Genomic DNA, 68708 nt, shown 5'->3' on the forward strand with positions numbered 1-68708 from the left:
AAACTGCATGACACGGTATGTACAGTCACTGAGCCAAAAGGAGTAACAAATTTGTACAAGAACAGTCATACCAAAAAAAAGTGTGAATAAGAACTATTATACAAACCAAAGCATAGAAGCAAAAATAATAAGGGGGTTGTCCCCACCACCTAACCTGCCGGGGATTTCAATCCTCTTCCACCCCGAGACTATAAGTGTTGGAGATCTCTTTACAGAGGCCTCACTCCAAAAACAAAACAGACAAGCTAGTAAAAAATTATTGAGGCTGCACCCTGCTCTTCCCTGGTGCTCAAACATAAAATTGGCAAAAACTCCAGCTTGCTCACGGTGACTATAACTCACTGTGCGAACACAATATGCGTATGGGCTGTATACAGGGGTGGACAGTAATGAAGTACATTTACTTGAGTACTGTACTTAAGGACACTTTTTGAGTATCTGTACTTCACTTGAGTAATTTTTTTTTGAAAACTTATGACTTTTACTCCACTACATTTGAAATACAAATATTGTACTTTTACCCCACTACATTTCTATGAAGGTTCTTGTTACTCATTACTTTGAAGCATAGATTTGAAGTCAGCAGATGAATTTTCTTATCTAAAATGTGATAGGCCATATTGTGTTCGTCACAGGAGAAAAAACAATCAAATCCTCGACATGTCATTCAGAAACAGTACCTTCACGTTCCTGTTCCAATGAACGGACCAACAAAACGGCTTCTTTCGGAGTGTCAAATCTTCTCTGCTTTCCATCCACCGTCATCTTTAAAGTTGCCGGGTATAGTAGTGCATAGTTGTGACGTCCTCCGCTCTGTATTTGTGTTGGGTGCAGTTGGGTGTCAGAGTGGGAGGGCCGTCCTGGTTGATATTGGGCACCTGGGTGTTCTGATCTCCAGGTGTATAAAGCCTAAAGGGAACTGACAGTTCTTCCCCTCTCTTGCCCTCCCCCCTTCCTTCTAACTCTTTTCTGTTTCTCCTTTCCTCAGGCCTCCACCATTTGTTTCCTGAGGATTTTGGTTGCTGCATTTCAACACCCCCACAGTTCTCTAACACACATCCATACCTTGCCTACACTACTGATACTACTACTTACCAGTCTAATTGTTAAATTATGGGTGTATAATAAATTTGCTTTGTCCTTAATGTGATCTGTGCGTGTTCTGCCCTTCTTTTTTTGTCACCTCTTTTGAGCCGAGTCGTGACAATAGTCCATTTTCATTTTCCTCAGCCATGTCTTTATGTCATCAAAAGCCTTGCGCCTCCGGACCACCTCAGCCGAATAGACATCAAAGAAGGAGATCCTGGGCCCTCTGTGTGTGGGATCGTCCTGATTAGATTGATGAGGTCCGAGCCAACGAGCTGCCTCCATTATGCACTGCTTGTCTGTGAAGTTATGAAACTTCATTATCAGCGGTCTAGAACGCTGGTTGGGGTCAGGTTTTGGTACTAAAGACCGGTGAGCCCAGTCAAGCTTGAGCTGCCCTGCTATTGTATTAATTTGGAGGTAATCAGGGATCCACTTTTCAAAGAACTTCACCGGATCAGAGACTTCTGAGCCCTCGGGTAAGCCTAGTACACGTATGTTGCACCTGTGACTTCAGTTATCGAGATCATCGATGTGCTCCAGTATGTCGCGCACTTGTTTCTCAAGAAATGCTATCCTAGCCTCCGAGGACATAGCCACAGCCTCAACATCAGCAATTCATTTCTCTGCTTCTCCCACTCGGATGGTGACCACTTGCAATTGTGAAGTCTGCTCTTTAATGGCTTCCAGAACAATGGCAATCTTGGTGTTGATGACTTTAGTGAAGTTATCAGTTATCCTGTCCTGAGCTTGAGCAATACTTGGCTCCACAGAACTGGAGTTAAGGCTGATTTATACTTCTGCGTAGGGTCTACGCGGAGCCTACGTCGTTGTTAGCATTTATACTTCTGCGTCGTGTGTCTGGGTCGCTCTGTAATTACACCGCCAAAACGCTAGTTGGCGCTGCGGTTTATCTGCCACTGTGTTGAGATTTCTTCGACATCCTTCCTACCACTGTGTTGTTTCTTCTTCTACTTTAAGCAATGGCGACTGAAACGGAATGGATCATGTTGGAGTTGGAGCTGTTAAATGTTGAACACGAGTTACTTTTGCTAAAAGTTCAGCAACGCAGAAAAGAGAGAAGACGTTGCAGGAGATGGTGTGCACGTCCACTGAACCGGTTGAGGCAGAAGGAAGGTGAATGTTCTGTGCTTGTCCGGCCACTGAGAGACATGGACGACGAAATGCATTTCAAGTATTTTCGGATGTCTGCAGGTATATTTGACGATTTGGTTCGTCTTCTGTAACCATTTTTGTTGCATCGGTGTACGCACAGTATGCCTATAGACATCACTCAGAGACCGGCAATCACTATTCGAGTTTTGGTTTCAGGTGGAAGCCAACAGGCAGTAGCAGCCAGCTACAAACTGGCATCGAGCACAGTGTCCTCTACGTAATGTCGGAGGTCTGTAAAGCCTTATGGAATGCACTGCAACCAGAGTTCCTTCCCTGCCCTTCAGTTGCCGAATGGGAAGCAACTGCATCAGACTTTTGGCGACTGTGGAACTTCCCAAACTGTGTTGGCAGCATAGATGGAAAACATGTGACTATCAAGGCACTGCCGCACGCCGGGAGCCACTAGTCTAACTACAAGGGCTCGCTCTCCATCGTCCTGATGGCTACCTGTGACGCTAGATACTGGTTCACCAACGTGGATGTAGGGGGATCTGGACGGGAAAGTGATGGTGGCATCTTCAAGGAGAGCACATTGGGTTCAATGCTGCTTGAACACAAACTAAACCTGCCCCCACCAGCCAATCTGCCTGGAACAGGAGTCAAAATCCCACATGTAATCGTTGGTGATGCTGCGTTCCCCCTTCACAAAAACTACATGCGTCCCTTTCCAGGTATGTCACAGGCACTGAACCCTATGAAAAGCACTTTCATGTATACATACATAGACACATATACTTATATATACACACACACACACACACATACATATATATACAAACATAACCTAAATGTGTGTTATGATCACAGCTACCATGCCACTTAAACATTTCTTATTCATTAATACTCTGCATGTTTCATATTTTGCTAAATAGGGGTTAATATGACCTTGGAGAGACAGATCTATAACCATCAACACTGAAGAGCCAGGAGGGTAATTGAAAACACATTCAGCATTTTGGCGGCACGGTGGAGAATCCTAGGTCGGCCACTGAAATTCCTGCCTGAGAAAGCGGTGGACATTGTCAAGGCTTGTATTGTGCTACACAATTTCCTGGCATACACAGACAAGTCCAATGCACCGGTGAGCAGATACATCCCTGCTAATTTTGCTGATTCAGACGCTACAGGCTTGCCTCAGCCAGGCGAGTGGCAAAGAGTGGTGGCAGGGGACTCAAATCTATTAGAACCTCTGGATCCTCGCTATCTGTCAAGGTGCCATTCTACCAAGGCTGCTATTGGAGTATGGAACGACCTGATGGCATTCTTTCAATCATCCCACGGGAGTGTACCATGGCAGAACAACATAGTGTGTCGTGGCCAGCTTGACCAGTCAATTGTAAGAATATAAAATTGAGTGACCTGTACATGACATTGCACCATTCAAATAAAGACCTGTTATAAAATCAAGTTGCTGGTTTTTATTTGCTGTAAAGTGCACAACACAAATACAATACAAGGTGCAAAGTGTTTTACATTAACATAAAAACCCACACAAAAGGTGCAAAGTGTTGTTATATGGACAAGAAACAACAACAAAAAAAAACATACAAAGGTGCAAAGTTGTTAAGCACTGAAAATCACACACAGTTCAGCACCCACACCTGAAGTGTTTCAAATGTTTGCACAGGAACTTAAAAAAATATAAAATTGTGAAGGCATTCAATTCAACTGCTGCTGCCTCTCAAATAGTAATTTGTGGATGTCAAACATCGCATGTGCCCTGTGCTCCTCAGGCAGCCTCCGTAGCATGTCTGCAACAGTCTGTGGAAACCATGAGAACTCATCGCCCCCTGCAATAGTCTCTGTTACAAGTCCGCCCTATTTTCTTCAAAGTGGGCAACCTGCCTCTGAAACCAGTCATCATGGTCCTTCCTCTTCCTCTTCTGTGCCTTCCTTGGGCTGGGGAACAGAGGAGATGACTGGGGGGACAGAGGAGATGGCTGAGGGGTTTGGTCACGGGAGTCCTCGCTTCTATATGTCAATGCTGTGGAATCTGCTGAGCGTGAAGGTGGATGTGGAGATGGGATGTCTGGCGGTGGTCTGTGTTCCTCAGAAATTGTGTCTGTGGGTGTTTCTTCACCTGTTGGAGTGGTGGACATACCCGAGTTCGATTCATTTCCATCCTGTTGTTATGAAAGAAATTGCAAATATTTGGCAAGTTAGCCTTTGTACTTTTACACAACGTTAATATATGAATTCAATATCTACACACGGGTAAGCAGAGCTAAGAAACGAGAACACGACACTGCGTGAAAAGCGGTGTATTCGGAAATATCCGGACAAAGTAAACTTCCGCTTAACCTGCTGTTTGCCGGAGGTATTCGGATGCCCGCAGAACTTTGTTATGCAGACCTGAAAACTCCCGCAAATGTCCGAATACAGCTGTTAGACGGAGGTTTTCGGGCATCCGCATGACCACAGTTGTTAGCTGATGGCTTGGCCTTTCAAATGCTAATAACAGTCAGTGGTCTAGGTAGGACTGGGTATAGGAGCCTGCCCCCCTTCCTCACTGTAAATTTCAATCAGTTAGCCTATATGTAATATTTAGGCTATATTTTGACAACCACACAAACTTGCATGGTGTATAATACAGTAGTGGTAGGCCCATGTAGCCTTTAATGTCATTGCTCTGTCATGCAGCTAAATTGCAATGGACTCTTCAAATGGAGCATACAAGCACACTGGAAACATAATTTTAAAAAAAGTCTAAATGAGAGGTTCATTAATTGCATATTTGATGGTTATGCAACTGTCCTTTACTTGGGGTCAAAGGTATAGGGTGACCAGATGCAAACATACCAAATGGGGGACAAGTAGTGAGTTTGTGTGGGACAATGTGGGACATATTACCAACGCTGAGAGATAACGTAAAACTTAAATATAATGTCAGTCTAACTGAATAAGAAACACTTGTATACACTTGTATCGATAGACATCCAACATGCATTGACCATTACAGGCCCATCAAAGGCAACTGTACTTAAACAAAGCAGCAGGCATCATACAGCTCAAGTCTTTCAAGTTAAACCCCTGACCAAATCCAACTATAAGAATAAATAAGGCTCAAAATAAAATATTACATAAAATAAAACAATTTCAATGCAAATCTTTATATCAAGCCAAAATCTCTATCGGATGAGTAGTATGGTCATAAGGGATAAAAGAACTTTTTCCGTTCTTTTTGACCATGATGTCAGCTGACAGTTTTACTAAGTTTTGTTTTTGTGACGTAGCAAAGAAATTCGTTGGCCTCACAGCTGCACAGTTTGATTGACGGCCGCCACAGCCTCTTGATGACCGCTCTCAATGCTCTCCTCTCAGCCATTGGGTGAAAGCAAGGCTTTTAAAAAAACTCGGCTATGTTGCATTTTTACTGCTTTTGACATAGCGCTATTAAATAAAGTAGAAACTATGCCGCAATGGCATAAGCAGCTCATGTGCTGGGCGGGTAAAAGAATGGATCCATATATTTTTTATTTCTGACAGTTAAAAACCAAAGGATCAGTGAAAATGCAGGACATTATCTCAGTATGAGGGATGCGGGACAAGGGATACAGGAGGTTTTTTTTAAAAGTTTTCAGGGCACAGGAGTTTTTGTTGTTGTTGTTCCTCACTTGTTTGTTTGGAATGTTTCTCCTCAGTACGAGGACATGCCCCATTTTCAAACCATCCACTTAGAATCTAAGGTTGAGTCCTGTCCAACCAGTTTTCTGTGCGTGCATGGTGTAGAGTGACAGTAACCAACAGCATTGTGTGCAACTGCAGCGCGAAATTTGCTTTGGGGAAGGGGTTACCTGTACGTAGGAGAAGCAAGTCACTGAAGGATTACAGAAGTTGTACTCTGTATTCTGTCGATAGTGTGCATTTTGAAGATGGCCTGCAAAAGAACACTTGAGTTTTCGAACGGACAGCAGTGTGGAGAGGCTACTTGTGTGCTGGGAATATCCAATTTTTCCAACGCTGAGTCAGAACGAAAACAAACAACTGGTGTCCCCGTTAAATGCATTTTTAAGAAGATGTCTGAACAGCAGTAAATGTTCATGGAGAATGTTATTCGGCGGTTGGACAGGATGGAGTCCCATCAAAGAGGCGCAAGAGGAGTCTGCCCAAAAAAAGAAGACGAGCGGGAAATAACTCTGTTTCGGTACGTTTATTTCTGTAGCCTTCTGGCTTTTGTCTTTGACTGCCGTGCATTCTGATACGTTCACATTTCTTTATCTGCTTTATCCCTTAATGTGGTTGAATTTAACTCCTGTACTAATTTTGCTTCTACAGGAAGCTGTGCGGAGAATGCATAATGCTAAAAACAACACGCACACAGACAAGGTAAGACAACGTGTTTTGTTGGTAGACTATATCGTTGCGATTGTTTCATAACAGTACCTGGAATTCTAAATTAACTTTTAATCAATCGTCCTTTCTTCTCCACTTTTTTTCTCTCTCTAGCATCCTGCAAGACCTATTGAGACTATTTGAAAGAGTTACAGGATGAACCAAGAAGGGAATCTAGAGAACAAAGAGGGGGGCAGGATTGCCACTCAAACGAGGCAAAGGAGGAGAAGAGTAAGTCAAAACATCATTTCCCCAGTAGTTCTTAGACATTTTCTCCATTTGCTGTTTTCAATGATCTAATTTCTGTTTTCACTGTGTTTTGCAGCAGCACAAGGCCAGAGCTAGTGTTCTTTAAACTGAGGAGGAGGCTGCTATATGGAGGACTGCATCAGTAGATATAATTTCTGAAGAGGAGGACGCCATCTTGGATGGAAGGCCAGCATGGGTCCTCCTGCCTAGCACAGAGTTGTCTGCACTGTGTGGGGTGCTACAGAATAGACTGGACAAAGACCAAAAATATGTTGTGAATCACCATGCACAAGCTGGTGCGGATAGATTCACAATGGAGACCACGGAAGTTGGGTTGTTCTTGGGAATGCTCAACATTTTCATTTATGCTCCCAAAAAGCATTTATATTATATACTATGATATTACAGTATATTCTGTTCTAATGTATTCTATTCTGTTATATGTTGTACATTGAGATATATATAATTGTCAATTTATATGCCTTATAATTTATATTATACTGTATTTTCTTTATTCATAATAAAATTTGTGTAAATCATTTTTGTTTGCCAGACTATCAATACAATCTACCTATGAACATAAAACAACACCACCAATAATAATAATAATAATAACAATAATAATATTAATAATATAAACCATATGAAATCATGTCTGGGGACCCACAATGGACCAACGGGGAAGGGTTTTAGAGGAGGGGCAAGACATTGCTCTACCAATCCAAAGTAAGACTTTTGACCAATTGCAGGATACCTGGTGGCCCAAGGTGTGAAGTGCAAATGTTCCCTTGCAAGCCCCCCAAGAGATTATTCACCATGGTAACTAAGGGCTCTAGGCAGACCCCCAAACCCGGTGCATATTCAGGAGTATTCCATGCCGAGTAACAGAGCTGCAAACTGCTGGATACAGCCGATTATCTGTGGAGTATCCGGGAAAATACAGGAGTATTCCAGTCCGGATACACCTCTTTTCATGCAGTGCAGCATATGGCTACATTGACAGAATATCTGAACTTGCGTTTGCATTTTGCGCAAACCAGACACAGCTATAGTCCATTACATATTACATTTCTGTTTCATAGAAGCATTATCTTTGCACAAATCATTACTGCCGTGGTTACAACTTGAGGGTATTGCTAGCTCACTTGCTAGCCTAAACACTAAGGTTCATGAGGTTAATGATACAAACAACATGCAATTTTTACCTTGTTCGCAACTAATTTGAGTCTGTGTCCCGGTACTTTACATGTTGTGCCAACCAGGAAAGAAACAAATAAAATGTGGGCACTTTTCCCGCCTGTGTCCTCGCTCCCCGTAGCAACTCTTTTACGGAGGCGGATGTACTTGTCCCTGACATTTTTCCACCTCTTCATACACTCCCCACGATGTCCAAACCGATGTTGGTTGATATCTCTCACCATGAATTTGCTGCCATTTGGCAGTCTTTGTAGTGTGGCGAAGAGGTGTCGAACAAATGTACATATTTATGGATTTCTTCTTTCAAGTGGATTTTAAAATTTGATGTCACTGCAACAGACCCACATATAATGACCTTTTTGTTTGTGCACAGCTAACACTCAGCCTCTATCTTTCCACTTGGAATCTGAGTCACTATTCTCAAGTATTTGCCATCCAAAATCGTACACTTGAGTACCGGTCTAGCTTCCTCTGTACGTGCGGAAGCCTGGCAACACTCTGATGCTTCATTCTCATTCATCCCTTGAAAATGATAATTAGATTACCAGTTGCAATTTAATACCCACAGCATTCAAAAAGCACTAACAACTCACATAAGTAAACACTAAAGAATTAATGATATATAAGCATTAGCCAGGATGGAATGGAGTCAATTCACTTTCAACCTTATGAATTAGCCTGTTCTTCATAATTCATATTGTTAAACTTTTCATTTGAAAAGACACACAAAATATAGCTTCTCAGAACAAAAATTAACTGATTGATTTTTAAAAATCTATGTACTTCTTTAATTGAATGTCAATTAAACTGACTCTCCACAGACATAGAAAACTCAGTAATTAAAAGTGTTATCCTTATCCTTAAGAGGATGGTGCAAGCTATTTTGCTGACAACAATGAAGATTAACCTCGATAAAAAACACCTAAATTTAGCTGTTAGAAATTAATTTTGTCCTTAGGAACAAAAGTAGCTAGCCTGATTTATCGCTAATGAAGTCATAGCCTGTATGACTAACCACAAGATGCCACTGTCCCAGGCTGTCTGAGTGTGCCTGTGACGTTAGCTAGAATGCCAATAGCAAGATAGCAAGTAAATTCACAAGTTCTGGAGCACAACTATTTGCTAATTGCTCTATTCTTCTGTCCTATAATGACATTCAGTGAGCAATATCTGATAGTACATTTTACTACATATTTTATCTTTTGCGATTTGCACCAAGCACCAAAGCAGCTTCTTTCCTTGGGTTACTAGTCACAAAACAAAACAAACAGTTGACAACGAACACGCTGGACCCAGCAGGGTGTGACACGTGATTTACTTGCATCTAGCCTGTGACTGCGATAGGCCATACAGTAGTGATGAGTTGTTTGTGAATGATTTGTTCATTTTGAACATTTCAACATTTCATTTTGTATGACTCAGAAGTAACAAGTCGTCTAAGTGAGTGATCCCTTCAATTAACAACGTACAAAGTGCACTAAAGAGAATACATTGTTTTTTGAAAATGTCAAGTCATTTGTAAAACATTTTAACTGTTAGTGTTTCTTTTAAAAATAAGTGTTTTTAAATTGAACATGAATTCATATTCCATTTAAAAACACTAATTTTTAAAGTTGTATATTGCTTAAAGAAAGTTTTCTGCCCTCTTATTGGTCAATTTTTATTAATTATATTTTGCTGGCTATAAACTGACCAAAGAAGTGCACACACTGTTTATTTGGACATGATCAATACTTACTGAAACAGTTATATTACATCAGAGCAAGCATTTTGATTACACAGTCAGCTTGTCCTCCATCTCGCCTGAAGAGATACCTGGGAAGGGGCGTGGCTTCTAGCCTTTCTTGAGTAATCTGATTGGTGTAATCAAAAATCCTTGCTGTAACGTCGCACGAAGGCAAGCAATCAAAACCCGCGAATTTTACTTCGGTTAAAACGCAGCTCTACAGTTACAGCCTACAGTTAGCCTTAGTTCACAGTAAAAAAAGTTTTCTCTGGTAAGGTACTTGGAAGATAATTATTGGGCTGTTGTTCCCATTTCTCGTATAAAATATTTCGATTTCGACAAAACTACCAAGTACAAGGCCAGGTTTTGCTACTGGTAAGCAAGCTACTCATTAAGTGTTTAACACTAGAAGCGCCGAGTACCGGTCATTTGACCGCTGGGACGTCTTACTAGAAGGGCCGTGCTGGTTTGACCTACTTATACCTAGAAGCGTCATCTGACTGCAGTGACCCCCCCCCCCCCCCCCAAAAAAAAAAAAATCTTTGCACTCGGTCAAATTTCAGGACCGTCCTTTCATGACTTTTCCTAGATTTGTGCGTTTTATCACCCAGCATCCTTAAATTTTCAAAATCACCCCGGTACAAGCCAATTTAAAGCTATTTTGCTTCTAATTCTGTGAAACTGCTGTCAGCCTTGCGTTTGGCCATTTTGTTTCCTGCCTTTCAAGGCTGCGATTCTCTTTTCTCACAGCAGATGGCGCAAGGGTTCGCTTGTACTAGTTTTCTGTCTTTTTATATATATATATATATATATCGAGAGTTATAAGAGTCATAAATTAATATTACGTAATGTGCAAAAATTACGACAATTTAATAACTATGAAGAACATTTTTGTTTCATGTAGGCCTACATAGGCGTATCAATTGTCACTGATTTTTGCACTAGCCTACTTGAACCGTGCGTAATTAGTCATCATATGACTGATAGTTCGTGTGTAGACTATGGTAAGCTTCATTTTCATGTTCTGACATTACATTATTTTAGAGCTGCAAAAATAATTTAGAGTATTAAAATGCAAATGTTTTGTAAAGCGGATAAACGTATAATAAACGCATTTTTGTTTCACGCACAGGGGCGTAACTAATTATTATATGACTTAGATAGTGAGCAGGAATTTTGCAAATGCTAATTCATTCAATATAATAACACCCTACGCAAGAGACGACACAGTATGGGTTGAACAAACTGCTGGCAACCCTCGGGGTAGAGCGCGAGAGTGCAATATCATGAGAGAAACCCCAGGGCCCACATGTTATGCCAAGGACAATATTACAAGTCCATTGAGCAGTTTAGTGTGTTTGACTGACACAGAAATGTGGTGAAAGATTCAGAAATGCTCTGAAGCAGAAACTGATTGAAATGATGCTGATAAGTTCAAACTGCGGGTCTCCTTTATTTGGGAGGTATTAGCATGAACCCGGACAACTACTGGTCTGCTAACGTGGGAAATCCCATTTTCAGAGACAGATGTCTCGACAGAGATTCCACGATATCATGCGCTATCTGCGCTTTGATGACAAGAATGCAAGGGCTGCCCACCTTGTGACAGATAAATTAGATTTTCGATAAAGTATTGCTTCTTACACACCTAGTGAGAACATAACTGTAGATGAACAACTGTTCTCTATCAAGTTGTTACTGTGTTGTTTCACACAGAACATGGCCATTAAACAAATTTGCTATTAAATTCTGGGTGGCCGCTGATGTTGAAACAAAATACATGTTGAACGCAATTCTCTATCTAGGGAAAGATGACAGTAGGCCGGCAGTAGGCCGAAAATTTCTTCACCTTGTTGGCACTGGCAAACAATCTTTTGGTCTACGTTGAAGGGAACTTCTGAGTTGCTTGACCAAGTGATTCATGACGCGGTCGTTAGGAGGGGGTTGGGATCATACCTAGGCTATTGTTCTAGGCTGTTGGTCAAATATCTCTCCACTTGAATTGGGAACACAAAAAAGCGAGGTACAACATTCCCTACTTGGACAGGCTGTGTAAAAGTGGTTACAGCATCCCGACACACAGGATACTAAATAGCTCAAAAAGTACTTTATCTATTTATTTACTTAGTACATTTCACTGTACACACTATCTCGTGTATCTATCGTGTGTAATGTATATTTCATTCTTTCTTAAGTATTTACTGTAAATAAACTACACAGCTGTCGATTTACCAAAAAGAAGGGCTTTTTTTCGTGCTGTAATTTAGTTTCAATAAATGGTAAAAATTCGGCCATCTTATGCTACGTTATTTACTCTAAAAGCTTACACACCTGACACAGCTTTGTTTACGAAAATCCATTGCGACATACATATTTTGTAAAAACAACATCCATGCATATTTATTCATTTCCAAGCGGTGCCTACGTTTTCTATTACATGTGTGGAATTAGATTTAGCTGAGACTCATGATAGACGGTGGTAGGCTACTCGTGGTATGAACTAGTTTTGGCCAAATCATTGTAGTGCAGGAGACTAACAATAGACTATGGCACTTTATTGGGAGGTGTTACTTGTAGGTTACTTGGCAGGCTAGGTGTTAGGCTTCTCATAGCCCACTGAATGCCTTGGAAAGTCGTAGTGTTTGCTTCTATCATGGCATAGAATAATCTGTTGGTTGTGGTAGATAATTAATTTGTTAAAATGCAAGTGCAAAGCTTGGTATGCTTGGCTGGGCTTATTATGTGATATAAGCGATAATTTCATGGAGACAGACGAGTTCGGAACTGAAACGCTTTAGTCTATTCCTCCAGCGCCACCCAAAGCAGTCTCACACTCTAAACTTCCACAAGCTTTGATTTACACGCATTGTAAATCTAGGTTGTTCTATTGAGTAAGCATAGAGTCCAGTTTATAGCTTACTCCGTCACCCGACATGTCGCCCAACAATTAGAATGTTCAAATCTGTAATCGCTCCCTACAGTAGTTAATTTAGTAGTTAATCTCTGATTTTTGCACTACCTGGACCGTGCCCTTACAATAAATTAATCACTAGGGGCAACGACGTGATCATTGTCAGTCGACAACTGAATGTTGATAAAGTCGGGCTACCGCAGTCTAACTCGCAACGTGTGTGACATCCCGTATAATAAACTAATTCTCCAAGGTAGAAGATTAAATGTTAAAAAAACAAATACTATGAAAAAGTTGCCTGAACTAGTCTTGTTCAGATGGTTTTCTCAGTTGAATTTGATCAAGACTTCTTCCAGAATTTATGCCTTTGAAAACACGGTTGTGTTGGAGAAATATTACTCTCCTTTAAGATAACCACTGTAGTAACCATGATAAACAATGTAACAATAATGTATTCATTATTATAGGGGTGAATCAATGTAATCGTTTATATTAACAGCTATAACTATACAATCCTTTGTATTGTAAGAAACATCAAGTTCTCTTTGTTCAGAAAGAAGAGACCTGTGTGGCCATTTAGGGGACAGCATGTGAGATAAGGTCGGCGCCTCTGCCAGAGTGTTGTGGTCAGTCATAATATATGGGGAAAGAACAGCGCCTCTGCCAGAGTGTTGTGGTCAGTCATAATATATGAAGAAGGTGAAATATTCCAGGTTTGTGATATATGTTACTCCACCACTTAGCAGGGCAGTAAATATTGGTGAGGACGTATGGTAAACGTAAAGGAACTAAACAATAATAAAGTAACATAAACCAGTGATGAGAGGGGTCCGTGAAAATGGGCTGGCAGAGGCGCCCCACATACAAAGAGACAAAGTAATGTGTATCTTTTTTGAGAAAACGTGTATAAAAACCGGTGCTTTGTGAGAAGGCGTCAGTCACTCCCCGGGACCTGACTCAGTTTCTTGTATGCCTTTTGAACTATACAATAAACTTACACTGCATCTGCCTCAATGTAAGACTCAGTCTCATTTGGCCCAGGCTGAGAATTTCACCCACGGTTGCCACAAATAAATAATCAAAACATCATGTTGAATGATGGAAGGGCTGGACAACAAACGTTTTAATGAAATAATAACCGACTGTTAACACTGAAATGAATGATACATTGGCTGAACACGAGTTGATCTTGTAAGCAAACTATTTGCTTCGTGCAAGAAGCGCCATCTAGCGATCATTATGTGTCAGTAACAGTGTCCTTGTCTAATGACTCGGCGGTCTTTTGACCGCCTAGCCGCGCTATAAGTAGGTAAAACCAGCACAGCGCTCCTAGTAGGTAGTCACAGCGGTCAAATGACCGGCACTCGGCGCTTCTAGGTATAAGTAGGTCAAACCGGCGCGGCGCTTCTAGTGTTAACATATCTTTAACTTACATTAGCTTTTACATATGCTTGTATGTTAGTAGAGTTATATTGATAGTTATAACTACAGTTAAAGACAGATGATAACGCTACCGAATCAGTTCCTGTGTGTGTCACGGTCCTGTAAACTGTTACAATATAAATTAAATGCAGTGATGCTTTCACTATAATTCCAGGTTCCACTAATTGAAATTAGTTTAATCCATTTAAATGTCAACTGTAACATTTCACACATCATTGTGAACTCAATAACCCAGTTGTCTCCAGCTAAAACCAATACAGACCATTTGAGATCAGTTCAACCAATACAGAGCATCTGAGACCAGTTCAACCAATACAGACCATTTGAGACCAGTTCAACCAATACAGACCATTTAAGACCAGCAGCTTCTATCAGTTTTTTTTTTCAACTGGAACCAGACCAATACATTCCAGTCGAAATTTCTATTGGTTTTTAAATGGTTTTCTACTGGTGTTCTACTGAATATCTACTGGATTTCAACAGGATATCTACTGGGATTGTCTACTGGATTTGAACTGGAATTTCCACTAGGGATCAATTTGCTAATGCTAAGGATTGATGATGATAGCGTACAAAAAAAGAGGCTTTCAAAAAAGTATCAACGTAACTGACGGTTAGACAAGTTAACCACTTGAATTATTGTAAGAAGATTAAATAAAGTCGAACACTTACGCATATTTTCTGGAATAACTCCCATCTGGGCACACATCTCCCATAGTAGCCTACAGCATGTTTGTTAGCCAAGAACTACCTCAGACCATTTGTGTGTGTTTGCACACATTTGCAGTGAACTCTAAGCAAACGAAAAACTGCTTGAAAATGTTTGCAAACTTCTGCCTTTGTTTGCCAGTTTGGACGCACCTCATGTCACTTCAACAGGGACATTGGTTCTGTTCCGCAGTTGAATTTTCTGTGCATGTGTCTCCCTCTACAGAGCGAATGAAGTATTGTCACAGAGACTGAAAAAAATGTAAATTTTGCTCAACCAAGTGCATATCAGCCAGCTGTTCGCAGAACAATAATGTATTTACACAAAGGAAGGAATACAGCAATCAGAGTTTGCAAAAATAGATAACTGAAAAAATAAATAAGCTTTTAGGACTGCAACCTGAAAGTCAACGAGTCGAATCATCTGTCGGAGACCCGTCAGTCGACTGAGATTCTTCAAGTCGAGCAGATGTTTTTGTGTGTGTGTGTGTGTGAGTCAGTGTGTATTACAATAACAGGATAAAACAGATAGAAGCTTACAAAAATTCACAGGGGTAACATTTCAGTGAGGAATTATAAATAAGGGGAATCATAAATATATTTTTCTGCTCTAGCATAGCCAGTTGGCGCGCTTGCTAAAAAAAAAAAAAAAAAGAAAAAAATCCACACAACAACATTGCCTGGTGGTTAACTGATGAGAGAAGCTGAAACCTGAGGTGGAGTGGTGGGTAAACTAGGCTAGCTTTAACCGTGTCTCAGAAGAAGTCTAAGGTATGGTGGCATTTCGAACCGTTGAAGGACAACCCTAACAAAGTTAAGTGCAAACTCTGTATGCAAGAATTCGCTTATGATTCAACAACATAGAACATAGCATACCACTTGAAACAGATAAGTTTCATAGCTGGCAATGCCGTGAATTTATTTTAAACTGTTTCATGTGCTTATTCATTTACACATTGCTTTTTAATGTTTAAAGTGAAACTGAAGAGCTTGATTTAAACAGAAATACATGTGTGCTGCCTGCCTCATTATTCTGACAAATCCATATGGTTGCCCACATTATATGTTAGCAATTCACATAGGCCACAATTCAAATCATATGCAAGTGTCTTTTATTGATTTTTAAATGCTCAAAATATGTTCGCTTGACTGTGCTGCATTTGACTGTGTTAATGTGGTCGAAATCATCACTGAAACACATGGCAATGGATTTTATGATTGCCAGATAGTCTGAAAAAAAAAGGAACGAGTCGAATCTTCTTATTGAACAGCCAAATCCGATTTGACTGAGAAAATTCTGTGTCAGGTACAGCCCTATGAGCTTTACAGTTGTTCTCAGTCAGCCACAAAGGCAAGACGGTATATCTGAAAATGCATAAAAAATATTTAGAGGGATGGTTTGAATTTAAGATGTTATAATCTTGTGTGTTTATTTACAAGTACAGGAAAACACTCAAGTAATACAATAGGTGAACAATAATTCGAAGGAATAATAATTCTAAATCAGTTGTTCAGTTTTAAGTGAATCACACACGACTCACTGTATTCCAGGAAGTGAGCCTGCATGTGTGTAGGGCAGGTTTTGACACCTTTTGGTACACCTGTGGGATGACCTCAGTATCATCTTAAATGAAAATGTTGTAACTCAGGTTCTCACTACCTCCCTCTGGTGGCCACTTTGCACTTTGGTTCAGTCAATTAATCATTCAGTCACAGGGTTAATCAAGCCTGGTTTTTTGTCTGTGTACGTATCTCTGCTTTGCCTTGGTTCCTTTTGTGACATCTTGATAGGCCTTACCGTGATGTGCCTGAGTGCCAAAAGCAAGAGTGTTTTTTTTTTATATATACGACCTTGTTCCTGCCCCTATTTCCTGACCTACCCTGTGTTAAATAAAAGCTGTACAACTGCACATGCATCCAGTTGCTCAACCAATTTGTGGCAAATACTCAAACATGTTCTCCATGTTTTTAAATTAAACTTTGTTTTTAAATTAAATTAAAGTCTTTGAATTAAAGAGGGTTCAAACTGACTGACAAGCTTGTAGTAAGTTGACCGTGAGTAGGCATGTGAAAGCCAAAAAAAATAAATACCACTTAGTTGTCTGTTTTACCCTGTGATGGACTGGCAGCCTGTCCAGGGTATATCCACACCTTTTGCCCAGTGAATGCTGGGATAGGTTCCAGCACCCCCCTGTGACCCTAATTAGGACCCTAACAACTTTAAGCACAAAACTTTTGCCTATTTCAGCATACCATCTGAGAGGAGTCCAGAGCAGAAAATAATCTCCTTGGCTTTTTGCATGAGCTGTTTAAATCTATTTATGAAGTTTTCCTCTAAGCATTTGATGTTCTCTACTACAAGCTGAAATTATGAGGTGAGATATCTGGATGGTTTTGGCACAAGAATGTGAAAAATACAGCTTGCTATGACCTACAAAATCAATAATCTGGCTTCTTGTTCCTTTCAGTCTTTCAAGTAAAAAAAACGACAATATTAACCTTGTTAAAGCAGTTTGGACAGTTATGATAGATCTGATACACTTGGGCTATGCTGACCTCTGCAAATTCCCCAAATGTGGAGGCTCAGCTGAAGTAGGCCAGAGATGGTGCCAGGTGGCCACAGGGAAGCTGTCAGTTTGTATCCGTCCTTTTGCTTTTGTGCAGAGAGTTGGCTGGGCTTTCAATATCCTGCAAAGAAAAGAGGTGTCTGGACTGTTCCATTCCACTCCTGCATCCCTGTCATGATTTCAAGCAGGACGAGATGGGAAGAAGTTTCACCCCTGGAATGTGCCGTTGACTCTTTTGCAGCTTGGTTACACTTGCTTTCGATAGCTTGACACGAAGTGAGTGATTTTCCAAAGGGATTCTGACTGCCTTGCCTTCGCGTGGCGGCCTTGAGTTCCCGGCGCGTTGTGGGGGTCTGAGACGAAGCAGAAGCGGAGCTTTTTGCCTCTCCTGTGCTGCGCTCTTGAGAGAGCAACGCCCCGAGACGGCAGAGCCTTCTTCCCTTAGGCCTGGATTCTGGCTTGCCATCTCAAGCGCAGCAGTCATTGCACTCGGGCTGTGCTGAGTCCCCAAACGCAGGACTGTCCAGCGCGTAATTTGGGCCAGAGGGGGACTGTCCTGGCCATCTGCCACGGTCCTCCAATGAGCAACGCGTGCCTCTGACTTTGCCAGCAACTCTCAGACTTCCCTGGCAGGGGAAAGAGCATGATCATCAAGGTGCATGAGCCAGGTTCCTGAAATGCAGGAGTACCGAGCGCCTGACAAGTTTCCAAAGAGCATGTTCTTACCTCCCAGTCATGAGGGTCCTGAGCGCTGCCAGTGCATTGTGGGACAGGAGGCGAGGGGCGCATTCTCCTCTTTGCTCCTCTTCTCTAACCATTTGGAGAAGTCAAAGCCCCAAGACTACAGAGCCTTGCTAAAGCCTGGCTTGAGCTGGCAAGCACGCTGATCATGGCGCCCTGGCGCTTTGCCGGCATTGCCACCGGAGCAGAGGCTTGGCGCCGGGGAAGGAGTCGCCGTCTTTGCGAAGTCTGCCGTGGGCAAAGGGTGCCTGCGACCTTACCAGCTAGTTTCATACTTACCTGGCAGGGGAGACACCATGATCACGAAGGTGGTTCACCCAGGGTGAGGCTTGGCCATTGCACTTGGGCTATGCTGACCTCTGCGAATTCCCCACATGCGGGAATCTCGACTGCATAATTTGTGGTAGTGGGGGACTGCGTTCGCGCTCTCCCCTGAACTCTCAGCGTCAAAGACAGCCTGTAAGGGGCGCTGCGCCTGGGCCCATAGGCAAGCCTTGGCTCGCTCCCGCGTGTTGCGGTTTGCTTGTTGTTTGAGCGTCTTGCGTGCAAAACTGTCGCTCTGGGACGAGCGGCGAGATGAGGAGAGCTAAGCCCGCAGCCGCTGTCCATCTGCGTCCTCTTGCTGTCACGTGGTGTGTTTCTTCTTTTGTGCCGCCTAATTCAGCTGAGCTCGGAGGCCACCGGAGGTGTGCAGAGATGGTACCGGGCGGCCCCAGGGAAGCTGTCAGTTTGTATCCGTCCTTTTGCTTTTGTGCAGAGAGTTGGCTGGGCTTTCAATATCCTGCAAAGAAAAGAGGTGTCTGGACTGTTCTATTCCACTCCCGCATCCCTGTCATGATTTCAAGCAGGACGAGATGGGAAGAGCTTTTTGCCTCTCCTGTGCTGCGCTCTTGAGAGAGCAAAGCCCCGAGACGGCAGAGCCTTCTTCCCTTAGGCCTGGATTCTGGCTTGCCATCTCAAGCGCAGCAGTCGTTGCACTCGGGCTGTGCTGAGTCCCCAAACGCAGGACTGTCCAGCGCGTAATTTGGGCCAGAGGGGGACTGCCCTGGCCATCTGCCACGGTCCTCCAATGAGCAACGCGTGCCTCTGACTTTGCCAGCAACTCTCAGACTTCCCTGGCAGGGGAAAGAGCATGATCATCAAGGTGCATGAGCCAGGTTCCTGAAATGCAGGAGTACCGAGCGCCTGACAAGTTTCCAAAGAGCATGTTCTTACCTCCCAGTCATGAGGGTCCTGAGCGCTGCCAGTGCATTGTGGGACAGGAGGCGAGGGGCGCATTCTCCTCTTTGCTCCTCTTCTCTAACCATTTGGAGAAGTCAAAGCCCCAAGACTACAGAGCCTTGCTAAAGCCTGGCTTGAGCTGGCAAGCACGCTGATCATGGCGCTCTGGCGCTTTGCCGGCATTGCCACCGGAGCAGAGGCTTGGCGCCGGGGAAGGAGTCGCCGTCTTTGCGAAGTCTGCCGTGGGCAAAGGGTGCCTGCGACCTTACCAGCTAGTTTCATACTTACCTGGCAGGGGAGACACCATGATCACGAAGGTGGTTCACCCAGGGTGAGGCTTGGCCATTGCACATGGGCTATGCTGACCTCTGCGAATTCCCCACATGCGGGAATCTCGACTGCATAATTTGTGGTAGTGGGGGACTGCGTTCGCGCTCTCCCCTGAACTCTCAGCGTCAAAGACAGCCTGTAAGGGGCGCTGCGCCTGGGCCCATAGGCAAGCCTTGGCTCGCTCCCGCGTGTTGCGGTTTGCTTGTTGTTTGAGCGTCTTGCGTGCAAAACTGTCGCTCTGGGACGAGCGGCGAGATGAGGAGAGCTAAGCCCGCAGCCGCAGTCCATCTGCGTCCTCTTGCTGTCACGTGGTGTGTTTCTTCTTTTGTGCCGCCTAATTCAGCTGAGCTCGGAGGCCACCGGAGGTGTGCAGAGATGGTACCGGGCGGCCCCAGGGAAGCTGTCAGTTTGTATCCGTCCTTTTGCTTTTGTGCAGAGAGTTGGCTGGGCTTTCAATATCCTGCAAAGAAAAGAGGTGTCTGGACTGTTCCATTCCACTCCCGCATCCCTGTCATGATTTCAAGCAGAGAGTTGGCTGGGCTTTCAATATCCTGCAAAGAAAAGAGGTGTCTGGACTGTTCTATTCCACTCCCGCATCCCTGTCATGATCTCAAGCAGGACGAGATGGGAAGAGCTTTTTGCCTCTCCTGTGCTGCGCTCTTGAGAGAGCAAAGCCCCGAGACGGCAGAGCCTTCTTCCCTTAGGCCTGGATTCTGGCTTGCCATCTCAAGCGCAGCAGTCGTTGCACTCGGGCTGTGCTGAGTCCCCAAACGCAGGACTGCGCTGCCAGTGCATTGTGGGACAGGAGGCGAGGGGCGCATTCTCCTCTTTGCTCCTCTTCTCTAACCATTTGGAGAAGTCAAAGCCCCAAGACTACAGAGCCTTGCTAAAGCCTGGCTTGAGCTGGCAAGCACGCTGATCATGGCGCCCTGGCGCTTTGCCGGCATTGCCACCGGAGCAGAGGCTTGGCGCCGGGGAAGGAGTCGCCGTCTTTGCGAAGTCTGCCGTGGGCAAAGGGTGCCTGCGACCTTACCAGCTAGTTTCATACTTACCTGGCAGGGGAGACACCATGATCACGAAGGTGGTTCACCCAGGGTGAGGCTTGGCCATTGCACATGGGCTATGCTGACCTCTGCGAATTCCCCACATGCGGGAATCTCGACTGCATAATTTGTGGTAGTGGGGGACTGCGTTCGCGCTCTCCCCTGAACTCTCAGCGTCAAAGACAGCCTGTAAGGGGCGCTGCGCCTGGGCCCATAGGCAAGCCTTGGCTCGCTCCCGCGTGTTGCGGTTTGCTTGTTGTTTGAGCGTCTTGCGTGCAAAACTGTCGCTCTGGGACGAGCGGCGAGATGAGGAGAGCTAAGCCCGCAGCCGCAGTCCATCTGCGTCCTCTTGCTGTCACGTGGTGTGTTTCTTCTTTTGTGCCGCCTAATTCAGCTGAGCTCGGAGGCCACCGGAGGTGTGCAGAGATGGTACCGGGCGGCCCCAGGGAAGCTGTCAGTTTGTATCCGTCCTTTTGCTTTTGTGCAGAGAGTTGGCTGGGCTTTCAATATCCTGCAAAGAAAAGAGGTGTCTGGACTGTTCCATTCCACTCCCGCATCCCTGTCATGATTTCAAGCAGAGAGTTGGCTGGGCTTTCAATATCCTGCAAAGAAAAGAGGTGTCTGGACTGTTCTATTCCACTCCCGCATCCCTGTCATGATCTCAAGCAGGACGAGATGGGAAGAGCTTTTTGCCTCTCCTGTGCTGCGCTCTTGAGAGAGCAAAGCCCCGAGACGGCAGAGCCTTCTTCCCTTAGGCCTGGATTCTGGCTTGCCATCTCAAGCGCAGCAGTCGTTGCACTCGGGCTGTGCTGAGTCCCCAAACGCAGGACTGCGCTGCCAGTGCATTGTGGGACAGGAGGCGAGGGGCGCATTCTCCTCTTTGCTCCTCTTCTCTAACCATTTGGAGAAGTCAAAGCCCCAAGACTACAGAGCCTTGCTAAAGCCTGGCTTGAGCTGGCAAGCACGCTGATCATGGCGCCCTGGCGCTTTGCCGGCATTGCCACCGGAGCAGAGGCTTGGCGCCGGGGAAGGAGTCGCCGTCTTTGCGAAGTCTGCCGTGGGCAAAGGGTGCCTGCGACCTTACCAGCTAGTTTCATACTTACCTGGCAGGGGAGACACCATGATCACGAAGGTGGTTCACCCAGGGTGAGGCTTGGCCATTGCACTTGGGCTATGCTGACCTCTGCGAATTCCCCACATGCGGGAATCTCGACTGCATAATTTGTGGTAGTGGGGGACTGCGTTCGCGCTCTCCCCTGAACTCTCAGCGTCAAAGACAGCCTGTAAGGGGCGCTGCGCCTGGGCCCATAGGCAAGCCTTGGCTCGCTCCCGCGTGTTGCGGTTTGCTTGTTGTTTGAGCGTCTTGCGTGCAAAACTGTCGCTCTGGGACGAGCGGCGAGATGAGGAGAGCTAAGCCCGCAGCCGCATGTCCATCTGCGTCCTCTTGCTGTCACGTGGTGTGTTTCTTCTTTTGTGCCGCCTAATTCAGCTGAGCTCGGAGGCCACCGGAGGTGTGCAGAGATGGTACCGGGCGGCCCCAGGGAAGCTGTCAGTTTGTATCCGTCCTTTTGCTTTTGTGCAGAGAGTTGGCTGGGCTTTCAATATCCTGCAAAGAAAAGAGGTGTCTGGACTGTTCCATTCCACTCCCGCATCCCTGTCATGATTTCAAGCAGGACGAGATGGGAAGAGCTTTTTGCCTCTCCTGTGCTGCGCTCTTGAGAGAGCAACGCCCCGAGACGGCAGAGCCTTCTTCCCTTAGGCCTGGATTCTGGCTTGCCATCTCAAGCGCAGCAGTCGTTGCACTCGGGCTGTGCTGAGTCCCCAAACGCAGGACTGTCCAGCGCGTAATTTGGGCCAGAGGGGGACTGTCCTGGCCATCTGCCACGGTCCTCCAATGAGCAACGCGTGCCTCTGACTTTGCCAGCAACTCTCAGACTTCCCTGGCAGGGGAAAGAGCATGATCATCAAGGTGCATGAGCCAGGTTCCTGAAATGCAGGAGTACCGAGCGCCTGACAAGTTTCCAAAGAGCATGTTCTTACCTCCCAGTCATGAGGGTCCTGAGCGCTGCCAGTGCATTGTGGGACAGGAGGCGAGGGGCGCATTCTCCTCTTTGCTCCTCTTCTCTAACCATTTGGAGAAGTCAAAGCCCCAAGACTACAGAGCCTTGCTAAAGCCTGGCTTGAGCTGGCAAGCACGCTGATCATGGCGCCCTGGCGCTTTGCCGGCATTGCCACCGGAGCAGAGGCTTGGCGCCGGGGAAGGAGTCGCCGTCTTTGCGAAGTCTGCCGTGGGCAAAGGGTGCCTGCGACCTTACCAGCTAGTTTCATACTTACCTGGCAGGGGAGACACCATGATCACGAAGGTGGTTCACCCAGGGTGAGGCTTGGCCATTGCACATTGGGCTATGCTGACCTCTGCGAATTCCCCACATGCGGGAATCTCGACTGCATAATTTGTGGTAGTGGGGGACTGCGTTCGCGCTCTCCCCTGAACTCTCAGCGTCAAAGACAGCCTGTAAGGGGCGCTGCGCCTGGGCCCATAGGCAAGCCTTGGCTCGCTCCCGCGTGTTGCGGTTTGCTTGTTGTTTGAGCGTCTTGCGTGCAAAACTGTCGCTCTGGGACGAGCGGCGAGATGAGGAGAGCTAAGCCCGCAGCCGCAGTCCATCTGCGTCCTCTTGCTGTCACGTGGTGTGTTTCTTCTTTTGTGCCGCCTAATTCAGCTGAGCTCGGAGGCCACCGGAGGTGTGCAGAGATGGTACCGGGCGGCCCCAGGGAAGCTGTCAGTTTGTATCCGTCCTTTTGCTTTTGTGCAGAGAGTTGGCTGGGCTTTCAATATCCTGCAAAGAAAAGAGGTGTCTGGACTGTTCCATTCCACTCCCGCATCCCTGTCATGATTTCAAGCAGAGAGTTGGCTGGGCTTTCAATATCCTGCAAAGAAAAGAGGTGTCTGGACTGTTCTATTCCACTCCCGCATCCCTGTCATGATCTCAAGCAGGACGAGATGGGAAGAGCTTTTTGCCTCTCCTGTGCTGCGCTCTTGAGAGAGCAAAGCCCCGAGACGGCAGAGCCTTCTTCCCTTAGGCCTGGATTCTGGCTTGCCATCTCAAGCGCAGCAGTCGTTGCACTCGGGCTGTGCTGAGTCCCCAAACGCAGGACTGCGCTGCCAGTGCATTGTGGGACAGGAGGCGAGGGGCGCATTCTCCTCTTTGCTCCTCTTCTCTAACCATTTGGAGAAGTCAAAGCCCCAAGACTACAGAGCCTTGCTAAAGCCTGGCTTGAGCTGGCAAGCACGCTGATCATGGCGCCCTGGCGCTTTGCCGGCATTGCCACCGGAGCAGAGGCTTGGCGCCGGGGAAGGAGTCGCCGTCTTTGCGAAGTCTGCCGTGGGCAAAGGGTGCCTGCGACCTTACCAGCTAGTTTCATACTTACCTGGCAGGGGAGACACCATGATCACGAAGGTGGTTCACCCAGGGTGAGGCTTGGCCATTGCACATGGGCTATGCTGACCTCTGCGAATTCCCCACATGCGGGAATCTCGACTGCATAATTTGTGGTAGTGGGGGACTGCGTTCGCGCTCTCCCCTGAACTCTCAGCGTCAAAGACAGCCTGTAAGGGGCGCTGCGCCTGGGCCCATAGGCAAGCCTTGGCTCGCTCCCGCGTGTTGCGGTTTGCTTGTTGTTTGAGCGTCTTGCGTGCAAAACTGTCGCTCTGGGACGAGCGGCGAGATGAGGAGAGCTAAGCCCGCAGCCGCAGTCCATCTGCGTCCTCTTGCTGTCACGTGGTGTGTTTCTTCTTTTGTGCCGCCTAATTCAGCTGAGCTCGGAGGCCACCGGAGGTGTGCAGAGATGGTACCGGGCGGCCCCAGGGAAGCTGTCAGTTTGTATCCGTCCTTTTGCTTTTGTGCAGAGAGTTGGCTGGGCTTTCAATATCCTGCAAAGAAAAGAGGTGTCTGGACTGTTCCATTCCACTCCCGCATCCCTGTCATGATTTCAAGCAGGACGAGATGGGAAGAGCTTTTTGCCTCTCCTGTGCTGCGCTCTTGAGAGAGCAACGCCCCGAGACGGCAGAGCCTTCTTCCCTTAGGCCTGGATTCTGGCTTGCCATCTCAAGCGCAGCAGTCGTTGCACTCGGGCTGTGCTGAGTCCCCAAACGCAGGACTGTCCAGCGCGTAATTTGGGCCAGAGGGGGACTGTCCTGGCCATCTGCCACGGTCCTCCAATGAGCAACGCGTGCCTCTGACTTTGCCAGCAACTCTCAGACTTCCCTGGCAGGGGAAAGAGCATGATCATCAAGGTGCATGAGCCAGGTTCCTGAAATGCAGGAGTACCGAGCGCCTGACAAGTTTCCAAAGAGCATGTTCTTACCTCCCAGTCATGAGGGTCCTGAGCGCTGCCAGTGCATTGTGGGACAGGAGGCGAGGGGCGCATTCTCCTCTTTGCTCCTCTTCTCTAACCATTTGGAGAAGTCAAAGCCCCAAGACTACAGAGCCTTGCTAAAGCCTGGCTTGAGCTGGCAAGCACGCTGATCATGGCGCTCTGGCGCTTTGCCGGCATTGCCACCGGAGCAGAGGCTTGGCGCCGGGGAAGGAGTCGCCGTCTTTGCGAAGTCTGCCGTGGGCAAAGGGTGCCTGCGACCTTACCAGCTAGTTTCATACTTACCTGGCAGGGGAGACACCATGATCACGAAGGTGGTTCACCCAGGGTGAGGCTTGGCCATTGCACATTGGGCTATGCTGACCTCTGCGAATTCCCCACATGCGGGAATCTCGACTGCATAATTTGTGGTAGTGGGGGACTGCGTTCGCGCTCTCCCCTGAACTCTCAGCGTCAAAGACAGCCTGTAAGGGGCGCTGCGCCTGGGCCCATAGGCAAGCCTTGGCTCGCTCCCGCGTGTTGCGGTTTGCTTGTTGTTTGAGCGTCTTGCGTGCAAAACTGTCGCTCTGGGACGAGCGGCGAGATGAGGAGAGCTAAGCCCGCAGCCGCAGTCCATCTGCGTCCTCTTGCTGTCACGTGGTGTGTTTCTTCTTTTGTGCCGCCTAATTCAGCTGAGCTCGGAGGCCACCGGAGGTGTGCAGAGATGGTACCGGGCGGCCCCAGGGAAGCTGTCAGTTTGTATCCGTCCTTTTGCTTTTGTGCAGAGAGTTGGCTGGGCTTTCAATATCCTGCAAAGAAAAGAGGTGTCTGGACTGTTCCATTCCACTCCCGCATCCCTGTCATGATTTCAAGCAGGACGAGATGGGAAGAGCTTTTTGCCTCTCCTGTGCTGCGCTCTTGAGAGAGCAACGCCCCGAGACGGCAGAGCCTTCTTCCCTTAGGCCTGGATTCTGGCTGCTGAGTCCCCAAACGCAGGACTGTCCAGCGCGTAATTTGGGCCAGAGGGGGACTGCCCTGGCCATCTGCCACGGTCCTCCAATGAGCAACGCGTGCCTCTGACTTTGCCAGCAACTCTCAGACTTCCCTGGCAGGGGAAAGAGCATGATCATCAAGGTGCATGAGCCAGGTTCCTGAAATGCAGGAGTACCGAGCGCCTGACAAGTTTCCAAAGAGCATGTTCTTACCTCCCAGTCATGAGGGTCCTGAGCGCTGCCAGTGCATTGTGGGACAGGAGGCGAGGGGCGCATTCTCCTCTTTGCTCCTCTTCTCTAACCATTTGGAGAAGTCAAAGCCCCAAGACTACAGAGCCTTGCTAAAGCCTGGCTTGAGCTGGCAAGCACGCTGATCATGGCGCCCTGGCGCTTTGCCGGCATTGCCACCGGAGCAGAGGCTTGGCGCCGGGGAAGGAGTCGCCGTCTTTGCGAAGTCTGCCGTGGGCAAAGGGTGCCTGCGACCTTACCAGCTAGTTTCATACTTACCTGGCAGGGGAGACACCATGATCACGAAGGTGGTTCACCCAGGGTGAGGCTTGGCCATTGCACATGGGCTATGCTGACCTCTGCGAATTCCCCACATGCGGGAATCTCGACTGCATAATTTGTGGTAGTGGGGGACTGCGTTCGCGCTCTCCCCTGAACTCTCAGCGTCAAAGACAGCCTGTAAGGGGCGCTGCGCCTGGGCCCATAGGCAAGCCTTGGCTCGCTCCCGCGTGTTGCGGTTTGCTTGTTGTTTGAGCGTCTTGCGTGCAAAACTGTCGCTCTGGGACGAGCGGCGAGATGAGGAGAGCTAAGCCCGCAGCCGCTGTCCATCTGCGTCCTCTTGCTGTCACGTGGTGTGTTTCTTCTTTTGTGCCGCCTAATTCAGCTGAGCTCGGAGGCCACCGGAGGTGTGCAGAGATGGTACCGGGCGGCCCCAGGGAAGCTGTCAGTTTGTATCCGTCCTTTTGCTTTTGTGCAGAGAGTTGGCTGGGCTTTCAATATCCTGCAAAGAAAAGAGGTGTCTGGACTGTTCCATTCCACTCCCGCATCCCTGTCATGATTTCAAGCAGGACGAGATGGGAAGGGCTTTTTGCCTCTCCTGTGCTGCGCTCTTGAGAGAGCAACGCCCCGAGACGGCAGAGCCTTCTTCCCTTAGGCCTGGATTCTGGCTTGCCATCTCAAGCGCAGCAGTCGTTGCACTCGGGCTGTGCTGAGTCCCCAAACGCAGGACTGTCCAGCGCGTAATTTGGGCCAGAGGGGGACTGTCCTGGCCATCTGCCACGGTCCTCCAATGAGCAACGCGTGCCTCTGACTTTGCCAGCAACTCTCAGACTTCCCTGGCAGGGGAAAGAGCATGATCATCAAGGTGCATGAGCCAGGTTCCTGAAATGCAGGAGTACCGAGCGCCTGACAAGTTTCCAAAGAGCATGTTCTTACCTCCCAGTCATGAGGGTCCTGAGCGCTGCCAGTGCATTGTGGGACAGGAGGCGAGGGGCGCATTCTCCTCTTTGCTCCTCTTCTCTAACCATTTGGAGAAGTCAAAGCCCCAAGACTACAGAGCCTTGCTAAAGCCTGGCTTGAGCTGGCAAGCACGCTGATCATGGCGCTCTGGCGCTTTGCCGGCATTGCCACCGGAGCAGAGGCTTGGCGCCGGGGAAGGAGTCGCCGTCTTTGCGAAGTCTGCCGTGGGCAAAGGGTGCCTGCGACCTTACCAGCTAGTTTCATACTTACCTGGCAGGGGAGACACCATGATCACGAAGGTGGTTCACCCAGGGTGAGGCTTGGCCATTGCACTTGGGCTATGCTGACCTCTGCGAATTCCCCACATGCGGGAATCTCGACTGCATAATTTGTGGTAGTGGGGGACTGCGTTCGCGCTCTCCCCTGAACTCTCAGCGTCAAAGACAGCCTGTAAGGGGCGCTGCGCCTGGGCCCATAGGCAAGCCTTGGCTCGCTCCCGCGTGTTGCGGTTTGCTTGTTGTTTGAGCGTCTTGCGTGCAAAACTGTCGCTCTGGGACGAGCGGCGAGATGAGGAGAGCTAAGCCCGCAGCCGCAGTCCATCTGCGTCCTCTTGCTGTCACGTGGTGTGTTTCTTCTTTTGTGCCGCCTAATTCAGCTGAGCTCGGAGGCCACCGGAGGTGTGCAGAGATGGTACCGGGCGGCCCCAGGGAAGCTGTCAGTTTGTATCCGTCCTTTTGCTTTTGTGCAGAGAGTTGGCTGGGCTTTCAATATCCTGCAAAGAAAAGAGGTGTCTGGACTGTTCCATTCCACTCCCGCATCCCTGTCATGATTTCAAGCAGGACGAGATGGGAAGAGCTTTTTGCCTCTCCTGTGCTGCGCTCTTGAGAGAGCAACGCCCCGAGACGGCAGAGCCTTCTTCCCTTAGGCCTGGATTCTGGCTTGCCATCTCAAGCGCAGCAGTCGTTGCACTCGGGCTGTGCTGAGTCCCCAAACGCAGGACTGTCCAGCGCGTAATTTGGGCCAGAGGGGGACTGTCCTGGCCATCTGCCACGGTCCTCCAATGAGCAACGCGTGCCTCTGACTTTGCCAGCAACTCTCAGACTTCCCTGGCAGGGGAAAGAGCATGATCATCAAGGTGCATGAGCCAGGTTCCTGAAATGCAGGAGTACCGAGCGCCTGACAAGTTTCCAAAGAGCATGTTCTTACCTCCCAGTCATGAGGGTCCTGAGCGCTGCCAGTGCATTGTGGGACAGGAGGCGAGGGGCGCATTCTCCTCTTTGCTCCTCTTCTCTAACCATTTGGAGAAGTCAAAGCCCCAAGACTACAGAGCCTTGCTAAAGCCTGGCTTGAGCTGGCAAGCACGCTGATCATGGCGCCCTGGCGCTTTGCCGGCATTGCCACCGGAGCAGAGGCTTGGCGCCGGGGAAGGAGTCGCCGTCTTTGCGAAGTCTGCCGTGGGCAAAGGGTGCCTGCGACCTTACCAGCTAGTTTCATACTTACCTGGCAGGGGAGACACCATGATCACGAAGGTGGTTCACCCAGGGTGAGGCTTGGCCATTGCACATGGGCTATGCTGACCTCTGCGAATTCCCCACATGCGGGAATCTCGACTGCATAATTTGTGGTAGTGGGGGACTGCGTTCGCGCTCTCCCCTGAACTCTCAGCGTCAAAGACAGCCTGTAAGGGGCGCTGCGCCTGGGCCCATAGGCAAGCCTTGGCTCGCTCCCGCGTGTTGCGGTTTGCTTGTTGTTTGAGCGTCTTGCGTGCAAAACTGTCGCTCTGGGACGAGCGGCGAGATGAGGAGAGCTAAGCCCGCAGCCGCTGTCCATCTGCGTCCTCTTGCTGTCACGTGGTGTGTTTCTTCTTTTGTGCCGCCTAATTCAGCTGAGCTCGGAGGTCACCGGAGGTGTGCAGAGATGGTACCGGGCGGCCCCAGGGAAGCTGTCAGTTTGTATCCGTCCTTTTGCTTTTGTGCAGAGAACTGGCTGGGCTTTCAATATCCTGCAAAGAAAAGAGGTGTCTGGACTGTTCCATTCCACTCCCGCATCCCTGTCATGATTTCAAGCAGAGAGTTGGCTGGGCTTTCAATATCCTGCAAAGAAAAGAGGTGTCTGGACTGTTCTATTCCACTCCCGCATCCCTGTCATGATCTCAAGCAGGACGAGATGGGAAGAGCTTTTTGCCTCTCCTGTGCTGCGCTCTTGAGAGAGCAAAGCCCCGAGACGGCAGAGCCTTCTTCCCTTAGGCCTGGATTCTGGCTTGCCATCTCAAGCGCAGCAGTCGTTGCACTCGGGCTGTGCTGAGTCCCCAAACGCAGGACTGCGCTGCCAGTGCATTGTGGGACAGGAGGCGAGGGGCGCATTCTCCTCTTTGCTCCTCTTCTCTAACCATTTGGAGAAGTCAAAGCCCCAAGACTACAGAGCCTTGCTAAAGCCTGGCTTGAGCTGGCAAGCACGCTGATCATGGCGCTCTGGCGCTTTGCCGGCATTGCCACCGGAGCAGAGGCTTGGCGCCGGGGAAGGAGTCGCCGTCTTTGCGAAGTCTGCCGTGGGCAAAGGGTGCCTGCGACCTTACCAGCTAGTTTCATACTTACCTGGCAGGGGAGACACCATGATCACGAAGGTGGTTCACCCAGGGTGAGGCTTGGCCATTGCACTTGGGCTATGCTGACCTCTGCGAATTCCCCACATGCGGGAATCTCGACTGCATAATTTGTGGTAGTGGGGGACTGCGTTCGCGCTCTCCCCTGAACTCTCAGCGTCAAAGACAGCCTGTAAGGGGCGCTGCGCCTGGGCCCATAGGCAAGCCTTGGCTCGCTCCCGCGTGTTGCGGTTTGCTTGTTGTTTGAGCGTCTTGCGTGCAAAACTGTCGCTCTGGGACGAGCGGCGAGATGAGGAGAGCTAAGCCCGCAGCCGCTGTCCATCTGCGTCCTCTTGCTGTCACGTCGTGTGTTTCTTCTTTTGTGCCGCCTAATTCAGCTGAGCTCGGAGGCCACCGGAGGTGTGCAGAGATGGTACCGGGCGGCCCCAGGGAAGCTGTCAGTTTGTATCCGTCCTTTTGCTTTTGTGCAGAGAACTGGCTGGGCTTTCAATATCCTGCAAAGAAAAGAGGTGTCTGGACTGTTCCATTCCACTCCCGCATCCCTGTCATGATGATTTCAAGCAGGACGAGATGGGAAGAGCTTTTTGCCTCTCCTGTGCTGCGCTCTTGAGAGAGCAACGCCCCGAGACGGCAGAGCCTTCTTCCCTTAGGCCTGGATTCTGGCTTGCCATCTCAAGCGCAGCAGTCGTTGCACTCGGGCTGTGCTGAGTCCCCAAACGCAGGACTGTCCAGCGCGTAATTTGGGCCAGAGGGGGACTGTCCTGGCCATCTGCCACGGTCCTCCAATGAGCAACGCGTGCCTCTGACTTTGCCAGCAACTCTCAGACTTCCCTGGCAGGGGAAAGAGCATGATCATCAAGGTGCATGAGCCAGGTTCCTGAAATGCAGGAGTACCGAGCGCCTGACAAGTTTCCAAAGAGCATGTTCTTACCTCCCAGTCATGAGGGTCCTGAGCGCTGCCAGTGCATTGTGGGACAGGAGGCGAGGGGCGCATTCTCCTCTTTGCTCCTCTTCTCTAACCATTTGGAGAAGTCAAAGCCCCAAGACTACAGAGCCTTGCTAAAGCCTGGCTTGAGCTGGCAAGCACGCTGATCATGGCGCTCTGGCGCTTTGCCGGCATTGCCACCGGAGCAGAGGCTTGGCGCCGGGGAAGGAGTCGCCGTCTTTGCGAAGTCTGCCGTGGGCAAAGGGTGCCTGCGACCTTACCAGCTAGTTTCATACTTACCTGGCAGGGGAGACACCATGATCACGAAGGTGGTTCACCCAGGGTGAGGCTTGGCCATTGCACTTGGGCTATGCTGACCTCTGCGAATTCCCCACATGCGGGAATCTCGACTGCATAATTTGTGGTAGTGGGGGACTGCGTTCGCGCTCTCCCCTGAACTCTCAGCGTCAAAGACAGCCTGTAAGGGGCGCTGCGCCTGGGCCCATAGGCAAGCCTTGGCTCGCTCCCGCGTGTTGCGGTTTGCTTGTTGTTTGAGCGTCTTGCGTGCAAAACTGTCGCTCTGGGACGAGCGGCGAGATGAGGAGAGCTAAGCCCGCAGCCGCATGTCCATCTGCGTCCTCTTGCTGTCACGTGGTGTGTTTCTTCTTTTGTGCCGCCTAATTCAGCTGAGCTCGGAGGCCACCGGAGGTGTGCAGAGATGGTACCGGGCGGCCCCAGGGAAGCTGTCAGTTTGTATCCGTCCTTTTGCTTTTGTGCAGAGAGTTGGCTGGGCTTTCAATATCCTGCAAAGAAAAGAGGTGTCTGGACTGTTCCATTCCACTCCCGCATCCCTGTCATGATTTCAAGCAGGACGAGATGGGAAGAGCTTTTTGCCTCTCCTGTGCTGCGCTCTTGAGAGAGCAACGCCCCGAGACGGCAGAGCCTTCTTCCCTTAGGCCTGGATTCTGGCTTGCCATCTCAAGCGCAGCAGTCGTTGCACTCGGGCTGTGCTGAGTCCCCAAACGCAGGACTGTCCAGCGCGTAATTTGGGCCAGAGGGGGACTGTCCTGGCCATCTGCCACGGTCCTCCAATGAGCAACGCGTGCCTCTGACTTTGCCAGCAACTCTCAGACTTCCCTGGCAGGGGAAAGAGCATGATCATCAAGGTGCATGAGCCAGGTTCCTGAAATGCAGGAGTACCGAGCGCCTGACAAGTTTCCAAAGAGCATGTTCTTACCTCCCAGTCATGAGGGTCCTGAGCGCTGCCAGTGCATTGTGGGACAGGAGGCGAGGGGCGCATTCTCCTCTTTGCTCCTCTTCTCTAACCATTTGGAGAAGTCAAAGCCCCAAGACTACAGAGCCTTGCTAAAGCCTGGCTTGAGCTGGCAAGCACGCTGATCATGGCGCCCTGGCGCTTTGCCGGCATTGCCACCGGAGCAGAGGCTTGGCGCCGGGGAAGGAGTCGCCGTCTTTGCGAAGTCTGCCGTGGGCAAAGGGTGCCTGCGACCTTACCAGCTAGTTTCATACTTACCTGGCAGGGGAGACACCATGATCACGAAGGTGGTTCACCCAGGGTGAGGCTTGGCCATTGCACATTGGGCTATGCTGACCTCTGCGAATTCCCCACATGCGGGAATCTCGACTGCATAATTTGTGGTAGTGGGGGACTGCGTTCGCGCTCTCCCCTGAACTCTCAGCGTCAAAGACAGCCTGTAAGGGGCGCTGCGCCTGGGCCCATAGGCAAGCCTTGGCTCGCTCCCGCGTGTTGCGGTTTGCTTGTTGTTTGAGCGTCTTGCGTGCAAAACTGTCGCTCTGGGACGAGCGGCGAGATGAGGAGAGCTAAGCCCGCAGCCGCTGTCCATCTGCGTCCTCTTGCTGTCACGTGGTGTGTTTCTTCTTTTGTGCCGCCTAATTCAGCTGAGCTCGGAGGCCACCGGAGGTGTGCAGAGATGGTACCGGGCGGCCCCAGGGAAGCTGTCAGTTTGTATCCGTCCTTTTGCTTTTGTGCAGAGAGTTGGCTGGGCTTTCAATATCCTGCAAAGAAAAGAGGTGTCTGGACTGTTCCATTCCACTCCCGCATCCCTGTCATGATTTCAAGCAGGACGAGATGGGAAGAGCTTTTTGCCTCTCCTGTGCTGCGCTCTTGAGAGAGCAACGCCCCGAGACGGCAGAGCCTTCTTCCCTTAGGCCTGGATTCTGGCTTGCCATCTCAAGCGCAGCAGTCGTTGCACTCGGGCTGTGCTGAGTCCCCAAACGCAGGACTGTCCAGCGCGTAATTTGGGCCAGAGGGGGACTGTCCTGGCCATCTGCCACGGTCCTCCAATGAGCAACGCGTGCCTCTGACTTTGCCAGCAACTCTCAGACTTCCCTGGCAGGGGAAAGAGCATGATCATCAAGGTGCATGAGCCAGGTTCCTGAAATGCAGGAGTACCGAGCGCCTGACAAGTTTCCAAAGAGCATGTTCTTACCTCCCAGTCATGAGGGTCCTGAGCGCTGCCAGTGCATTGTGGGACAGGAGGCGAGGGGCGCATTCTCCTCTTTGCTCCTCTTCTCTAACCATTTGGAGAAGTCAAAGCCCCAAGACTACAGAGCCTTGCTAAAGCCTGGCTTGAGCTGGCAAGCACGCTGATCATGGCGCCCTGGCGCTTTGCCGGCATTGCCACCGGAGCAGAGGCTTGGCGCCGGGGAAGGAGTCGCCGTCTTTGCGAAGTCTGCCGTGGGCAAAGGGTGCCTGCGACCTTACCAGCTAGTTTCATACTTACCTGGCAGGGGAGACACCATGATCACGAAGGTGGTTCACCCAGGGTGAGGCTTGGCCATTGCACATGGGCTATGCTGACCTCTGCGAATTCCCCACATGCGGGAATCTCGACTGCATAATTTGTGGTAGTGGGGGACTGCGTTCGCGCTCTCCCCTGAACTCTCAGCGTCAAAGACAGCCTGTAAGGGGCGCTGCGCCTGGGCCCATAGGCAAGCCTTGGCTCGCTCCCGCGTGTTGCGGTTTGCTTGTTGTTTGAGCGTCTTGCGTGCAAAACTGTCGCTCTGGGACGAGCGGCGAGATGAGGAGAGCTAAGCCCGCAGCCGCTGTCCATCTGCGTCCTCTTGCTGTCACGTGGTGTGTTTCTTCTTTTGTGCCGCCTAATTCAGCTGAGCTCGGAGGTCACCGGAGGTGTGCAGAGATGGTACCGGGCGGCCCCAGGGAAGCTGTCAGTTTGTATCCGTCCTTTTGCTTTTGTGCAGAGAGTTGGCTGGGCTTTCAATATCCTGCAAAGAAAAGAGGTGTCTGGACTGTTCCATTCCACTCCCGCATCCCTGTCATGATTTCAAGCAGGACGAGATGGGAAGAGCTTTTTGCCTCTCCTGTGCTGCGCTCTTGAGAGAGCAAAGCCCCGAGACGGCAGAGCCTTCTTCCCTTAGGCCTGGATTCTGGCTTGCCATCTCAAGCGCAGCAGTCGTTGCACTCGGGCTGTGCTGAGTCCCCAAACGCAGGACTGCGCTGCCAGTGCATTGTGGGACAGGAGGCGAGGGGCGCATTCTCCTCTTTGCTCCTCTTCTCTAACCATTTGGAGAAGTCAAAGCCCCAAGACTACAGAGCCTTGCTAAAGCCTGGCTTGAGCTGGCAAGCACGCTGATCATGGCGCTCTGGCGCTTTGCCGGCATTGCCACCGGAGCAGAGGCTTGGCGCCGGGGAAGGAGTCGCCGTCTTTGCGAAGTCTGCCGTGGGCAAAGGGTGCCTGCGACCTTACCAGCTAGTTTCATACTTACCTGGCAGGGGAGACACCATGATCACGAAGGTGGTTCACCCAGGGTGAGGCTTGGCCATTGCACTTGGGCTATGCTGACCTCTGCGAATTCCCCACATGCGGGAATCTCGACTGCATAATTTGTGGTAGTGGGGGACTGCGTTCGCGCTCTCCCCTGAACTCTCAGCGTCAAAGACAGCCTGTAAGGGGCGCTGCGCCTGGGCCCATAGGCAAGCCTTGGCTCGCTCCCGCGTGTTGCGGTTTGCTTGTTGTTTGAGCGTCTTGCGTGCAAAACTGTCGCTCTGGGACGAGCGGCGAGATGAGGAGAGCTAAGCCCGCAGCCGCTGTCCATCTGCGTCCTCTTGCTGTCACGTGGTGTGTTTCTTCTTTTGTGCCGCCTAATTCAGCTGAGCTCGGAGGCCACCGGAGGTGTGCAGAGATGGTACCGGGCGGCCCCAGGGAAGCTGTCAGTTTGTATCCGTCCTTTTGCTTTTGTGCAGAGAGTTGGCTGGGCTTTCAATATCCTGCAAAGAAAAGAGGTGTCTGGACTGTTCCATTCCACTCCCGCATCCCTGTCATGATTTCAAGCAGGACGAGATGGGAAGAGCTTTTTGCCTCTCCTGTGCTGCGCTCTTGAGAGAGCAACGCCCCGAGACGGCAGAGCCTTCTTCCCTTAGGCCTGGATTCTGGCTTGCCATCTCAAGCGCAGCAGTCGTTGCACTCGGGCTGTGCTGAGTCCCCAAACGCAGGACTGTCCAGCGCGTAATTTGGGCCAGAGGGGGACTGTCCTGGCCATCTGCCACGGTCCTCCAATGAGCAACGCGTGCCTCTGACTTTGCCAGCAACTCTCAGACTTCCCTGGCAGGGGAAAGAGCATGATCATCAAGGTGCATGAGCCAGGTTCCTGAAATGCAGGAGTACCGAGCGCCTGACAAGTTTCCAAAGAGCATGTTCTTACCTCCCAGTCATGAGGGTCCTGAGCGCTGCCAGTGCATTGTGGGACAGGAGGCGAGGGGCGCATTCTCCTCTTTGCTCCTCTTCTCTAACCATTTGGAGAAGTCAAAGCCCCAAGACTACAGAGCCTTGCTAAAGCCTGGCTTGAGCTGGCAAGCACGCTGATCATGGCGCTCTGGCGCTTTGCCGGCATTGCCACCGGAGCAGAGGCTTGGCGCCGGGGAAGGAGTCGCCGTCTTTGCGAAGTCTGCCGTGGGCAAAGGGTGCCTGCGACCTTACCAGCTAGTTTCATACTTACCTGGCAGGGGAGACACCATGATCACGAAGGTGGTTCACCCAGGGTGAGGCTTGGCCATTGCACTTGGGCTATGCTGACCTCTGCGAATTCCCCACATGCGGGAATCTCGACTGCATAATTTGTGGTAGTGGGGGACTGCGTTCGCGCTCTCCCCTGAACTCTCAGCGTCAAAGACAGCCTGTAAGGGGCGCTGCGCCTGGGCCCATAGGCAAGCCTTGGCTCGCTCCCGCGTGTTGCGGTTTGCTTGTTGTTTGAGCGTCTTGCGTGCAAAACTGTCGCTCTGGGACGAGCGGCGAGATGAGGAGAGCTAAGCCCGCAGCCGCATGTCCATCTGCGTCCTCTTGCTGTCACGTGGTGTGTTTCTTCTTTTGTGCCGCCTAATTCAGCTGAGCTCGGAGGTCACCGGAGGTGTGCAGAGATGGTACCGGGCGGCCCCAGGGAAGCTGTCAGTTTGTATCCGTCCTTTTGCTTTTGTGCAGAGAGTTGGCTGGGCTTTCAATATCCTGCAAAGAAAAGAGGTGTCTGGACTGTTCCATTCCACTCCCGCATCCCTGTCATGATTTCAAGCAGGACGAGATGGGAAGAGCTTTTTGCCTCTCCTGTGCTGCGCTCTTGAGAGAGCAACGCCCCGAGACGGCAGAGCCTTCTTCCCTTAGGCCTGGATTCTGGCTTGCCATCTCAAGCGCAGCAGTCGTTGCACTCGGGCTGTGCTGAGTCCCCAAACGCAGGACTGTCCAGCGCGTAATTTGGGCCAGAGGGGGACTGTCCTGGCCATCTGCCACGGTCCTCCAATGAGCAACGCGTGCCTCTGACTTTGCCAGCAACTCTCAGACTTCCCTGGCAGGGGAAAGAGCATGATCATCAAGGTGCATGAGCCAGGTTCCTGAAATGCAGGAGTACCGAGCGCCTGACAAGTTTCCAAAGAGCATGTTCTTACCTCCCAGTCATGAGGGTCCTGAGCGCTGCCAGTGCATTGTGGGACAGGAGGCGAGGGGCGCATTCTCCTCTTTGCTCCTCTTCTCTAACCATTTGGAGAAGTCAAAGCCCCAAGACTACAGAGCCTTGCTAAAGCCTGGCTTGAGCTGGCAAGCACGCTGATCATGGCGCCCTGGCGCTTTGCCGGCATTGCCACCGGAGCAGAGGCTTGGCGCCGGGGAAGGAGTCGCCGTCTTTGCGAAGTCTGCCGTGGGCAAAGGGTGCCTGCGACCTTACCAGCTAGTTTCATACTTACCTGGCAGGGGAGACACCATGATCACGAAGGTGGTTCACCCAGGGTGAGGCTTGGCCATTGCACATGGGCTATGCTGACCTCTGCGAATTCCCCACATGCGGGAATCTCGACTGCATAATTTGTGGTAGTGGGGGACTGCGTTCGCGCTCTCCCCTGAACTCTCAGCGTCAAAGACAGCCTGTAAGGGGCGCTGCGCCTGGGCCCATAGGCAAGCCTTGGCTCGCTCCCGCGTGTTGCGGTTTGCTTGTTGTTTGAGCGTCTTGCGTGCAAAACTGTCGCTCTGGGACGAGCGGCGAGATGAGGAGAGCTAAGCCCGCAGCCGCTGTCCATCTGCGTCCTCTTGCTGTCACGTGGTGTGTTTCTTCTTTTGTGCCGCCTAATTCAGCTGAGCTCGGAGGCCACCGGAGGTGTGCAGAGATGGTACCGGGCGGCCCCAGGGAAGCTGTCAGTTTGTATCCGTCCTTTTGCTTTTGTGCAGAGAGTTGGCTGGGCTTTCAATATCCTGCAAAGAAAAGAGGTGTCTGGACTGTTCCATTCCACTCCCGCATCCCTGTCATGATTTCAAGCAGGACGAGATGGGAAGAGCTTTTTGCCTCTCCTGTGCTGCGCTCTTGAGAGAGCAAAGCCCCGAGACGGCAGAGCCTTCTTCCCTTAGGCCTGGATTCTGGCTTGCCATCTCAAGCGCAGCAGTCGTTGCACTCGGGCTGTGCTGAGTCCCCAAACGCAGGACTGTCCAGCGCGTAATTTGGGCCAGAGGGGGACTGTCCTGGCCATCTGCCACGGTCCTCCAATGAGCAACGCGTGCCTCTGACTTTGCCAGCAACTCTCAGACTTCCCTGGCAGGGGAAAGAGCATGATCATCAAGGTGCATGAGCCAGGTTCCTGAAATGCAGGAGTACCGAGCGCCTGACAAGTTTCCAAAGAGCATGTTCTTACCTCCCAGTCATGAGGGTCCTGAGCGCTGCCAGTGCATTGTGGGACAGGAGGCGAGGGGCGCATTCTCCTCTTTGCTCCTCTTCTCTAACCATTTGGAGAAGTCAAAGCCCCAAGACTACAGAGCCTTGCTAAAGCCTGGCTTGAGCTGGCAAGCACGCTGATCATGGCGCCCTGGCGCTTTGCCGGCATTGCCACCGGAGCAGAGGCTTGGCGCCGGGGAAGGAGTCGCCGTCTTTGCGAAGTCTGCCGTGGGCAAAGGGTGCCTGCGACCTTACCAGCTAGTTTCATACTTACCTGGCAGGGGAGACACCATGATCACGAAGGTGGTTCACCCAGGGTGAGGCTTGGCCATTGCACTTGGGCTATGCTGACCTCTGCGAATTCCCCACATGCGGGAATCTCGACTGCATAATTTGTGGTAGTGGGGGACTGCGTTCGCGCTCTCCCCTGAACTCTCAGCGTCAAAGACAGCCTGTAAGGGGCGCTGCGCCTGGGCCCATAGGCAAGCCTTGGCTCGCTCCCGCGTGTTGCGGTTTGCTTGTTGTTTGAGCGTCTTGCGTGCAAAACTGTCGCTCTGGGACGAGCGGCGAGATGAGGAGAGCTAAGCCCGCAGCCGCTGTCCATCTGCGTCCTCTTGCTGTCACGTGGTGTGTTTCTTCTTTTGTGCCGCCTAATTCAGCTGAGCTCGGAGGTCACCGGAGGTGTGCAGAGATGGTACCGGGCGGCCCCAGGGAAGCTGTCAGTTTGTATCCGTCCTTTTGCTTTTGTGCAGAGAGTTGGCTGGGCTTTCAATATCCTGCAAAGAAAAGAGGTGTCTGGACTGTTCCATTCCACTCCCGCATCCCTGTCATGATTTCAAGCAGGACGAGATGGGAAGAGCTTTTTGCCTCTCCTGTGCTGCGCTCTTGAGAGAGCAACGCCCCGAGACGGCAGAGCCTTCTTCCCTTAGGCCTGGATTCTGGCTTGCCATCTCAAGCGCAGCAGTCGTTGCACTCGGGCTGTGCTGAGTCCCCAAACGCAGGACTGTCCAGCGCGTAATTTGGGCCAGAGGGGGACTGTCCTGGCCATCTGCCACGGTCCTCCAATGAGCAACGCGTGCCTCTGACTTTGCCAGCAACTCTCAGACTTCCCTGGCAGGGGAAAGAGCATGATCATCAAGGTGCATGAGCCAGGTTCCTGAAATGCAGGAGTACCGAGCGCCTGACAAGTTTCCAAAGAGCATGTTCTTACCTCCCAGTCATGAGGGTCCTGAGCGCTGCCAGTGCATTGTGGGACAGGAGGCGAGGGGCGCATTCTCCTCTTTGCTCCTCTTCTCTAACCATTTGGAGAAGTCAAAGCCCCAAGACTACAGAGCCTTGCTAAAGCCTGGCTTGAGCTGGCAAGCACGCTGATCATGGCGCCCTGGCGCTTTGCCGGCATTGCCACCGGAGCAGAGGCTTGGCGCCGGGGAAGGAGTCGCCGTCTTTGCGAAGTCTGCCGTGGGCAAAGGGTGCCTGCGACCTTACCAGCTAGTTTCATACTTACCTGGCAGGGGAGACACCATGATCACGAAGGTGGTTCACCCAGGGTGAGGCTTGGCCATTGCACTTGGGCTATGCTGACCTCTGCGAATTCCCCACATGCGGGAATCTCGACTGCATAATTTGTGGTAGTGGGGGACTGCGTTCGCGCTCTCCCCTGAACTCTCAGCGTCAAAGACAGCCTGTAAGGGGCGCTGCGCCTGGGCCCATAGGCAAGCCTTGGCTCGCTCCCGCGTGTTGCGGTTTGCTTGTTGTTTGAGCGTCTTGCGTGCAAAACTGTCGCTCTGGGACGAGCGGCGAGATGAGGAGAGCTAAGCCCGCAGCCGCTGTCCATCTGCGTCCTCTTGCTGTCACGTGGTGTGTTTCTTCTTTTGTGCCGCCTAATTCAGCTGAGCTCGGAGGTCACCGGAGGTGTGCAGAGATGGTACCGGGCGGCCCCAGGGAAGCTGTCAGTTTGTATCCGTCCTTTTGCTTTTGTGCAGAGAGTTGGCTGGGCTTTCAATATCCTGCAAAGAAAAGAGGTGTCTGGACTGTTCCATTCCACTCCCGCATCCCTGTCATGATTTCAAGCAGGACGAGATGGGAAGAGCTTTTTGCCTCTCCTGTGCTGCGCTCTTGAGAGAGCAACGCCCCGAGACGGCAGAGCCTTCTTCCCTTAGGCCTGGATTCTGGCTTGCCATCTCAAGCGCAGCAGTCGTTGCACTCGGGCTGTGCTGAGTCCCCAAACGCAGGACTGTCCAGCGCGTAATTTGGGCCAGAGGGGGACTGTCCTGGCCATCTGCCACGGTCCTCCAATGAGCAACGCGTGCCTCTGACTTTGCCAGCAACTCTCAGACTTCCCTGGCAGGGGAAAGAGCATGATCATCAAGGTGCATGAGCCAGGTTCCTGAAATGCAGGAGTACCGAGCGCCTGACAAGTTTCCAAAGAGCATGTTCTTACCTCCCAGTCATGAGGGTCCTGAGCGCTGCCAGTGCATTGTGGGACAGGAGGCGAGGGGCGCATTCTCCTCTTTGCTCCTCTTCTCTAACCATTTGGAGAAGTCAAAGCCCCAAGACTACAGAGCCTTGCTAAAGCCTGGCTTGAGCTGGCAAGCACGCTGATCATGGCGCCCTGGCGCTTTGCCGGCATTGCCACCGGAGCAGAGGCTTGGCGCCGGGGAAGGAGTCGCCGTCTTTGCGAAGTCTGCCGTGGGCAAAGGGTGCCTGCGACCTTACCAGCTAGTTTCATACTTACCTGGCAGGGGAGACACCATGATCACGAAGGTGGTTCACCCAGGGTGAGGCTTGGCCATTGCACATGGGCTATGCTGACCTCTGCGAATTCCCCACATGCGGGAATCTCGACTGCATAATTTGTGGTAGTGGGGGACTGCGTTCGCGCTCTCCCCTGAACTCTCAGCGTCAAAGACAGCCTGTAAGGGGCGCTGCGCCTGGGCCCATAGGCAAGCCTTGGCTCGCTCCCGCGTGTTGCGGTTTGCTTGTTGTTTGAGCGTCTTGCGTGCAAAACTGTCGCTCTGGGACGAGCGGCGAGATGAGGAGAGCTAAGCCCGCAGCCGCAGTCCATCTGCGTCCTCTTGCTGTCACGTGGTGTGTTTCTTCTTTTGTGCCGCCTAATTCAGCTGAGCTCGGAGGCCACCGGAGGTGTGCAGAGATGGTACCGGGCGGCCCCAGGGAAGCTGTCAGTTTGTATCCGTCCTTTTGCTTTTGTGCAGAGAGTTGGCTGGGCTTTCAATATCCTGCAAAGAAAAGAGGTGTCTGGACTGTTCCATTCCACTCCCGCATCCCTGTCATGATTTCAAGCAGGACGAGATGGGAAGAGCTTTTTGCCTCTCCTGTGCTGCGCTCTTGAGAGAGCAAAGCCCCGAGACGGCAGAGCCTTCTTCCCTTAGGCCTGGATTCTGGCTTGCCATCTCAAGCGCAGCAGTCGTTGCACTCGGGCTGTGCTGAGTCCCCAAACGCAGGACTGCGCTGCCAGTGCATTGTGGGACAGGAGGCGAGGGGCGCATTCTCCTCTTTGCTCCTCTTCTCTAACCATTTGGAGAAGTCAAAGCCCCAAGACTACAGAGCCTTGCTAAAGCCTGGCTTGAGCTGGCAAGCACGCTGATCATGGCGCTCTGGCGCTTTGCCGGCATTGCCACCGGAGCAGAGGCTTGGCGCCGGGGAAGGAGTCGCCGTCTTTGCGAAGTCTGCCGTGGGCAAAGGGTGCCTGCGACCTTACCAGCTAGTTTCATACTTACCTGGCAGGGGAGACACCATGATCACGAAGGTGGTTCACCCAGGGTGAGGCTTGGCCATTGCACTTGGGCTATGCTGACCTCTGCGAATTCCCCACATGCGGGAATCTCGACTGCATAATTTGTGGTAGTGGGGGACTGCGTTCGCGCTCTCCCCTGAACTCTCAGCGTCAAAGACAGCCTGTAAGGGGCGCTGCGCCTGGGCCCATAGGCAAGCCTTGGCTCGCTCCCGCGTGTTGCGGTTTGCTTGTTGTTTGAGCGTCTTGCGTGCAAAACTGTCGCTCTGGGACGAGCGGCGAGATGAGGAGAGCTAAGCCCGCAGCCGCAGTCCATCTGCGTCCTCTTGCTGTCACGTGGTGTGTTTCTTCTTTTGTGCCGCCTAATTCAGCTGAGCTCGGAGGCCACCGGAGGTGTGCAGAGATGGTACCGGGCGGCCCCAGGGAAGCTGTCAGTTTGTATCCGTCCTTTTGCTTTTGTGCAGAGAGTTGGCTGGGCTTTCAATATCCTGCAAAGAAAAGAGGTGTCTGGACTGTTCCATTCCACTCCCGCATCCCTGTCATGATTTCAAGCAGGACGAGATGGGAAGAGCTTTTTGCCTCTCCTGTGCTGCGCTCTTGAGAGAGCAACGCCCCGAGACGGCAGAGCCTTCTTCCCTTAGGCCTGGATTCTGGCTTGCCATCTCAAGCGCAGCAGTCGTTGCACTCGGGCTGTGCTGAGTCCCCAAACGCAGGACTGTCCAGCGCGTAATTTGGGCCAGAGGGGGACTGTCCTGGCCATCTGCCACGGTCCTCCAATGAGCAACGCGTGCCTCTGACTTTGCCAGCAACTCTCAGACTTCCCTGGCAGGGGAAAGAGCATGATCATCAAGGTGCATGAGCCAGGTTCCTGAAATGCAGGAGTACCGAGCGCCTGACAAGTTTCCAAAGAGCATGTTCTTACCTCCCAGTCATGAGGGTCCTGAGCGCTGCCAGTGCATTGTGGGACAGGAGGCGAGGGGCGCATTCTCCTCTTTGCTCCTCTTCTCTAACCATTTGGAGAAGTCAAAGCCCCAAGACTACAGAGCCTTGCTAAAGCCTGGCTTGAGCTGGCAAGCACGCTGATCATGGCGCCCTGGCGCTTTGCCGGCATTGCCACCGGAGCAGAGGCTTGGCGCCGGGGAAGGAGTCGCCGTCTTTGCGAAGTCTGCCGTGGGCAAAGGGTGCCTGCGACCTTACCAGCTAGTTTCATACTTACCTGGCAGGGGAGACACCATGATCACGAAGGTGGTTCACCCAGGGTGAGGCTTGGCCATTGCACATTGGGCTATGCTGACCTCTGCGAATTCCCCACATGCGGGAATCTCGACTGCATAATTTGTGGTAGTGGGGGACTGCGTTCGCGCTCTCCCCTGAACTCTCAGCGTCAAAGACAGCCTGTAAGGGGCGCTGCGCCTGGGCCCATAGGCAAGCCTTGGCTCGCTCCCGCGTGTTGCGGTTTGCTTGTTGTTTGAGCGTCTTGCGTGCAAAACTGTCGCTCTGGGACGAGCGGCGAGATGAGGAGAGCTAAGCCCGCAGCCGCTGTCCATCTGCGTCCTCTTGCTGTCACGTGGTGTGTTTCTTCTTTTGTGCCGCCTAATTCAGCTGAGCTCGGAGGTCACCGGAGGTGTGCAGAGATGGTACCGGGCGGCCCCAGGGAAGCTGTCAGTTTGTATCCGTCCTTTTGCTTTTGTGCAGAGAGTTGGCTGGGCTTTCAATATCCTGCAAAGAAAAGAGGTGTCTGGACTGTTCCATTCCACTCCCGCATCCCTGTCATGATTTCAAGCAGGACGAGATGGGAAGAGCTTTTTGCCTCTCCTGTGCTGCGCTCTTGAGAGAGCAACGCCCCGAGACGGCAGAGCCTTCTTCCCTTAGGCCTGGATTCTGGCTTGCCATCTCAAGCGCAGCAGTCATTGCACTCGGGCTGTGCTGAGTCCCCAAACGCAGGACTGTCCAGCGCGTAATTTGGGCCAGAGGGGGACTGTCCTGGCCATCTGCCACGGTCCTCCAATGAGCAACGCGTGCCTCTGACTTTGCCAGCAACTCTCAGACTTCCCTGGCAGGGGAAAGAGCATGATCATCAAGGTGCATGAGCCAGGTTCCTGAAATGCAGGAGTACCGAGCGCCTGACAAGTTTCCAAAGAGCATGTTCTTACCTCCCAGTCATGAGGGTCCTGAGCGCTGCCAGTGCATTGTGGGACAGGAGGCGAGGGGCGCATTCTCCTCTTTGCTCCTCTTCTCTAACCATTTGGAGAAGTCAAAGCCCCAAGACTACAGAGCCTTGCTAAAGCCTGGCTTGAGCTGGCAAGCACGCTGATCATGGCGCTCTGGCGCTTTGCCGGCATTGCCACCGGAGCAGAGGCTTGGCGCCGGGGAAGGAGTCGCCGTCTTTGCGAAGTCTGCCGTGGGCAAAGGGTGCCTGCGACCTTACCAGCTAGTTTCATACTTACCTGGCAGGGGAGACACCATGATCACGAAGGTGGTTCACCCAGGGTGAGGCTTGGCCATTGCACTTGGGCTATGCTGACCTCTGCGAATTCCCCACATGCGGGAATCTCGACTGCATAATTTGTGGTAGTGGGGGACTGCGTTCGCGCTCTCCCCTGAACTCTCAGCGTCAAAGACAGCCTGTAAGGGGCGCTGCGCCTGGGCCCATAGGCAAGCCTTGGCTCGCTCCCGCGTGTTGCGGTTTGCTTGTTGTTTGAGCGTCTTGCGTGCAAAACTGTCGCTCTGGGACGAGCGGCGAGATGAGGAGAGCTAAGCCCGCAGCCGCTGTCCATCTGCGTCCTCTTGCTGTCACGTGGTGTGTTTCTTCTTTTGTGCCGCCTAATTCAGCTGAGCTCGGAGGTCACCGGAGGTGTGCAGAGATGGTACCGGGCGGCCCCAGGGAAGCTGTCAGTTTGTATCCGTCCTTTTGCTTTTGTGCAGAGAGTTGGCTGGGCTTTCAATATCCTGCAAAGAAAAGAGGTGTCTGGACTGTTCCATTCCACTCCCGCATCCCTGTCATGATTTCAAGCAGGACGAGATGGGAAGAGCTTTTTGCCTCTCCTGTGCTGCGCTCTTGAGAGAGCAACGCCCCGAGACGGCAGAGCCTTCTTCCCTTAGGCCTGGATTCTGGCTTGCCATCTCAAGCGCAGCAGTCGTTGCACTCGGGCTGTGCTGAGTCCCCAAACGCAGGACTGTCCAGCGCGTAATTTGGGCCAGAGGGGGACTGTCCTGGCCATCTGCCACGGTCCTCCAATGAGCAACGCGTGCCTCTGACTTTGCCAGCAACTCTCAGACTTCCCTGGCAGGGGAAAGAGCATGATCATCAAGGTGCATGAGCCAGGTTCCTGAAATGCAGGACTACCGAGCGCCTGACAAGTTTCCAAAGAGCATGTTCTTACCTCCCAGTCATGAGGGTCCTGAGCGCTGCCAGTGCATTGTGGGACAGGAGGCGAGGGGCGCATTCTCCTCTTTGCTCCTCTTCTCTAACCATTTGGAGAAGTCAAAGCCCCAAGACTACAGAGCCTTGCTAAAGCCTGGCTTGAGCTGGCAAGCACGCTGATCATGGCGCCCTGGCGCTTTGCCGGCATTGCCACCGGAGCAGAGGCTTGGCGCCGGGGAAGGAGTCGCCGTCTTTGCGAAGTCTGCCGTGGGCAAAGGGTGCCTGCGACCTTACCAGCTAGTTTCATACTTACCTGGCAGGGGAGACACCATGATTACGAAGGTGGCTCACCCAGGGCGAGGCTTAGCCATTGCACTTGGGTTGTGCTGAACTCTACAAATTCTCTGAATGCAGAAATCTTGCCTGTAATTTCAGTTAGAAGGGGACTGTTTTCGCCATCTGCAATGGTTCTACAATGAGCAACGTGTGCCACCTTTTGCGAGCAAAATTGTAACAACATAGATTATTGCATCACTTACAGAAACTTTAATTAATCAAGAATGTTCTGAGAGCAACTAACACATGTCTCTGAATGAGGTTAGACATGAGTGACATGTCGTCATTGAGGTCCTCCAGTTTTACCCAGAGATGTTCAGTGGGGTTTTTCCTCACAGGATGGTAACTCTGCAAGTAACAAAGGGAGTCTGAGGTGAAAAATGGGGTCGACGGTAATTCCACGAAGTTTGTGATATATTTCTTAGAAATTAAATCTGCAATGCACAGATTTAGTTCTTCAATGCCTTCCAGTACATCATGCAAGAAATCAGGTGGAAAGCCTTTGCATGTGTGAAAACCTGTCAATATGTTTAGAGGACAGTCTCATTTCACACCATCACCACACTCTTTTTGGATGTGCCTAAAGCAGCAGTTACCAAACTTTTTAGGTCACGCACCCCCTTCGACATTCTGACCAAGCTGACCCCCCCCCCCCCCCGAAAAAAAGCCACAACATAGCACATTTACAGTTGTATGAGGGCATCAAGTTGAATGTTCATATGTAAAAGAATGGATAACTACTATAGAAGGGCACTTGGAGAGCGCAGAGCTCCACCAAGGCCAATACACTCTTCTATGACATTCAGATCTGCAGCCGCAACCACTATATATGTCTGGATATATTTCCAAAACTGTTAGAACCAAAAAAACAGAATGTACGATTCTGAAAGCTAATTTATTGCACAAAACGATTAGCAATTATGCGCGTGTTGTGCAAGTTCACGATAACCTTTAAATAGGCTTCTTTTGGTCATATCGACTTGGAAACAGTAAGAATAATGTAGACATTGCTTATTTCTGACATACCTGCTGCATTTGTTTCTGCAGTGATGTTTGAGGTTGCTGTTATGTTTTTTTTTTTTTTGCTATATGCTTAATCGCGGCACAGTATTCACTGTAATTACAATAGATTCACACATGCACAACAAATTCAGTCAATTTCAGTTCATCTCGCAATGTTGGAAACTGGAAAATAATAACTCGGATACACTCCAAAATTTAACGAGTTCTTCCTTGGCCCATGCTACACCCTTCCACCCTGGTAGTTTTTCTGTAATCCTGCTGACAAATAGACAAACCAACAAACCAACCAACAAACTGCACCGAAAACATAACCTCCTTGGCAGAGGTAATAACTGGAACTGCCATAACACTGCTGAGGATATCAACAATATAATATAAATACATCAATATTCAAATGCATTTACAGATTGCAACATAGTTACGCACCGGTTGGAGCATTTAAAGAGTGAGTGAGGGTGAGGAACATGTGCAGGTTTTGAGTCATATTATTATCGAAAGGGGGAAATACATGTGAATATTTACAGCAACATTAAAATATTTGCATCAAGTTGTATCTTGCTCAACATTCATATGAAACCGATCAGCAATGTTTAAAAAATAGTGAAAAAAATAATGCACGGCACAAGGCGCAGAACAAAGAATTTTTGAGGGTGAGGAGAGGGTTAGACCATACACAGCGACAAATTTGCCATGACATTAAATATTTGCATTGAGATAAATAATACATAAAAATAATTTATCGCTCTTTACAATCACTAGAACACTCAAAGGCTAACAAATTCCATTAAGAGAAAATGCAACAAAATGCGCTTGATTGACATTTAGCGCTGCAACAATGTTTCAACCCTTCGCTAAGCCCCTCCCTAGAACAGCCACTGTCTAATCCTACAATAGCAACCGTAACTAGGCATGGGAGGCCTGTCAAACTATCAGAATAAGGGAAAATGCTGAAACGGTGTGCATATGGAACCTGCAAATCTGAAAACAGGTATCCTCAGAGTTTACAGGGGGGTGTCATATTTTTCACTTTTTCAAAGCCAAAAACGCTAGAGGAGAGATGTTTACTGTGACAACATTTAGTAACTAAACCCTGTCTCTGTGGTGATTAACGACTGCCACGGCTAGCATAACAGTACACATTAGCAAAGAAATCTGTGTAGTCTTTATTTTGAGTGATACACTACTAAACGAAGCCATACTGCCGTGTCAAGTGTATTTGCTAACTGACTCAATGTTATCGAAAACGTGCTGATGCTTTGTTTGTTTATGGTTTATTTACGCACATGTTTGCAATGAAGAGGTAGTAATAATAATAATAATAATAATAATAATAATAGTGATAACTCTGGGTCAGGGTTTCGTATGTGGCAGAGCAGCTCCACCACTGCAATCCATTGAAAGTCATCCCTTGATCCAAGACTTTGTGCCCCCCCCTCCTTCCCCCACCGCAGAATCTTCATTCGGTCTCACAACGGTCTAAACCCAGCTCACGTCCCCTAATAGTGGGTAAACAATCCAACGCTTGGTGAATAATTGATAATAATAATAATAATGATAATAATTGATAATAATAATAATGATAATGATAATATTATAATCAAGAGGTAGTTGTACATAACGTTACTGTGTTTGCTAAAGCATGTGCAGAGCATGACATCAAACTGCCAGGACAATGAAAATTGTAACATTACAACTCTGTGTAATCTAATCAAATTGCCAAATACGTCTGTATGTACAGGCTTGACAATGATAATTATTCACAATGTTTCAACCACTCTCGGTTCACTTGTTTCACGAATGCCCTCTAACAGTTGAATAGCTAATTTGGCTAACTTGACGTTAGCTACTGGGGTATTAATAGTGACCACAAGGCTTGTAGGTTTTAGTCATGTATGCAGTGTTACTTGAAAAAGTTGGCTCTGACAGTTACTACTAGTAAACATCCTTAACTCGCTGGGTTAGTTTTATATATCTTGTTTTATTTTGCATTTGTGCATGTGCTTCGATCAATAGCTCATCTGCGGCCAAACCGGCTTTTTCCCTTGATTTTAATGTCCTCCTCATTCACAATACTCAGCCGACAAATTATATTATGAATGTACCTCTCAAATGCATTTTGTAGTCCTTTCTGGCTACTTCTCTCTGAAATTTCAGAAATTTGCTATTATTTCCTTTGGAATATCTCTCACTGATATCGTTGAAAATGCTATAGATTGACATGCCAGGTGTGAAAGCTTGACAGGAGTAGCAACAGTAACCAAGGGGGGGCGGGACTTAGCGAAGGGTCAATTGCAAGAAAGTCATGTATAGCATGAGCCGTGGAACAAAGAGAATGTCTGAAGGTGGCGAGGAAACTTACAGAAACAGACATGTTGTTTTAAGAAAAAGAGGAAATTACTATTTTATTTTTTATCTTATCTTATTTTAGATTTTTTAAAAATATTATTTTAATTTCTGCCATTACAGTGTTTTGTCTTGCACACCCCCTGGGGGCAGTCCACGCACCACACTTTGGGAGCCAGGCCTAAAGGATTACAAAGTTCGAAGTTGTTAATGTACACGGTTATGGATACACTAACATCTTGACATGAGAGACGCTGATTACCTTTAAAATAGTCACCATCTTGAAATGGCCTGTAGTGACAAGACTGTTAAACTGGATTGTTTACCCCAATGCTTGCAGTACTTCCTCTCTTTTCAAAACTTCAGAAAGTAAGTTTAGAATAGGTACATAAACAACAGTATGAGTCCTTTCTTGTGTGCAGGTTCAATGACAGTAAAGTTCTGTCTATAAAATGACTGCCTTTCGTACTCTGTGCCTAGAGGCCCTTCTCTTGAAAGCAAATTAAATGGGTTTGCACTCTGTAATGCTTCAGTTAATGATAATGTTAAACATTCCTCAGATGTGCAATTATGTTCCTTCAAAATATTTTCAATTGACTGCTTAGTTATTTGTCCAGCACATTCACCAATATGAAATAAATCATCCACAGTTTCTTGAATTGCTGACTGAGACACATGAAGGACTTCGTGCAGCCGAAGGAAAAGGGACGCAATTCGCCACTGAATGGACTTCTGTGCAGACTGCAATTCAGGTTCAGGCACTGATAAATCTGGTGACGCTGAATCATCCAAGTCATCCTGTACATCATTTGCAGAAGTTTGACTGTGACAATTAATAACAAGGTCAGATCTGAAATTGTGAAATGTGGAAGACTGATAATATCGATTTTTATGAGCAGTAAAAGTGGGGAATACCCTAGACTGAAAAGAGCACACCACGAATGGGCAATTCACAGTTTCTCTATTTCTCAAATGTCTCTTTAAATGAATAAAATATTGTTTGATGTTGCTCGGTGCTGAAAAAGTACAAAATTCACAGTGGATTTTAGCAACTGGACTGGTTCCTTTTCTGTGCTCCTTTAGATGTTGCACAAATTCCACATGGGACTGGAGGATTGTTAGACACTTTGGGGTAAATACAGCTGAAACCCCTTCTTCCTCATCTATGACGGTCTTTGTAATGACTTACTATTGTTTTTTCATTATATGAGGCAAAACTGCAAAACTTACAACTCCACTTCATCCACAGTTGCAGCCAAACTCCGGTGAATTAACTATTTGTACCTGCAAAACAGACAGTTCATTATCAGAACATGAAATGACATACCCTCCCAGCCGGCATTTCAACGTTGACTCAAGGTTGAGTCAACATCATGGATCAAGGTTGAATCAGCACTGAATTTTGTTTCAATTTTGAAAATCGAACCAATGTTGATATCGCGACGTTGTTTCATCGTCTTACTTTTCAACATTGGTGAATATAAGGTTTTGTGTCGACATTGAAGTAACGTTGAATTAAGTATTGATTTTGAAAATCGAGTCAACATTGATATCGCAACGCTGTTTGCATCAATATTAAATTAAGTACTGATATTGAAAATAGAAACAACATCGGTATCATGACGTTGTTCCAATGTCTTTCTATAATGCATTAATTATACTAGCGCCTCGTTTAAGTTTTCACTTTGAATTCTACTGATTTAAACATCGAACCTAACTCGATCGTAGTGTAATGTTGTACAATGATAATCTCCTACGCAGAACAACCACGCAAGGTCTATGCAAATTAAATAATTTACAGATACCTTCAAAACCAGCCTGGTCTCATAGGATATATGTAAGTTCAAGTTCAAGTTCAAGTTTATTTAGAGCCCAATATCACTGTTTACAGTCTCAAAGGGCTTTACAGGCCACAACAGTCAAATCAAAATATGACGGCACCCCCTGACTTAATCCTCATGGCGGGCAAGAAAAAACTCTCCAAAAACCCAAGAGGGAAATGTGAAAATGGGAGAAATCTTGAGGAGGACCACAGAGAGAGGAGACCCCTCCTTGGCCAGACAGGCGTGCAATAGGTGCCGACCACGTGGGCAGTTACAATTGAAAGTAAATTGGGGCATGAACAAAGGGGATGGCGATGTAGACAGGAGGCTGACGGGGGATGGAAGATGATAACACCAGGATGGATCAGTCCACAGGGCAGGAGGAGTCAGGATCACTGGTGTCTCAGGAGTAGCATGTGTGGCTCGACAGAGAGAGAAAGAGAGAAAGAGAGAGACAGAGAGAGAGAGAGAGAGAGGGGGAGAGGGAGAGAGAGAGAGAGAGAGAGAGAGAGAGAGAGAGAGACACATTGTCAGATGTTCATTTCCACATAATGGTAAAGGTGAATATACATTGTGTGCCGAGTGCAGGCAGGGACTCCAGCAAGACTAACTAGTACAGCATAGTTAAAAGGGAGAGCTAGAAGGTAATATGGACATGATGGCACTCTGGGACACAAGGCGGCCACCCACGCCACAGTCAACAAACCTGAGTGCACATGTTAGAGTGGGGGGGCGACAGCATCCAAACATCCCAGTTCACCAAACAATCTATGCCCAAGAACCCTCCAGATCTGCTCCTTTGCCTAGTGAAGAGCTATTAGCAAAAGGCTTGGCTAAACAGATAAGTTTTCAGCCTTGACTTAAACATAGAGACTGTGTCTGAGTTTCGAACATTAATTGGGAGGCTATTCCATAACTGTGGGGCTCTGTAAGAGAAGGCTCTGCCCCCTGCTGTAGCCATCATAACTCGAGGTACCAACAAATAGCCTGCACCTTTTGATCTAAGTTGGCGTGGTGGATCATAAGAGACCAGGAGTTCGCGCAGGTACTGTGGCACAAGACCATTTAATGCTCTATATGTTAATAGTAAGATTTTATAATCAATACGAGATTTGACTGGGAGCCAGTGCAGTGTGGATAAGATAGGGGTGATGTGATCATATTTTTTGGTTCTAGTAAGAACTCTGGCTGCTGCATTCTGAACTAACTGTAGCTTATTTATACATCTATTAGAACATCCAGACAGTAAGGCATTACAGTAGTCTAACCTTGAGGTATATATATGTACCTCTGACCACTTTTTTGCAGAGCCATAAGTATGTACTGCTGGGTACATTTTCCTGCAGTTTCGAGAAACAAATGTCCACTAGGGGTGTTAAAGACAAGCTTTGTGAATCAGGCGTCACAGGTTTTTAGTTGTTGTTGTTGTTGTTGTTGTTGTTTTGTGATCGATGAATATTTTGAAAAAAAAAAGTATATCAATGATAAATGTCTCTAAAGTGACATCAGGAAGGTACGCTTACTTATTGTAATATTTTCAGCAGGCTTGCTAAATGAAAATACATAGAATAAAATAAAAATAAATGAATAGTACCATTTGGCTCATTGTACCACAGAAGGAGACCAGTAGTCAACTGATTTATTCGTGGGGGTAATTTTGCTACGATTGATTACGTACCCACATACAGAGCTAGAACGCAATTCCAGTTCTTTCAGCCCACTTGCTAGTTAACTAAATAAAGCAATCGTCTGTGTGTTGCTTTTGGGTGTATTTTGCTTCAGAGCTCAAGATGTTACAGCCTTTATGCCAGGACTGAGATAACTGATGATCAGTCTGTATGCGCTTGCTGCCATAGTAGCCTGATCTGGTATGTAGCCTACGCTATGTAGGTAGGTTGCTGTCTAGTGAGCTGGCTGGCAAAGTAACGTAATAGCAAAAACAAATATAACTTGTCACTGATGTTGAGCATATCTATGATGACCAAACAAATGCAACGTGTACTGAATTCGTTCCTACAAATTGTTGAACAATGGCATCAATAATGTGTTTTGGTGAAACATAAGGGCGCAATACCTTCACAACTACACTTCCCATGAAACTGTTTACTTATCCACTAGGAAGTGGGAATTAACCATGTGACTTGTATATTACCATCGAGATGGGACACAATTTTTATGCCCAAATAAGCGATTCCACGATCATTTGACAATAGGCAAGACCTCACACATCCGGACCGAGTTTGGAGTTTGTTAGCAATTAAATATTTTTACATAGATGATGTTGATAATACGTATATTGACTTCACCTTTTGCCATTTCTAAAATTATGGACTCACATATTTGAAGGAAAAAATTATTGGTAAACGCAAACTAAAAGTTCTATTCATTTTCACCATAGAGGAAAAAAAGGACCCGGGAAGGGATCAGGAAGTCACAAAATGAGGATGAGGACGGTACTTCAGTGGTCTCTGAACAGTGCAGATATAAAGGAGGGACACGCAGAAACGTCAGTTGATGATGGACGCTAATTAATGTTAGTTATTTCTAACATTTCCATTGAGCTTTTATATACATTTAATTAGCACAATAAACTGACCAATGTAAAGACACAGAACAAAAATGCTTGCCACATTACCTTAGAGTTACTTCATAGTGTTGAATGTAATTTTGCCAACTGGTTATCACCTTGTGACATGTAACTTGACAGTGAGGCTTAGGCTAAAATGGTTTATTGTGCTCTGCCACACTTTAAAATACTTTTAACAGAGTGTGACAGGTCACAATGACCCTTGGAAAATAAGTGCCACTTTGCAGTCCACCTACTATTTGTTTTAAAAATGTAATTGACCACCAGGAAGTTGTATAAGAACCACAACTAAAATATTTTCATTTCTTTTGATATGTAGTTTTTGTTTGTTTGTTTTTGGCCCTCAGGTCTTAAAATGGCTGAGAAAGGATTATCTGATGAAGAGGACCATATGGAGAAAGAATTACAACTTGATATTGATGAATTAATGGCTGATTTGGAGGAGATGCAGGTATTTTGTATGAAAATAACTATGTGCCATGTGGGAGAGACTTCCCAGCCCGGGCCAGATATGGCTCCCTACTTCCACGCTTAGCCTTCAACTTAACAATTATTCCATGTCCTTAAAAGAAAAACGATCAAGGTCTCAACGAGTCTGATGCAGTATAAGTTTATTGTAACAGATCAACTGCGTACAACAAACTGAGTCAGGTCCACAGGGGTGACTAAATCTGCTTTCACACATTTACCCATTTTTATACCAAAATCTTATCAAGGTTTATCCAATAGCAATTAAGACAGTCATTAGAGGCCTTCCCACCTTCTTTGCCTATCTTGCTAGAGACAATCTTGTCCAAAATCCTTTCATAACTTATCAGTTTGTACACCATTGTTTCCCAGGTCTCTTCCTTTGGTATAATTAAAACTTCTTCGTTACTCCCCCTAATGACGTATTTTCTGGACCCATCTCCTGGACTTAGGTCCAGATTTAGCAGTGGTACCAAATTCCAGTGATTCATAAATTTTTTTTTCCAAATGTAAAGTACTTATCCAACATCCACAGAAGTTTTATATTCTGAATCGTCATATTGTTCTATCTCTTATGTTTGTTAATATGACATATACAGAGCGAGGAACCACAACCTAAAAAAAAAACTCCAAAAAAAGGACATTGAGCCAAAAATGTCATATCTTTTCTTTTTAAATCTATACAGGTTGCTACAACCTCTTCCTGCCAGTCATGAATTGCAGAACATGGTTGCATCATGGACACCTGAGGTGGGGGACCTGCTGTGTAGCAGTTACAGTTGGATTTCAGGCACAGTTGGATTTCAAACCATATACCAGGTAGACTTTTCACATCTTTTGAGGACCTAAAGATCACTGCACCTGGGCTTTCAAGACAAGCATTTGTGAAAATGTTACAGCAGGGCTCACAACAATTTGGAAGGATAAGACTGTTGGAAAGCCATTTGTCCTCGTTTATTCAAGTCTCTGATTGGCATTTCACCGTTGTTCTTTTTCCTATATTTTCCTAATTCAAGAGTGGTAACATTTGTGGCGACGTCTCCCAAAAAGCTTTCCTTGAATGGACATATTGTCGTCATGAAAAAGAAAAACTCTGTGGCATTGACCACTTCTCTTGTCCAGCTTGCACCCCAGATACACTTGTGTCAGACCTGCTTCCAGCCAATCCTCTGTTCAGCCACGCCCACGTTCTGAGTCTCCTGAGTTTTAACACACCTGCAGCAAATTCACCTAATCACCACTGGGGGATTTAAGTACTGCAGTTACAGGCACCTCTTTGTGAGGTATTGAGCTTGCTCTACTGAACGTTTCTTTGGTGATTGTATCTGTTATTCTGTTCCTGTGTTTTGACCTATTTGCCTGCCTTTTTGACCTGCTCATTGTCTTTCCATTTTGGATTGTTTGTATGGACTCCTGTTTGCTCTCCATTAGGTTTTTGACCCTGGCTTGTGTTTTTGACTATTCCTGAGGATTCTAATTCGGATTTGTTGAACTGATTTATTAAAGTACCAAAGCTCTGCACTTGGGTCTTCTGTCGCTGTCATCACAGAATACTTCACCACTAAAATGGATCCAGTGGAGCTTCGGGAGCTTCTGAGACGACAAAAGGAGAGGTTAGGAGAGCTGGTGCAGCTGTTGCACTCTCCTCCACAACACCCAACCATACCAGAACCCGCGACTGATTCATCTACGTCCGCTGCTTCTGCTCACCCTGAGTCGGCATCCAGTTCAAGTACAGGTCCAAGTTCTCCAGCAATCATCGCAATTCCCAAAAGATATGACGGCAATCCAGATAAGTGCAAGGGCTTTCTCATGCAATGTTCCATGTACATCAATCACAACCTCCATATGTTCTCGTCTGAATCAGATAAAATTCACTTTGAGATTTCATTATTAACCGGAAGGGCACTAGATTGGGCAACTGCACTATGGCACCAAAATAGCACTGTATTAAATTCAGAAAATGAGTTCTTAACATTGTTTAGATAAGTGTTTGATCACCCCGCTTCAGGACGAGATATAGGTAATCAACTATGTGAGTTGTGTCAGAGAAATTGTTCAGCGGCTGACTATGCTCTCGAATTCGGAACTCTGGCAGCAGGGAGTGGATGGAGTGAACCAGCCCTTCTCACAGTATATCATCGGGGATCTGAATGCTGATCTTCAGACAGAGCTTGCCTACGGGGGAAATGCATGAAGCCTCGACCAGTATATCCAAATGTCCATCACCATTGATAACCTCTTACGTGATCGCCAGAGACTACGACCAACCATTCCAGTAACTCATTCTTTACCTGCAGTTACCCCCATGCTGCCACCACTGCCTTCTGCTTCCTCGACTACAACTGAGCCTGAGCCAATGCAGCTGGGTTGAGCTCCACTGACCAATGAAGAGCACCAACGGCTCTAATTTAGGTTATGCTTGTACTGTGGGGGAGCTGGTCATCAAAGGAGAGAATGCCCAGTGCGCCCTTCTAGGCAGGGTTCCCTGTCTGACACTCAGGTAAGAGTATCCGCCCTACTAAATGTATCTGCTAAACAGTTTTCTGTACCCGTTCTGATTTCCTGTGGCTCTGAATCATTATCCCTTACAATGCTAGATGGTGCTGCGGGCAATTTTATCGACGAAGAACTGGCTCGAAAACTGAAGGTGTCATTTCAGTCTATTAATCCACCCCTGTACATCAACTCGCTGGATGGTCAACCTTTAGGGACGGGAACAGTGACCCAACAAACCTCCCCTCTACAGTTACAAGTAGGTGCACTGCATCATGAGGAACTGCAGTTGTTGGTTATCACATCCCCCAAAGATCCTCTGGTACTTGGATATCCATGGCTGTGATTACATGATCCAGTCATCTCATGGAGTCAGGGAGAACTTCGGTCCTGGAGTTCACATTGTCTTTCCCCCCTGCCTAGCACTTCCGTGTCGTTCAACTTCAGTTGAGAGTCCTAATACAGTCAATTCTGAGAATGTTCCCACAGAATACCAAGAATTCCTAGATGTGTTCAACAGGAAGGGGGCAGCCACTCTTCCTCCACACTGCTCATGGGACTGTGCCATTGACCTATTGCCTGGGTCATCACCACCACGAGGTAAAATTTATCCACTTTCCATCCCTGAATCTGAAGCTCTAGATCAGTACATTGATGAGGCTTTAAAATAAGGAATAATTCGCCCTTCTACATCTCCTGCAGCATCTAGTTTTTTCTTTGTAGAAAAGAAGGATGGAGGACTTCATCCCTGTATTGACTACTGAGGCTTGAAGAACCTTACAGTAAAGTTTCATTACCCACTCTCATTGATCCCTGCAGCCCTAGAACAAGTCCGAAAAGCCAACATATTCATCAAATTAGACCTCAGAAGTGCATATAATCTCATCTGCATACATGAAGGAGACGAATGGAAAACTGCCTTCATCACCACTAGGAGGGCACTATGAGTACCTGGTAATGCCATATGGCCTAGCCAATGCTCCTGCAGTGTTCCAGTCTTTCATGAATGAGATTTTCCATGACATGATTAACCACATCTTGATTGTATATATTGATTATCTCCTTATCTACTCTTCCAGTCTGTCTGAGCACATTCAGCATGTCCAGCAGGTGCTTCAGTGGCTCAGAGAACATCATTTGTTTGCAAAGCTGAGAAATGTGAGTTCCATCAGGTTACCATTCCTTTCCTAGGGCACGTGCTGGGTCTCGATGGAGTTCGTATGGATGACGGCAAGGTTTCTGCTGTTAACAATTGGCCAGAACCAAGGTCAGTGAAGGTATTACAGAGGTTTATGGGCTTCGCAAACTTCTACCGTCGCTTTATACGGAACTTTAGCTCAGAAGCTGCTCCTCTCACAGCACTGAATCGAAAGGCCACAAAGACTCTTCACTGGAATGATTCGGCCCATACTGCTTTTCAGCATCTGAAGGAGTTATTCACCACTGCACCTGTGCTGAAGAAACCTGACCCAGCTCTACCATTTGTAGTGGAAGTGGATGCATCTGAGTTAGGGGTGGGTGCAGTTTTATCAAAACGTCATGGTACTCCTTCGTTGTATCCCTGTGCCTTCTACTCCTACAAACTGTCTTCAGCAGAGAGAAATTATGATATAGGGAACAGGGAGTTACTGGCCATCAAACCAGTGCTGGAGGAACGGAGACATTGGCTAGAGAGAGCTATTCACCCATTTGTTGTGCTGACAGATCACAGGAACCTTGAATACATGTGCGAAGCAAGGAGACTTAACCCAAGACAAGCCAGGTGGGCCCTGTTTTTTACTCGTTTCAGTTTTACTGTGACCTACTGTCCAGGCACAAAAAATATCAAAGCAGATGCTCTTTCCAGACAGTTTGAAGCCCCAAACAGGTCTTCAGTTCCAGATACGATCATACCATCGTATTCCGTGGTGGCACCAGTCAGATGGGAGATAATGGACACCATTCAAGATGCCCTTCGCACAGACCCAGGACCACCAGATTCACCACCTGACAAGACCTATGTCCCAGCCACCATCCGTCCTCAGCTCCTGCGGTGGGTGCACACTTCTCTCAGTTCTGGTCATCCTGGAATAACACGAACAATAGAACTGATCTCCCGAAAGTTCTGGTGGCCATCGCTTACCGATGATGTCAAAGACTTCGTTCTCTCCTGTGCAGTTTGTGGCCAGGCAAAGAGTTCACGTGCCTTACACGCAGGTATGTTGGAACCACTGCCCATTCCAGTTAGACCTTGGTCACACATAGCCATGGACTTCATTACTGACTTGCCCCAGTCAAGCAGTTATACCACTATTTTAGTAATTGTGGATCGTTTTTCCAAGATGTGTCGTCTAATCCCACTGTCAGGCCTTCCTATGGCCATGGAGTGGGCTGAGTGTGTGTTCAATCAGGTCTTCAGGTTTTATGGGATTCCAGAGGACATTGTCTCAGACAGAGGACCCCAGTTCACCTCTCGGATTTGGAAGGCCTTCTGCGAATGCCTAGGGGTCCGCGTCAGCCTATCCTCAGGTTGCCACCCACAATCTAATGGCCAGACAGAGAGGCTCAACCAGGAAACTGGACATTACCTACGTCAAAACTGCTCTAATAATCAAGCAGATTGGAGTCAGTACCTCTCATGGGCTGAATATGCTCAAAACTCCCTTATTCACACGTCTCTAAGACTAATCCCTTTCCAGTGTGTTCTAGGCTACCAACCACCATTGTTTCCATGGGAAGCAGAATCCAGTGAGATTCCTGCCATTGACGAGTGGTTTCGCCGGAGTGGTCAGGTGTGGGCAACGGCCCATGTACAACTCCAAAGAGCGATCAGAAATCAGAAAAGGTTTTCAGACCACCACCGTTGCCCCTCTCCCATATTCCATCCTGGTCAACGGGTGTGGCTGTCAACACGGGACATCAAGCTCCGTCTCCCCCTCAAAAAAGCTTAGTCCCTACTCAGCATACTCAGTGCATGCGGTCCTGGACTCCAGACGCCGTGGAGGATGGCTACAATACCTAGCTGACTGGGAGGGATACGGCCCTGAGGAGCAGTCATGGGTCCCAGCACGTGACATCCTTGCACGTAGGAAAGTCCAAAGTAGATTAAATTGGGCCCAAGACTACTGTTATGCTGCCCCTATCAGGACCAGGTAATATTAACTGCAGTAGGATCAGGGGACGCTCATTGAGGAACTCCTCGGTCTCATGGTTGCCCACCCAGAAGGCTGTCTGGGGCGTCAGGTGCCACCTGTGGAGGGGGGAAAATTGTCAGACCTGCTTCCAGCCAATCCTCTGTTCAGCCACACCCACGTTCTGAGTCTCCTGAGTTTTAACACACCTGCAGCAAATTCACCTAATCACAACTGGGGGATTGAACCTCTTCATGCAGATGGGACCGTCGACGGTTCTATTCTGATGGTCTTTTTGTAAACGTCTAATATTCTTAAAACACAATGCAGTAGAACACAAAACAGTACCTTGTTTTTTGAGAACTAGTATAATTCATATGCACATAGTTTTCAGACGTCTACATGCAACCGTTCGCCAGAAATCTCAAAGTAAAACACCATGTTTCTCTCCTGTGTTTACACATGGAGGCACGCCCCCCTCCGAATCAATAGCCCTTTAGACAGGTTTAGGATGCAAGATGATTTTGGATTTTGTCACAGAAAATTCATTTACTATCAAAGCAACTACACAGCACCGTTGAACAGTTTACGCGATGTCGGTAAAGTTGTTTATTTGCATGTTTGCAAGTTGTGAGTAAGCATTCATTTCTATCGTAACTGGAATGAAATGTTCTTGAAGTCTTAGTGACCACAAAAGGGAAGATTTCCCATAGAGTTGTTCGTGAATTCAAAGCTAAAGGTGTCCTCTTTTAGATTCTGTGGTTGTTATTGGCCTCCAGTTAACAATTTTTCTGAAGTAACTTTTTTTACACCTATGGCATCAGCACTAGATCATGTTTGTGTTCAGACATGTCCTATAAAATCCGCTCACAGTTTCAGTCTATCCTCGTGGAGTCCATCCTTGAGAGCCTTTTTAATGTATAGTAAACAGTCCGACGAAAACACTGATGGGTAATGTGCCTCAAGGGGTGAAATACCGAGTGGGGGATGGTCGTGTGTACATAAAAGAACTGAGCGTGCGCTCTGCGAGCTACTGTAGAACGCATTTCACAGCGAGAGCACGTATCTTGTTTTGGCGCATTATTTCGTGATTTGCAAGTAATTTTGAATTGAAAAACACATCTAGACAACATGGCCAGGAAAAGCCCTACTTTTGGCGAGATTCAGGAGGAGTTGTACAGGAATGAGGAGGAGCTGAAATTGGACCGTGAGAGACCTATGGCTCCCAGCATAGATTTTGCTGAAGAGAATGCATTCATGCATGGCATTGATGTCGTCCTCGACACGTAAGTAGTCTACATACATCTAAATTCCCATTTGTGCATGAAAGAACCCATAATACTATAATGTTCTATTAAATGTTCTCTCAGTTCACGTCTCATGGCAATGATTGAAATTTCACTTGTTTTGTTTGTGTAGCGCTGTTTTTCATGACACATTACATCTAAACAATTGTGAAATGGTCTTTCAGTTTTTTTTGTTTTTGTTTTTTACTTTGTTTGCATCAAGCATGCATTTGTTTTTGCATGGAATTGGTTTTGGGGCCTGAGGAACCATCCGTCAGAACAGGGTAGGCTTCCCCAGGACAACAATCAATGACCTGCCCAAAAAAGCAGACTGTGGGGATATGCGATGGATCAGGGATGGTCCATTGCTGTTTGTGAAGTGGAGGGACACACAAGATGTCACGCTGTGCTCCACTGTCCACAAAGCCTACAGCGGGCAGTCTGTGCAGCGTCGAGTCAAGAACCGAGATGGCATCTGGTCCATCCAAGACATCCCTGTGCCAGATTCTGTGAGGCCGTACAAGATCATGGGGGGTGTGGACTTGTCGGACGCTCTCATAAAGTACTTTTCAGTGGCACAGAAGAGCAGGCGGTGGTATGTGAAGCTGTTTCTCCACTTTATTGACATTGCGGTGGTGAACAGCTTCATCATCCACAAGGAGATGGCGGTGGCAAGGCAGCAGAAGCCCCTCACACAGAAGTGCTTCAGGGAGCTTCTGTGCATGGAGCTAGCTAATGGTGGGCAGTCACAGGCATCCACATCTGGAGAGGCCAACAGGGAGGCATCCTCCTCCTCTCTGCCTCAGGATCCAGGGGTAGAGACCAGAGGGATGCTTCCCTGTTCCAGTTTGTGAGGTGTCTGCTGACCCTTACCTGAAAGCCACTAAAGGGAGGAGAAAATGTGTCCACTGTCAAAGGAAGACTATCTACAAGTGCAGATCTTGTGACGTGCCACTCTGCATAGTTTTGAACCGGCTGTGTTTTACAGAGTGGCATGATCTGCATAGCAGATAGGCACACAGACTTTTTTTTTACTTTTTTGAGTTTTCTGGAAATAGTTTGAGTTTGCTGTGTTCCTTTTTTTTTTTTTTGCCTCCTAAAATCCAACCCCTCGTCCATGGCATAGGAGGTGGTAACAGCACATTGCAGGCATAATGTTGCAATTGTTCTGGCTAATGGGGCCCTGGTATGGACTGTTTTATGTCCAAGAGAGTATGTTTTCACACAAAAAGGTAATCTCTCCCATTTTGTATAGTTTCTCTGTATTTTTCAGTCACCACAATAGCACTTGAGTTGCCTCTAAAAGACTGTGAAGTCCAATATGTTGTTTACTGAAGGGTGTATCAGGAAATGTAGAGCCTGACTGACTGTTGATCCCCAGCATACAGACACACATTGTAAACTCCAAAAATAGAAGGCGTTTTTTGTTTTTATGACAGTTTTTTGTTTATTTGTTGGTGTCAAATGCAACCTAAATTAATGAAATAAAAGCCAGGAGGTGAATGAGTGTCTGGGCCCAAGTGTCAGCTTCAATTAAACCCTGAATAACCATTGTGCTGTATGTACAACTCGAGATAGCTAGTGTTAAGGTGAGGTAGTGCAAATCATTTGAAAATGAACTTGCCTCTGCTGGAGGGGGTTAAGGACTGCAGTTACAGGCACCTCTTTGTGAGGTATTGAGCTTGCTCTACTGAACGTTTCTTTGGTGATTGTATCTGTTATTCTGTTCCTGTGTTTTGACCTATTTGCCTGCCTTTTTGACCTGCTCATTGTCTTTCCATTTTGGATTGTTTGTATGGACTCCTGTTTGCTCTCCATTAGGTTTTTGACCCTGGCTTGTGTTTTTGTCTATTCCTGAGGATTCTGATGTGGATTTGTTGAACTGATTTATTAAAGTACCAGAGCTCTGCACTTGGGTCTTCTGTCGCTGTCATCACAACTTGCCGTGTCTGCAGATGGAAACCGAAAACTATATCATTTCAGCAAAACAAAGTGGTATATTATTATTGATAAAATTAAACTGTAAAAATCTATAGTGACTATTTTCATATCATTAACATATTTTCTTTATGTAGGGCAGAGGAACAACCATTTTTTGATGTAGTTTTTCTGGTCAATGACAAGGATGTAGCAACTTTTGTTGATTATGTTCGTGAGAAGACCACGCCAGTAAGATGTTTGTCGAAAGACTTCTGACTGTACACAGTGAATAATGAAATTACATTGTGTATATATCTGAGATGACACTGTGTTTCAGGTACATGGAAAAGGCATCTGTGGGACATCCTCATGGGCTGCAGCCAGGGAGAAGACAAATACCAAACGTGATGAAGAGGGCCTAGAGGTGGCAGTTTGCAGACCCTGCATATTGCTTAGGGGTCTGAGCATGTTTAGGGGAGAGATATTTGCCTACCCTCTGTCTTTGTGGCCAGTTCTTTTTGCAGAAACAAATTGCAAATTCTTGTGCACTGACATAATGAGTCGATATTGGCCTTACATGCAAAAGGTGGCTCAGGCATCCCCAGAAATGCTAAACTTGACTCAGATGAAGCCTTTTCTCTCAGTTATGCATGCAAAGGGGCATTCTACAAAATGTGAGGTAATTTTATATTCTCAGATAAACAGTTAAGTCATTTACCATATTGATGTTGTCCTTGAACTTGTAGTCTTGACATCTGATGTATATGCTGTAGGTGCACTGGGGTGGCAAAAACCAAACAGGGGCTGGCACTACCATAGGTGAAGTTGAATTTTCTATTTGTTTTTTCAGCAGTCACTGATCATCAATAATACTTTTATTCGTGTAAAAATGGTATGAAACTTAACTGATAATGATATTCAGAAGCTCACGTGTGAAAAAATATTGTCTACAGGCAGGAGCAATAATGTGGATTGTCATAACATTTGTGTTAGTGGACTAATTTAGGGTTTTTCCGGCTGTAGTCTGTGCTGTAGACAGTGTTGATGAATGAAGGATGGTGTTCAGGATAAATAATATGTATGTAGACAGACAGTTTTGTGACATTATTTACTATTGATGGGAAGACATGTTGAGAAGACATGTTGTACATCTTTGTATTGCCCCTGATCCTACTGCAGTTAATGTTATCTGGTCCTGATAGGGGCAGCATAACAGAAGTCTTGGGCCTAATTTAATCTACTTTGGACTTTCCTACTCTGAGCTTATGTAGCACTGTGTGTCCCTCATTATCAGGAAAATCTTGAATGCTTTGATCAAACAGTAAGGGACAGCCTCACCCTATTAGTGGGAACTACATGCCTAGACTAGTTGACATAGATTGGTTAAAGGACAATTAATGCTGCATTTCATTCATAATGTAACACACCCATAATGTAGAAACAAATAATAGCCTGTTATCATCATTTACCGGCTTTCACAAGTTTCTTTCCTTGTGTCATCAATAATTAGTCATAGGCTACATGGCACAAAGTGGCATTGAGAACGATTTGGGCAAAATGTGTTTGAGTGTTCTTGTCTATGGTGTTTGTCTTGTCTTCAGTTCATTTTCAAAGAAAGGAGAAGAAGAGGACCACGAATCAGAAAACCCCTGGCCCACAGACCAGCAGTCAGGAAACCCCTGGCCCGCAGACCAGCAGTCAGGAAACCCCTGGCCCGCAGACCAGCAGTCAGGAAACCCCTGGCCCGCAGACCAGCAGTCAGGAAACCCCTGGCCCGCAGACCAGCAGTCAGGAAACCGCCGACCCACAGACCACAAGTCCAGCAACCACCGACCCACAGATGGCGAGTCTGGAAAACACAGGCCCAAAGACCACCATACCTCCAGAAGGCATTATGACTGGTCCCCAGGGCCAAACGACCAGAAAAAGACCAAGAAGTGAAGTATATTTTCTTAACAGTCAATAATGTGTCATTAGGGAACAACGTGTGAAGTATCACAGTACTATGTTTTTCCTATGTTATAAATTCAACTTATTTTAATATAGAAGTGTTATCACTTATATGTTACGCAGAACCAGTTCAGCAGATGGGAGTCAGCAAGATAAACAAAAGACAAAAAAGTAAAGTTCATTTTCTGTTAAAGTTCATAGTTCATAAAGTTCATTTTATGTTATTAACATAAAGAATGTATGGATTATCAGAAATCTGAAACAGTGATTTAAAAGATGCAATATTTGTCAGGGTTCCTGCATGAACTGTTTTCTCTGTTGTGCCCCTGCTGGTCATTTCTGGTGTTAGCTGTCATTTGTTTTTGGTTTTGTCATGTGCTTTTGTTTATTTTGGTTTTCCATGTGCTCTGGCCCCACCCCTCACTTATTGTGTCATTGTGCTCACCTGTTTCTTGTTGGAGTTGTATTAGTCTATCTGTTTAAACCCTGCCTGTTCTACCCTTTGTTTGTCAGCTCATACCGCTTTTCCCAGTGTGTCGCACTAGCCTTCTGTTATCTGATTGCCTTCTGTGTTTGACCTCTGCCTGTTTTTTTGACTGTTTTTGCCTGTTGGATTTTGCCTCCTCTGCCTGCCTGCCTTGCCCTGCACCTGTTTTTGAACCTTTTGCCTGTCCCTGGAATTTGCCTTTATCTTCTGTTTTGGATTGTTTGCCTGCCTCAGACTGCTCTTTGGTACGACTTCTGCTTGTTATCTATCAGTTTTACCATCCAGTTCAAATTCACCATATACGCGTGAAAATCCACGTTCCATTAAGGAATTCCCATCCTCTGAGGTCCTAGCTTGTCAGGCTGATAGTAGAGGGAAAGGGCCATAATTGCAGTTGGTCCCAACCATGGTTTTATGGAATTTAATAGATCTCTCAGACATGCAATGAGATGTTGAATGTGTTACATAACTAGCACCATATATATCACACATGTACTCTGTAGGGGTTGCCAGGCCCGTAGACCATACTACCCATAATTCCCTGCTTGACCGCATGGGTAATTTGAACCCATCTTCTCAGCTTTCACTGTAACGGTATTGGATACAGCAATGGAGCCAGATACCAGACACAGTGATAACAACACAATTTTCGCCATAAAACCGCGGAAAATTCCAAACTCTCTCTCCACCTCTCTTCAATTCTCCAACTCTCTAGCAGCGGCTCGCTCTAGTAGCAGCTCGCTAGCAGCAGGGTCTCTAGCGGTTGTTCCTGCCTGAATAGAGAGACTCCATTACTCGCTGGCATTGGATCTCTCGGGCGAGTGATCCTACCTGGAGAAAGAGACACTGTTTCTCTGCTGAAGAAAAGGACAAGGAAACAACGAAGCGAAATATTTGTACAGCCAAAGTTTTAATGTACTTTCTCTCACACAGTTAACTTTAACTGCAACTGGTTAATTACACTGTAACACACACAGTATTCGACGGAAGGCGACTGGATCCCTTTTTATTTCTTGAAACGTCAACAAACTAAATCAAGAACCCTTCAAGATCATCGAGGAAAAGAGCTTCTCCCTGGACCTGCGAATCGCACTGCTCATCAGGCCACCTAAGACGCATCTTCAGTCACCACACAATGACCTATTCAGAGTAAGGCTGGCATCTGGGCACACTTTTGTTGGAGAAAAATTACTCTCCAGGCTGAGAATTTCACCCACATTTGTTTGGCGAGCCAGCCAGGAGAGGCACGGGGAAGCCGACAGCTTGGACGGATCTGCTCCTTGGATCGACGGTGGCCACATAGAAAAGGTAAGCAGAGCCTTTTTCCAAAATTCTGCATAAAATTGTCGAGACCAAGAGCAGTGGATCCGCCCGGGCCGAGGCATTATCTAGCCTCTCCTCTAAAAGAATCTAAATTATAGCAGAGTCCGATGCAGTAATTCGTGAGTGTGAGATTGTGTGTGTGTGTGTTACTAACTCCTCTGTGTTGTTTAAAGTAGAAGCTGTTTACACTGCATGTGCTGAGGGACCGGTGTATGGGAGAAGGTGTTTGTGTTTTGTTTGAGTGCGCTTCCAGTAGAAGCTTGGTAGCTTCCCGAAGGGCTCTGGCTTGGTGTATACTGGGCAGGAGCAGATAGGGGGGCTATCCGCTGGAAGTGAACTCCCACCCGAGGCTGTCTGGGAGGTGACGTATTGCACGGTACCTGCCTCCCGGGCCTCGTACAAGCAGACTGGGGAAACCTTGCGGTGCTAACAACCAGTCTGCTTCGGTAAGTATCCAGCCCTCTGTGAGTCCCCTTGGGGCAACGCACACCAGAGGGTGGTCTGGGGCCAACAGACCTTAATTGGGGCCCAGTCTTCTATCGGTGATTAGCACCACTCACACAACAGCACACATAAACACCATCCTGTGGATACCGCTCCCATTGTGTCGAGGAAGTGTATCAGTGGGAGGTCTGCACGGGCAGGAGAGGTGTAGATCAAATCTAGGTTAGCTAAGGGGCCCGCTTGGGACGGCAACCTAGTAGTCGCTAAGGGGCCTAAGGACGGCGACTTAGAATAACACCAGACTAGCTAAGGGGCCTGTTTAGGACGGCAGTCTGAGTAGTTATCAGAAGCTAGATTTGCTAAGGGGCCCAGTTGGGACGGCAGTCTAGCAGTCACTAAGAAGCTTATGGGACAGTGACGCTAAACAATAAAGAGAAAACGAAAAAACCCCAAAAAATTTATTGTATATATATGTGTGTATGTATGCATATATATATATGTGTGTGTGTGTGTGTGTGTGTATGTGTTTGCATATATATACACCTATGTTATTTAGACTTGCAAAGGAGCCTATTTAGGATAGCAGTCTAATAGTGGGTCGCTAAGGTGTCTATTTAGGACAGCGACCTTTGGTAAGAGTGTAAATGTTACGGCAATTGTATGACTGTATGAATGAGTGAACGATATGAATGGTGAGTGAATCGTATATGTTGAGTAAAGTGTGAAAGTGGATACTGAGTGGAGAAGTGATGAGAAGTACCAATTAGTGTGGTAAATGCTGAAATTAATATAGCTGTGAGTGGTGAAGAGGGGTATCTAATAGAAAATATTCCGGTTGTTAAAAAGAGTTGCGTTTAAAGCGGCATTTTTAGAACCACGGAGAGGAGGACGCGGAGAGCGCAAAAGAAGTAATAAAAGTTTTCAAACAGTGAAAATTTATGTGGGAAGTCATGTAATTCGGAGCACTCATCAAGTAATAGTAGAGGTGGAATTAAAATTGTTGGGAGAGCATTATCCGAGGGGTTTTATGTTAGACCTAGACGAGTGTAAATCATTCCAGCGGGTGCCATGGGGAAATGCTAGGACCTCCCTAAACATTGCTAAGTGTGCACATTGTCATGAACAACACTTGTTTTGCTCTCAGCCCCAGTTTAAAGAACCACGGAGTAATGTTAAATGTCTACGCTGTAACAGCAAACATCCATATGCAAAGAGTACATGCGAAATACCAAATAAATTAAGCAGTAAATTTTGTGTGTGGTAAAAACGCGGACTACTTAATTTTGTTATTGCATGTGTATTCTTAGACGCAATCGCCGTTTTTGACCAGTTAAATTTAAAAAGACTATGTAGAAACGTAGGGAATTAGGACACGTTTTTGGGTAAGAGCGAACGTATAAAGATTTTTAATGGTGCTAAACACTGGCAAAGTGACCGGCTGATCGAACTAAAGCTTTGGCAAATTACTAATTGAGTAAATTTATAAAAGGTGCAGTTTAACGTGGACTGTATATTTACGGAGGCTATGGAGTGCTAATACGTTGCAGCCGATATTAAAAGTCTCTATAGGAACCCAGAAAATATTGTAATCTTACCGTTAAGACCATTTTTGGGGTATAAAAGAATTAATGTATTAAAGGTCCAGGAAAGCAGTTGGTTAATACCAGATTGTGTATAACTGTAAGCTCGCGCAGGGAGGTCAGGAGAGCAATATAAGGGTGCTGTAACCGCTGGTAAAATCACTGT

General features: G+C 48.1%; 24 non-coding genes across 24 annotated transcripts; all 24 read left to right on the plus strand.

Moving 5' to 3' along the window:
- Window positions 1-18407: 18407 nt before the first annotated feature.
- LOC115813488 (U1 spliceosomal RNA) lies at window positions 18408-18571 on the plus strand. Its single transcript, XR_004025351.1, has one exon. It is a non-coding gene; the product is annotated as a U1 spliceosomal RNA (small nuclear RNA).
- A 1066-nt stretch (window positions 18572-19637) lies between these two features.
- On the plus strand, window positions 19638-19801 carry LOC115813480 (U1 spliceosomal RNA). The gene has a single exon (XR_004025343.1). It is a non-coding gene; the product is annotated as a U1 spliceosomal RNA (small nuclear RNA).
- Window positions 19802-20731: 930 nt separating this feature from the next.
- Window positions 20732-20895, plus strand: LOC115813481 (U1 spliceosomal RNA). The gene has a single exon (XR_004025344.1). It is a non-coding gene; the product is annotated as a U1 spliceosomal RNA (small nuclear RNA).
- A 930-nt stretch (window positions 20896-21825) lies between these two features.
- On the plus strand, window positions 21826-21989 carry LOC115813500 (U1 spliceosomal RNA). Its single transcript, XR_004025362.1, has one exon. It is a non-coding gene; the product is annotated as a U1 spliceosomal RNA (small nuclear RNA).
- A 1067-nt stretch (window positions 21990-23056) lies between these two features.
- LOC115813474 (U1 spliceosomal RNA) lies at window positions 23057-23221 on the plus strand. The gene has a single exon (XR_004025339.1). It is a non-coding gene; the product is annotated as a U1 spliceosomal RNA (small nuclear RNA).
- A 930-nt stretch (window positions 23222-24151) lies between these two features.
- On the plus strand, window positions 24152-24315 carry LOC115813482 (U1 spliceosomal RNA). The gene has a single exon (XR_004025345.1). It is a non-coding gene; the product is annotated as a U1 spliceosomal RNA (small nuclear RNA).
- A 1066-nt stretch (window positions 24316-25381) lies between these two features.
- On the plus strand, window positions 25382-25546 carry LOC115813476 (U1 spliceosomal RNA). The gene has a single exon (XR_004025340.1). It is a non-coding gene; the product is annotated as a U1 spliceosomal RNA (small nuclear RNA).
- A 1028-nt stretch (window positions 25547-26574) lies between these two features.
- On the plus strand, window positions 26575-26738 carry LOC115813483 (U1 spliceosomal RNA). The gene has a single exon (XR_004025346.1). It is a non-coding gene; the product is annotated as a U1 spliceosomal RNA (small nuclear RNA).
- Window positions 26739-27804: 1066 nt separating this feature from the next.
- Window positions 27805-27968, plus strand: LOC115813513 (U1 spliceosomal RNA). The gene has a single exon (XR_004025373.1). It is a non-coding gene; the product is annotated as a U1 spliceosomal RNA (small nuclear RNA).
- A 1066-nt stretch (window positions 27969-29034) lies between these two features.
- LOC115813484 (U1 spliceosomal RNA) lies at window positions 29035-29198 on the plus strand. Its single transcript, XR_004025347.1, has one exon. It is a non-coding gene; the product is annotated as a U1 spliceosomal RNA (small nuclear RNA).
- A 930-nt stretch (window positions 29199-30128) lies between these two features.
- On the plus strand, window positions 30129-30292 carry LOC115813431 (U1 spliceosomal RNA). The gene has a single exon (XR_004025300.1). It is a non-coding gene; the product is annotated as a U1 spliceosomal RNA (small nuclear RNA).
- A 1069-nt stretch (window positions 30293-31361) lies between these two features.
- Window positions 31362-31525, plus strand: LOC115813443 (U1 spliceosomal RNA). Its single transcript, XR_004025311.1, has one exon. It is a non-coding gene; the product is annotated as a U1 spliceosomal RNA (small nuclear RNA).
- A 1067-nt stretch (window positions 31526-32592) lies between these two features.
- Window positions 32593-32757, plus strand: LOC115813478 (U1 spliceosomal RNA). Its single transcript, XR_004025341.1, has one exon. It is a non-coding gene; the product is annotated as a U1 spliceosomal RNA (small nuclear RNA).
- Window positions 32758-33823: 1066 nt separating this feature from the next.
- Window positions 33824-33987, plus strand: LOC115813485 (U1 spliceosomal RNA). Its single transcript, XR_004025348.1, has one exon. It is a non-coding gene; the product is annotated as a U1 spliceosomal RNA (small nuclear RNA).
- An 839-nt stretch (window positions 33988-34826) lies between these two features.
- Window positions 34827-34990, plus strand: LOC115813454 (U1 spliceosomal RNA). Its single transcript, XR_004025320.1, has one exon. It is a non-coding gene; the product is annotated as a U1 spliceosomal RNA (small nuclear RNA).
- Window positions 34991-36056: 1066 nt separating this feature from the next.
- On the plus strand, window positions 36057-36220 carry LOC115813466 (U1 spliceosomal RNA). The gene has a single exon (XR_004025331.1). It is a non-coding gene; the product is annotated as a U1 spliceosomal RNA (small nuclear RNA).
- Window positions 36221-37287: 1067 nt separating this feature from the next.
- On the plus strand, window positions 37288-37451 carry LOC115813486 (U1 spliceosomal RNA). The gene has a single exon (XR_004025349.1). It is a non-coding gene; the product is annotated as a U1 spliceosomal RNA (small nuclear RNA).
- A 1066-nt stretch (window positions 37452-38517) lies between these two features.
- LOC115813470 (U1 spliceosomal RNA) lies at window positions 38518-38681 on the plus strand. Its single transcript, XR_004025335.1, has one exon. It is a non-coding gene; the product is annotated as a U1 spliceosomal RNA (small nuclear RNA).
- Window positions 38682-39747: 1066 nt separating this feature from the next.
- Window positions 39748-39911, plus strand: LOC115813471 (U1 spliceosomal RNA). The gene has a single exon (XR_004025336.1). It is a non-coding gene; the product is annotated as a U1 spliceosomal RNA (small nuclear RNA).
- A 1066-nt stretch (window positions 39912-40977) lies between these two features.
- LOC115813487 (U1 spliceosomal RNA) lies at window positions 40978-41141 on the plus strand. Its single transcript, XR_004025350.1, has one exon. It is a non-coding gene; the product is annotated as a U1 spliceosomal RNA (small nuclear RNA).
- An 839-nt stretch (window positions 41142-41980) lies between these two features.
- Window positions 41981-42144, plus strand: LOC115813472 (U1 spliceosomal RNA). Its single transcript, XR_004025337.1, has one exon. It is a non-coding gene; the product is annotated as a U1 spliceosomal RNA (small nuclear RNA).
- Window positions 42145-43210: 1066 nt separating this feature from the next.
- On the plus strand, window positions 43211-43375 carry LOC115813479 (U1 spliceosomal RNA). Its single transcript, XR_004025342.1, has one exon. It is a non-coding gene; the product is annotated as a U1 spliceosomal RNA (small nuclear RNA).
- A 1066-nt stretch (window positions 43376-44441) lies between these two features.
- Window positions 44442-44605, plus strand: LOC115813473 (U1 spliceosomal RNA). The gene has a single exon (XR_004025338.1). It is a non-coding gene; the product is annotated as a U1 spliceosomal RNA (small nuclear RNA).
- A 1066-nt stretch (window positions 44606-45671) lies between these two features.
- LOC115813492 (U1 spliceosomal RNA) lies at window positions 45672-45828 on the plus strand. Its single transcript, XR_004025354.1, has one exon. It is a non-coding gene; the product is annotated as a U1 spliceosomal RNA (small nuclear RNA).
- Window positions 45829-68708: the final 22880 nt, after the last annotated feature.

Source organism: Chanos chanos, chromosome 5, assembly GCF_902362185.1.
Source record: "Chanos chanos chromosome 5, fChaCha1.1, whole genome shotgun sequence".
NCBI lineage: Eukaryota > Metazoa > Chordata > Actinopteri > Gonorynchiformes > Chanidae > Chanos > Chanos chanos.